The 72,089-nt window shown below is 37.1% G+C and overlaps 1 protein-coding gene across 1 annotated transcript; it reads left to right on the top strand.

Moving 5' to 3' along the window:
* The first annotated feature begins 11,794 nt into the window (after positions 1–11,794).
* Positions 11,795–55,340, top strand: LOC108117581. Its single transcript, XM_041817820.1, has 5 exons — positions 11,795–13,814; positions 13,873–14,266; positions 52,993–54,000; positions 54,053–54,353; positions 55,239–55,340. The coding sequence occupies exons 2-5, from the start codon at positions 13,992–13,994 to the stop codon at positions 55,338–55,340; spliced, it is 1,686 nt and encodes a 561-aa protein (XP_041673754.1). The 5' UTR covers positions 11,795–13,814; positions 13,873–13,991.
* Positions 55,341–72,089: the final 16,749 nt, after the last annotated feature.

The raw sequence follows: 72,089 nt of genomic DNA on the forward strand, positions 1-72,089 counted from the left end.
GGAAAAAACTAATTAAATTCTCCGATTTTGTACAAAATTTTAAAGTGGGCGTTCAAAAATTTTAAAAGCCTGGGAGTTACACTTCTAGGTTTCAAAAGATAGCAGCTCAGATAGATTCCTAGATAGTTTGGGATGGTTCGAAACCAAATAGAATCTCTGTTTTAAAAATAAAGTCCTTTGGTTAGAATACATCATAAATAGTTTCTTCAAGATGCAGATTTTTCAAGAAAAGGAAAACCAATAGATGACCTGTAGTTAGAAGAGAGTAGAAATAGTTTTTTTTTCAAGATAAAGATTGTTTGAGAAAAGGTAACCAATAGAATCCAAGTTTAAAAATGGACTTGGAATTAATTGAAATTAATGACTTTTCATTTGCAGGATTTAAGATATCTACAAGTCAGGGTAGAAAAGTTGAAGAAAACTAGAATTTTTTTAGAATAAATTCGGTAAGCTGGTGGTAAAGAGCATCATTTCTTTTTTTAAACTTAAAGTCTTGGATGTGAATTATGTATTGGGATCAAATTAAATTGTTTCTCAATCAGTTTAATGAAGTGAATTGAATTTTCACTATCTGCGACTTCTCTTTATACATAAATACAAAACTACTTGAGTGTGAAGAAGTTGAAATGATAACTTTTATCCATGGTGTACACCGAAAAACATGTATTTGGAGTAAGGATTCAGCTACGGAAGGAATCGACACTTTTGGATGTCATACAAATTTTGAGTACGAAAGGGAGGCAGCAAACATTATGAATATATATTATAATCTAGAAAATGGAATGAGAAGAATATAAAAAATACAAGAAAAGTATTTCAGACTATATAACTTTATTTCAGATAATTAAATATTGATTTCAATATATAATGAAAACAAAATCACTGAAATAAAAAAAATAATTATATAAACACATTTGTTGATAAAGTAAATATTTGTTTAATTTATATTAGTTAATATGGGCGTGACAAAATAAAAGATTTTTACATTTGAATTTTAAAAATTTTTATTTTTATTTAAATATCTAAGCTATTGTGAACATTTATTAAAAACTCATCTTCAGCTTTCAGTAAATTTAGATACTTATTTTCTAAGTCATCCACTTTTTCAAAGAGATAGTCATCGTCTGAAAAAACAATTTCTTCTAGGTCACCGATTTCAATGTCCGTCAACAATTCCAAAGCCTGAATTGAATCGGCGAATTCCACAGATATTAAGCTCATGGTGACTTTGGTGCTCCTGGCGAACTGATGCTGAACAATTTGACTGCTCTCCTTTTTATACTTAAAGGGCATACAGAAATATTATACTCCTAGACCTCCCAACAATCCAATTCAGTTCTTCAACTATATTGAAAGTCAGATATCCCAAACACTTTGAAATATGAATAGAAATGTCTTAGAAACATGTTCTCAGAAAACAATTCCTGCAAAGTTACACTCCTTGTAACCCTTTCCCCTTCAGTTAATTGAGTTGGTCCATGTTTACCCAATAACTGTATGCATATGTATTGACATTTTTATTACGTTGAGATATGCGAGCGTTAAGAAACGACGGCTGCAATGCAAACTATTTAGTCTGTGTCCCTGTGTTTTAAAGTATTGAAATCTAAAAATTCTGAAATTTGAATAAACAACTTGAAACATTGACTTATACTTGACTATGCACTTGACAATTTTATTAAGGTGCGTCCATGAACGTATATCGGTTCTCCATATCGTGATAAGTATCCGACTCTCTTCGCACACATCTGGGGTTCCCAATCAACCATACACATGCACACACGTAGAAAGAGGCTTAAATATATAGAAATTGACAGTGTGTTTTGAGAAAATTTAACCCCTTAAGACGTTTCCAATCCTCCTAATTAGGGTCAGGAATACATTTCAATATTCCCAAATAACGGATAGGGGGTCGGAAAACTAATCATGACACAATCGTCACATTTTATTACTTCTTTGAAAACGTGCACTGCTTTTAAAAACTATAATTTATGGGTTTATGATTTCTGTGCCAGAATCTATATTGTCTAAAAGGGTAGTGAGGCGGAGTCCTTATCACAAGAGACGAAGGATAATGGGTTTCGGGGTGGGGGAAACCATGTTTTTATCACTAATGTGAAAGCTTAATAGCCCATAAATCTGTGCCAGAACCAGATTTATTTACCTACTGACATCGGTGGTCAAATCAAAAGGAAGTTTAAAGTCCGGATACGATAGTATTACATCCTCTGATGACAAAATGTCTCGAATGCGCTCAAACGGTCTGGTTTAGGACTCGTCTGTCCGTCTGACCGTATGAACGTTGAGATCTCAGGAACTATAAGAGATACAAAATTGAGATTACCCATGAAGATTTTGAGGTCCCTACGCAGCGCAAGTTTATAACAGCACCCTGCCACGCCCACTCTAACGCCCACAAATCGCAAAAAACTAAAATCGCTGAAATCTCAGGAACTATTGGAGCTAGAAAGTTGAAATTCAGAAAGTATAATCTTTAGATGCCAGCGCATCTTATAGTGATACTATCCGGCCACACCCACCCATACGCCCACAAGGCTCAAAAGACGGTTTTCGGATTTTCTAAAAAACTGATATCTCGGTAACTATAAGAGATAGAAAGTTTGGATTAAGCATGTAGGTTTTTATGATGCTCCCAATGCGAATTGTTTTTTCAAGCCGATCAAGCCACGCCCACTCTAACGCTTACAAAACCCGAAAAACCAAAAATGCAAAAATCTTGCCATGAAGTTGCATCCGGCCACGCCCACTCTAACGCCCACAAACCGCGGAAAACTCTGGCGTCTATAATATTATTATGAATGTCTTCGTTTGACCTTGTATAACTTATTTCTGTTAATATCTATCGATTTACCAAAGATGTTTTAAATCGGAACATTATTTCGCTATTTATGAAGAAATTTAAGTTATAAGGTCTCACATGGGCAGTGACGTCACTATCAGTTACTCAACAAGCTTTCTCCGACATTAGATAGCTACTTATGAATTTCCACTAGTAAAATTAAAATTTTAAAATTGTGTAAAACAATAACGGGTATCTTTTAGTCGCGGCACTCGACTACAGCAGTTCCTCTTGTTTTACACTGGTTTCTTTTAAATATCATCCATGATCCTCTAATTATATTCCTGATAATAGTGACTGCCTGGTAGTGCGCAGTGCTGCCATGATACGGTTGGCATAGCTCGCAGGCGTCGGTGGCTGACTGTCTTCATGCTATTGCTGACTGTTGATTAACTCCGCTAATATGTGCTTGAAATTCGGACCTAAGCCTTTGTTATTCTTCGGCTAATTCAGCCTGAATTAAACCTCCTATGTTGGTCATTATGTAACCACCATCTACCTGTACCACCCTTCTCCACTTTCACTTTCGAATTCCCATTTCACTTCTCTGTATGGGCCCTAATAGATCATCAAGACTAACCTAGGTGGTTGACACTTCACAATCACTGAAATACCGAATATTCAAATTCGACTAAAGATATTTTAGCAAACTATAAGTAAAATATACAATAATACATAAAAATATATTTTTTGAAAAGAAACGATATTTAAAAAAATTTTTTTTTATTTACTTTTAAAAAGTTAGATTTAAAATTTTTGTATATAAAAATTTATTTTAAAATTTTACCGAGCGCTTATTATTGAAGTACAAAAAAAAATTAAAACTTAGAGTCAAAGTCATCTAAGCATTGTCACCGGGCCAGCAGCGCAGCCGTACAAAATTTTGTCCACGCGTCCGCGCAAGAAATCATGCCACCCCAGATGACCAAAGGTCCAGTCCATTACATTAATTTATCTGCACTTCGTGGCCCGAAGACAAAGCTTAAGCACTTCGGATTAGAATCAGGGCCAATATCTTTAAATAACTTTGAAAACAAAAATATACAGTGAATAATGATATTCCAGTATGCATTACAAATAAGTAATAGGTTGTTTAGAAATAATTAAGGTTTATAGGCTCATTTCCGGACATTGACTCCGAAACCACGGCGACATAGACGTCAGCGTCTACCTGTTCTACATCATTTATATAATATAATTCGGTACATAACATAAAAATGGTTCTTTCATACATTTCAGAAAAACGTTTTAACAGTTAAGAGATGTTTTCGTGTTTCATGTTTTCAGTTTTCAAGAATTTTTTAATTTTATTTCTATTGATTGTATTTAGAATTCGGAAAAATGTGTTAATTAAATTTGATAATATGGCTGGCTATAATGACGCCATCACCTATGTATTGATTTTTTATTATTATTTCTTTGTGAGTGGTTGTTATGTCAATTTGTCTCACAAGTTCTGATCGTGCTGGGATAATAAAGTTATTATAAATTGAATGTATAATTTGGATATTTATATCTTGATTGCTTTTTGAGGTCGAACAATTAACCAGTCATGGTCTATATGGAAGTCTAGTTGGGAATTAAACTTTTTTATGAGGTCCATACCCAGTGACATGGGATTATAAATATTCCAAGAGTACCCTTTTCTATTCCAGACATTGTTATAGTTTTTGTGTTATCTATGTATATCATAACAGTGATCGGAATTAATTTTTATGTCTGAACCGATATCTATAAAAAGTTTTAAAGGTGTTTTCATTTTTAATGCTTATGTACACATTGAGACTAAGATTTAATCTATACAATTTTGATTTTTGTGGCTGCTTTGTCTTAAGGAGTTAGTTAGTTTATCTGTTGGGTCACAACAATTTCGGCTTGGGCGTTTAAATTGTTGTTATAATATGTATTACAGAGGAGTCTCGCTCCAATGCCAAAAAGACACTCTAACTGCCTCCGAGGATCTACATGATAAAATAAGATATAAATATAAGTCAGAGCTTAAGAAAATATAAATAAATAAAAATTAAAAAAGGGAAAGGTAGAAAGAAAAAACGTGGCTAACTCGATTGAAGAGAGGAAACGCGATCATCAGCAAGCAAGAAAAAAGATATTTGAAGAACCAAGAGCAGATGGCCATCCCATCCAGTTACCAAGGATAAGCCGAGCACGAAAACAAGAACGGGAAGAGGTCTGTGCAGCTATAACAGCTTCAGCTACGACGGAGAATCGAGCGTTTGCCGAGGTATTGATCTACTGGACACGGGAGCTACGAAGACCATCTTAGGAGACGGGTGTATGGACCTGGTAGAACAGCTGAAACTAAAAGTTTTGAAAGTGAGATCTACCGTACAGACAGCAGGCGGTGCATCATATCGGAAAGCGGGACGCATAGAGGTGGACGTCAATCCGGAGTCACCAAAAATTCAGGAAGTGCTCTTTGCGAAAGTAGATGATATGTTGCGATTAGTCGTAATCGACACTAGTGAAAGCCCAAAGAACAATAGAATTACGATGGTCCAAAAACCTGGGAAAAACCGGTTAGGCTTAGATGAAAGGAAACTCAGTAAGGTAACGATCAAGGATGCTTACCCATTACAGAATATAGAGTGTATTCTGGGCCGTGTAAATGAAACCTTTTACATTAGTAGTGTGGATTTGAAGCATCCTTTTGGCAAATTGAGCTTGACGAAAAAAGTACACCGGAGTACACCGCATTAATCCTCTCGGGTAGGCCGCTGTATCAATTCCAAGTTCTGCTTTAGATTCCTTAAATATCTTGGTTTTGTTCCTTGAGGACGGATCCAGGGAAGATTCAAGCAATAACCAAAATTCTGGTACCAAAGAACATGAGGCAGCTAAGAAACTTTCTAAGAATAGCAGGCGGTCCATTCGAGGGATTGTTTAAAGTCCAAGACCAAGTTCAAGTGGACACCTGAAGCAGAAGAGGCGTTTAACATATTAAAAACGCTTGACGCGAACCATGTGGGGATCGGCGCAGTTCTCTTTCAAAAAGATATGAGGAGCTCAATTGAATTATACGGTAACAGAGGGAAAGTGCTTAGCCACGGTAAAAGCAGTGGGTAAATTTCGGACATATATAGAACTCTTGCCCTTTACAGTCATCACCGATCATTCTAATCTTCAATGGCTCATGACTCTTAAAGATACAAATGGACGATTGGCACGGTAGTCGCTGGCGTTACAAGCGTATGATTTCCAAATGGAACACCGGAAGGGGAAAGATAGCGTGGTGGCAGACATTTTGTCTCGTATCCCGGAAGTAGAAACCATCGATGTGTTCGATTTTTAAATCATTGAATTCGAATGAAGAGACTCCGACGCGGCCTAAAAGAGGCCACTGCTACATATTGGTGGTGTTGGATCATCTAGCGAAGTTTGTTTGGCTAAAGGCGATGACAAAAGCTACAGTAGCCGCAGTCGTAAGATATCTGGAATCGGACATATTACATGAATTTATAGTTCCAGAGATACTACTCACTGATACCGGAGTGCATTTTTTAGCAAGACGGTTTCAAAGTTTTCTGGAAAAATATCAAATCCATCACAAGAGGACTGGCACATATGCTCCGAATGCCTCAGAGCGCGTGAAACAATCCGTACTTGCAGTCATTAGGATCCGTGTAGGGGAAGGCCACATAAGAAGTTCGTCGAGATTTAAGGTTATCTGCGGAGTGCCGTTCACAATAGTACTGGCCCCATACTTTGCCATGTTTGGACAGCACATGATCCTGAACGGGCAAGACTATAAGATAGCCCGAAAACTAGACGCCGTAAACGATGCCGAAACACAGAGTCTTTCTCGACCGGATCGGCTGCAACTGCTTAGGGACAAGGTAACAGAACGCATTAATGGAGCTTATGAGAAAATCGCCAAACAATACAATAGAAGGGCGAAATCATCAAGTAATCTTTAAGTTGGCCAAGAAATCTTTAAGCGAAACTTAATCCTCAGATTAACTTAACTTCAGGTGCCGAGTAGTAATGTCATTTGGATACAAGGGAGACGATTGGGAGTATTCCATGCAAAAGATCTGAAGCAATAGTTAAAGCCGAAGCGCGTGCAAATATTTATCTAGGCAATAGCCCGGCTAGCTCAGTCGATAGAGCTTAAGACTCTCAATCCCAGGGCGTGGGCGTGGCCTGCGTTTGCAGCCCCAATTATACTCCTGCTCCGCCAGCAAGCGAACGGAACCACAATATGGTGTTATGGTCTGCAAAAATTAAAAAAATGGCCTGAGGAACTGGTTCCGGAGTATCAAGAATTGCATTTAATAGGCATGTCAAAGCGATCTAAGAGCTGAGAAGAGGTTTTTGTGGTTTTGTGTTTCCAGAACCCGAGCGAAAATTTCTAGAAGTCTGGGAGGAAAAAGGAAATTAACAGGAAGTTGCAGATCTGGATGGCGCCAGGTTTTTTTTTTAATTTTAAGTTAATTTTAAAAATTTATTAATAGCCCAATTACTTACGCTCTATTATACATATATAGTCCCATGTACAATACCCTACCTCATATAACTCTTCCTATTATTATTTATTTATTTATTCTTGCTATTATTTATATAAGTATCATATATTCGTTCCTGTGGTACCCAGGTTAGGAAATTAGGAAATGAAGTTAATGTTATGTGTAAGAATATTGTCAACTAAAATGACCAAAAAGAAAATGAGTGAGTAGATTTTTTGAAATGGGGTGAGGTGACGAGGTACAGACCCACTATCCAGTGCCCGAGGAGTTGCCCAAAAAATGTTCCAGCAGATCAAAAATGGGGGGTGGTAATTTCCGCAGCACCCAAAAACAGGACCGCAGTCATTGTTTCGTTTCATCTCTCAGAATTATCATTAGGTCTGTAAAAATAAACACTGTATGCCGACAGATCCAATCATCGTGTCCTACTAACACCTGAGGAACCCGATGACTAGCCGGAACCCGATGGTATGATCCCTGATAAAAAGTCGTGGCATAACTGAATGGTGCCCAATTAAATATAAAAAGACAGGAAGAGAAAGGGATAGAATCTCCGGCTGGTCCTCGACAACTAGTGGTGGTCCTGGAAAATTGCTACATAGAGCAAGTCTTAGAAGTCTCACTAGGAGGCGAGATATGCAACCACGAAGGCCACGATCGCGGAGATGCTCACGGGACCCAGGCAGAGTATATCCTGGTCCGGCGATGCTTATCACGTTCGTCGGAAGCGAGAAGTCTAGAAAACTCCATAGGAGATCAGGATCGGCTTGCAACGTCCAGCTATCGTGGTCCTTGCTACGGGAAAAAGAAAAGAAACGAAAAGGATTTGGAATATGAAGGTACATCGGGTTGATTAAAGCACTCGTCATCACTCCCCCCTAGCAGAACAATAGTAGGACAGAAAAGTTAAAAAAGAAGGACGGGAAGAGAAGATATGTCAGAAGGCTAGAGAAGCAGACAGAAACTTAATAGAAAAATATGAAGGGATTTAGAGATTTTTTTGATCGTGGATCCGAAATAATGACTGCGTCAACTACACGTTCCCGGGCCAGTCAGAAAGAGAACCAAGAGCTGAACAATATATCTCTCCTCCTTAAGGGTTGGCGATGGATGGGTGCACAGTCTTTGAGATCAGCCACCAGGAGGATATGTCGGGAGCAGTGGGAGTCCTGTGCTTTTGGCTAAAGAAATAGAAACAGCCATTAATTTAGCCCTATTCCAAGCGCATGAAACATACCGCAAAGAGGCGTCAGTGGAGGTTGCACCTTCCAAAAATAAATGCAGCAGGACGTGATAAGTTTCATGAGATAAATCAATCAACTCGTCCGCCCTACCGGGAAGACAACGGTACACACTCAGGAGTCTCACCCTAGACCATCGATTGAAGCACCAATTCCAAATCCAGCGCAGCACAGAGCAGACCACAGACCCGAGAAAGAGCAGCAGAGGGTATGTGCGGGTTGGCATCAGTATAGCCAACCCCCGCCTTTTTGAGGCCAGGAGTTCCAGCTCCCGGAAGACCAGATGGAAATCCAAGTGACGGACATAAGAAATATAAACCCGAGATGAGCCATCCCATGAAATGGGGCATATCTTTCGATAGCATAACTAGGGTTATGCAGGTTTGTGATTTTATATTCCGGATAGAGCATTTGCAGATGGACCAAGTCACGTGGGAAGAGGTCCTTCGATCTTTTCACTGTCTGGTATATGGTCAGGCCAAGGAATGGTTTTTGATTCACGTGCGCACAACGGTATTGAGGGATTGGCCATGTTTGAAGTACAAACAATTAAAGTCAACATAGTGATATATATAGTCATAGTGATTAGTCATTATACATATGAATATCGGTTAGTAGTTCTAGTTCTATTTTTGTTGTATTCAACATTGCATCCCATGAAAGACCAGGAGTTGTATAATATGGATATGGCCTTGGAGGAGTGCCAACGATAACAGTTGTGAGCTAACTGCCACTTAAACCAATTAGATAGTCAAAGTGTAGGTACAATGCAATCACTGACGATAAGTCATTTTGGGTTGAATTAGACCGAAGAAGTAGTTGGCTGTTTAAGGTTCAGGTTAATACAAAGGCTCGAGTTCAATGCAGCAACTCGAATTTAGAGATAATTGATTTACCGGAACAAGGGATTTTAACAATTAGATCTGATTGTACTGCTTGAACAGATAATGATATCTTGGTAGCTCATCACAGTATTCAGTTAGAAGATCAAGGGACACTGGCGTTGGCACACATAGGAGAGATGAGCGAGATACCTAAAGTTATTTGGAATCCGTTAGGTACACCTTTAGTTAACCAAACAGCAGATATTAAAAACCTCTTGAACAAAATTAATGATCTAAATACGCATAAATACCATACTTCGTTAATCTTAACAGTTGTCATAATAATAATATTGGCCATATATTTTATAAGAAAAATAAACATACGAAGGCAATTGCAGGCCATAGCCATATTATATCGAATAAAATATACAATATACAGTCCACAAACGTATGTATTGCAACAAAAAGCGGTTGTTTTTATTTTATATTCTAACACTCCGTTCATAAGCTAATTGAAAAAAATTATTAAGACCCCTATAACTTACACTCCGTTATATTTATATACTCCCACGTAAAATAATCTACCCCGTATAACTATTCCTAGTATTATTTATTTATTTATTTTTGTATTCTTGTTATTATTTATATATGTATCATGTATTGCTCCCTGTGGTACCCAGGTTAGGAAATTAGGAATTTAAGTTAATGTGTAAGAATATTGTCAAGTAAAATGATCAAATAGACAATGAGTGAGTAGATTTTTTTGAAATTGGGTGAGGTGACGAGGTACAGACCCGGAGAGTTGCCCAATAAATGTTCCAGCAGCTCAAGGATGGGGGCTATATTCCGCGGCTCCCAAAACCAGGTCCGCAGTCATTGTTTCAATTCATCTTTCAGAATTACCATCAGGTCTAAAAAATAAAAACTGTATACCGCCCCCTACTTCTTCTACGCAAACACAATTTTAATAACGTGCAAATATAACTTAATCATAAATCATAAACTAGATATAGTTGACAAAAAAGAATAAAGAAACAGAAAGATTATGTTCAAATGTAAGGTAATCTACACGTGGTGTGCATACAATAAACAAAATAATAAAATAAAATTAAATAATAAAATTATTGTCAATTTTTTTACTTTATCTCTAAATAACTCTATTTTAATTCTATTCTATTCTATTCTGTTATTAATGAAATCAAAGGAAGGGCAAAACCTTCTTTGCCTCTCTTACATTCAACCATCTGAAGTGACCTCCATTTCACCTACCTCATTTACTTCCTCAACTGGAGATATATAGGGTGATTTTTAAGAGTTATGGTTTTCATTCTGGCAGCACTGATTGGTAATTGTGTCCAAACGTCATCTGACAAAGTCAGAAATTTTTAGTACACTCTGGCATTTCATAATGGAAAGACTTACAAACGAGCAACGATTTTAAATTGTTGAAATGTATTATCAAATTTCTTGATCTGTGGAAATTGGTTTCAGCGATAAGGCTCATTACTAGATAAGTGGATACGTTAATAAGCAAAACTGTCGCATCTGAAGTAATGAACAGCCAAATGCCATACAGGAATTATGCGATTTAACGCCCCTCGATTTTTTGTGGGGCTATGTAAGGGTTTAGTCTATGTAGGCAAGCCAAACACGAGTAACACGCGTGATTTGTGGATTACAGACAGAAATGCTCGAAAAAATGACGCAAAATTGGACCTTCCGAATGGAAGGCTAGAATAGCCGAAAAGCAGAAAAGCCGAAGGAAAATACGCGAGAGCTAGAGCACAAAAAAAAGTTGTTTGCTCTGCTCTCGCTCTTAATTTTCGGCTACGGTTACACAGATAGTTTTCGTTTTTTTGCTATGGCTCCGCTCCCGCTCTCAGAAAAAGTGAGAGCGGAAGCAACAGCAGAGCCATATTTTTATGCATCTCGCTGATACGAAGTCAGATCCCAATGGTTACTATCGATCGTGTTTCATCTCATATTGAAATGTTTCATTAATTTGATATCTAAAGTACTAAATATATAAAATTTAAAAAATATATTAAAAATAACCATCAATTAAAATGTTTATAATTTCCGCCACATAGTTTCGAGTTTTCACTCTCAAAACATCTCAAACATATCAAATGGAAGACAATGGATGATTTTCCAGCTCTAGTGCGGAACCTATTCACAATTTTTATAATTTGTATTGAAAAATGGTTTAAGCGCACAGATTCTTGGGATGCCTAGCGCAACATTATTTTAGCATCCGGCCTCGCACTTTTGCCCACAAAATGCGAAAAACTAGAAACGAGATCTTGGGAAAAAAAACCAGCTAGAAGCACCTAAAATGGAAAAAACCCACAGCCAGTAATATTGTTTGTAAGTGCTGTTTACAAATAATCCTAGTTACCATTATTTATTTTATATCTCGAATTTAATGTGGTAGTGGTCCGTTTTTTTTAATATATTCAAGTTTACATTATATTTATTGATTAACTTAAGTTTATGTTACACTATTTTGACTAAAACTTCTTCGCGTCTTATGTGTTTATCATTGGCTCGATTTATTTCCGTCACTTTTTAAATCAAAATCTGCGTCTTATTAGCTCCTCACTGGGCACGTCATTTCTCAACAACTCGGCGATCCTCATGTCGCTTCTTTCGTAGTTAACATCGTTCATCTTGTTGTCGTCTTCGTTGACTGGTTTACGTGGTTTGAGCTTCGTTGTCCATTCCCACATATATATTATTGATCAGTATAAAAAGCGAAGTCTGATAATCTGTCTATCCCTGAAAGCTTATAAGCTAATAGAGCTAGGAAGTTGAGATTAAGTCAGTGTATTCTTGAGATGCCAGCGCTCCTTATAATGGAACCTCTTTCCGGCCACGCCCACTCTTTCGCCCACCGAGCTCGAAAGACGGGTTTGCTTTGGCGAACATAATATTAAAATGTATGTCTTTGTTTGACTTTGTATAATATTTCTAGTTTTTATCTATTTATTTACCAAAGATTTTTCAAATCGAAACATTGTTTCGCTATTTATACAGATATGGAGGTTATCAGGCCTAACATAGACAATGACGTCACCATCAGTTACTCAACATGCTCTTTCTGACAAAAGGTGGCGCTTTGTCCACTTTTACTACCAAAATAAATAGTTTAAAATTTTATAAAACAGTATCGGTTATCTTATTGTGGCGGAACTCGATTATGGCGCTTCTTTTTGTTTTGTAACTTTAAAAGTGACTCTTAAGAGAAAGTTATGGAGGAGAGATGGTTAGGCTGTCGTAAAATCAAATTTTTTACGGCGTATTGAGCTTTGTGCAATAAATTTTATACGATACATTTGCTTATGAGAAAAGGAAAATCATGATCTTTCAAAGACTTCTGTCCCATGTCATTAATGACTAGTTGAGTAAAAGTGATATGTTTTCAATTTTTTAAGTGACAAACAGGTTTAATGATATGTACTGCATGTCTTCGACATTAATGATACAATAATGAAATTTTCACTACCTTAGAAATAATAAGCTTTTCGACATTTTTTGGCTATAGTAATTGTTTTTGGGCTTTTAACCTGGTTGATATGGGCATTTATTACATATTCGACCCTGCAGTAAGTGGACATATAAGATTCATGGTTTTGAATAATAAAGTTGTAGCCGTATATGCGATTTGCTACGATGAATTTCACTATCATATTTCTATTAGTTCTGTTGAGCTAAGTTTAATTTGGAAACGTATGTATTGCTTTACTTATGTATACGCAAGAAATAAGAGAAACAACATTGTTTCGCTCAAATTTATATAAACTTAACTTCGTTGAATATGTCCAATTAAAATTTAAAATGTATAAAAATAGCGTTCCTACTAACCCTTATTATGTTAGCGAAATTAAAAATAGTTCGAATAAGAACTGACGTCATGCACAACTTCACTAGACCCATTTGTGGTTGGGACCGTATAAAGCATATTTGTGTTTAATTTTAATTATATTGCTGTCAAAAGCTGTATATCAAATATGATTTCAAATACACCGAGGAATCGTAAATGAATTATATCTTAACCAATTAAACTATTTTATCAAATATAGAAGATATAATGCCTTATTTTCATTTTTGGGTATTTTTTAAAAATATCACTTCAGATTTGATAACTAAAATGTGCTTTTGTGCCGTAATGAACTGAAAGCGACTCTCACTTTCAAACAGAGTAAACAAGTTCCATTGTGGTGTGTTTCTCGGCATGTTGGGAAATGGTGCTTATGGTTGATTATTGGCTGCACTTTAAGAGAAACACAGAAGTTTCACCAAACGAGTTAGTCGCTTTTTTATACTGAAAAGACTAAAACAGAATTATAATATACAATAAAAAATTAAACAGAATTTTATATGAAATAGTAATGAGCTATCTACTGTAAATATTTATTTTGCTGAAAATAAATTTATTCCTTTTAAGCTGACCAAATAAATAGTTTATTTCAGTCATATCTAAACTTTCGGCTATGCTTAAAGTCTTATTTAAATTTGCTGACAATAAAAACTGAGTAACATGGAAAATAAATAATTTTAGACATTCTAATAGTTGATAGTCATGGCAGCATTTCAAATAATGTTCTGGGGCCAAATATTGAGCAGTAAATTGGCTCTAGTACTGACGTGTTATTTTTTTATAACTACTCCATATGTATTACCAAGTGCAAACGCAACTAGCTTTAATGGGCCATCGAGAGCTCTAGCAGGAAATGAAAATCATCGTTTACCGCGTACAAGTGCTAGCCAGCTGGGTATTGGAAATAGTGACACTACAAATTTTAAGCTAAATGCAAAATTACTAAATACGACCAGAAACGGCACCATGCGCTTAAGGTAAGGTTTTCTAAGATTTCTAATATAATAATGTACTATTTTATATTTATTCATACGTACATATTTTTGTAGATAACTGGTTCTCCGATATTTATTTGTACGTTAAAAAAATAAAATTTTAATCAAAACCTTACATACCATAGCTTATCCAACATTATTGCAAGTTATTTAAAATTATTTTTGCATCTGGCTTATTGAAGTTATGACGGTTCGCATCTATATTAATAAATCACATTGCTTCTAATTGTTACCGATTTAAAATAAAAGTCTGAATTTGCGAAGTGCAAAGCAAAAAATAGTGTTCAATTTTCATAATATGAATTTGTTATTATTGATTTTTGGGAATCAATAAAGATTACTTAATACCAGGGGTGCTCAACGCCTATTCTCTGAGAGCTCATTTGTTTTAGTAAATGCTAGGAGCATATGGCTTGCTCGCTCATAAGCTTTGACCGTTCGCGACGTTATTACACTAACAATTTTTCGTTTTCCTCTTTCCGTCTCATTCCGTCGCCAACTGCAATATAATTTGTTTTTGTTTTTTCTTGGAACATCTTCGAACACTCGCACTGAATTTCATTCTTTGTAACTTCTGTTTGAAATGCAGACTTTATTTTGCATTTGTCGGGTCAGTTAAATGAGTGATGAATTGGATAGCAAAAAAAAGTGGTTCGTTCTCTTTGAACGTTAAACCAACAAAAATAACTTTATTAAACATATACATGTTTTCTTGTATTTGTGTTGGTAAATGTTCTGCCGTAAGACGATTTTGAGTATCCCTGCTTTATACCCTAATAGGTATAATAAATTGTTTAATATACATAACATAGATACATTTGATTTGGACGTTTTTTCAAAGCATGCGAATGCGAAGAATCCCAAGAGCACAGAACAGAACAAAATAAAATTGAAAACAAGAAGAGACGCTATAGTCGAGTGGCGCGACGATAAGAAACCCGGTACTGTTTTATACAATTTTAAAATAATCCATTTGCCAAATCATTTTTGAGAAAGAGACACCTTTTGTCAGAAAAAGCATGTTTACTAACTGATGGTGAAGTCATTGCCAATGTCAGGCCAATATACATAAGTTACATTTTGTAATAAATATCAACATATTCCTATTTGAAAAATCTGTGCTAAATCGATAGATATTATTTAGAAATGTTATATAAGGTCAAAGAAAATATTCATTTTATTATTATGGACGCCGCAGTTTTTGGCGAGTTGTTGGAGCTAGAGTGGGTTTGGCGGATGAAAAATCACCTCGAGCCGTGGCGGTTTTGGATTATATGCATTGTGGGTATCAGTTGAAACTACATTCTTAATCCCAACTTTCTATCACGTTGTGCTGGCATCTCAAGATTATAGCTTCCCTTTCTAACTCTTATAGATCCTGAGATTTCAGGGGTTTTTATTTTCTAGATTTGTGGGCGTTAGATTGGCGTGGCAGGAAATAAACTTGCGCTGCGTAGGAAACCTTAAGTATCTGCATGCATAATCTCAGCATTGTATCTCAGGGTTCATACGAACAGACGGGCAGAAGGACGGACAGACAGACATGGCTTACTCGACTACTATATTGATCCTGATCAGTAATTACAGGGTCGAAAACGCTTCTTTCTACCTTTTACATAATTTTCAACGAATCTAATAGACCCTGTTACTCTACGAGTAACGGGTATACTTTTTTATCAGTGATCATCACCAGACCTTAGGAACAGTAGAAAGAAGCTACCGAATATTTAACGAATACGTTAGTACAAATATCTCGTCTTACAAAACAGATTGAGATGCTTATCTTTACATTTACATTCTTGACATTACATACTTTTTCAATACAACACTTTCTATGGCACATGATTATTGTTCATGGGAATATGTATTCGGTAAAATTTTAAATTTACAAAAAGAATTTAGTAGTACAAATAGAATAGGAGTCAAAATTTACATTAAAACCGGCACATAAAACGCACAGAATTATGTTAAATACAAATAAACAGAAATAAAAAACAGGAAGAAACGCTATAGTCGAGTGCCGCGAATATAAGATACTCGTTACTGTTTTTTTATGTTTTTTGTTTGGGGGCGTCAGAGAGGGCATTTTCGGTTTTCGGGGTTTTGTGGGTGTCAGGGTGGGGGTGGCTAGATGGGAAAAAAAATTCGCATTTGGGGCACCATTAAAACCTACATGCTTCAGCCAAACTTCTATCACTTATAGCTACCGAGTTATCAGCTTTTCTACAAAATGCGAAAGCCGTCTATTCAGGTTTGTGGGCGTAAGATTGGGCGTGTCCGGATTATGGTACCATCATAAAATGCTCCAGCATTTCAAGATTATTCATACTAAATCTCAACTTTACAGCTGTAATAGTTCCTGAGATTACAAAGATTCTAGTTTTCCGTGATTTTTGGGAGTTGTAGAAGGCGTGGCAGGATGCTGTTATAAACTTGCGCTGCGTAAGGACCTCAATTCGCTATTGATAATGATCAAGAATATATATACTTTATATGGTCGGAAACGCTTATACGCCTTATACCTGTTACATACTTTTCAACGAGTCTGGTATACCCTTTTACTCTACGTGTAACGGGTGTAATTAATGAACGACATTGAAAATCTAACAAGAGGAATGGAGGAATCAATTCTAAATTATATTTATCGGAATGATATGGGAGAGAACATCAGACAAACAGAAAATCATCTCACTACCGATCTATGAATGATAGTGATTCGTATAATGATTATTTTTCACAAACAAATGTTTTTGAAAAAGGAAAGAAAGACGAAACACATTATTATGCAGCCAAAGAGAGTGAGACGGAACCTATATAAATGCCTACAGAAAAAATGAAATGAGGGAAGATATAAATGTAGAAGATGAGATAGATAATAAAAATTATGATTTTAATATCAGCCATTTGAGTCGGGAAAATATATTGGATAAGGCTTATGGACCTAAAAAAAAGTTCAGATAATGTATTAACATTAGGGAATAGTGTACTTAAAATGATTGATAATAAGATTCATTTGTCTATTGGAAAGAGTTGCAAGCTAACTCAAGGTCTGTACTCTCTTATATTTCATAAACATCCCAAAAATTAGAATTATCATTTATTAAAAATATATAAAAATATTATTTTAGAAACAAATGTTTATAGATAAGGTGGTTATAACGTGAAAATTGGAATTAAAGGTTTACGCTAAAATTATTAAAAAAATAATAAATGATAATGAAAATCCTACAACACCCACTCCACTTCGTACAAAGACTGGTTTCGGTTATATGACTCTGTAGGAATCAAAGCCAAAATATATATATATTGGAATGATGTGACTGAACTAGTCCAACGGTTACAAATTTTAGTGGCATCAAAAACAGCGGGTAACAACAATCAAAATAATAAGATTTTCCCAATAATAGAGGAACTGCGAGAGGAGGGAATATGGTTTAATTAGAGTAGATATATTAAAAACAAAAATATATATAGTTATATCTTCACTCATTCTATTTTCTTTTGTAAGCATTGTTTTGGGTTCCGGTTCACTGTCTTAAACCGCGTAATTATGTGTTTCGTCTTTCTTTCTTTTTCAGAAACATTTGTTTGTGAAAAGAAATCATTATACGAATCACTGCATTCGTAGTTCGGTACTGAGATAAGTTTCGGTGTCTGATGTTCTCTCCCGTCGGATGTATAGTACAAGTCATCGCCATTTGTCTCGTCATTGTAAAACCTTTCATTTTGGTATAATTCACGTTCAATGTTGGCACCTTCGTTTGTTTTTAAAAATCTCTGATTTTTATTTTCGTTAACAAGTTCATGTAAAGGTTCTGTAATAGGCTTAAATGTTTCCTCCAACTCTATAACGCTTTGATTTTAAACATATTTGAGGTCATCAAACTTTCTTTTCAAGGCAGATCTCGCTTCTGTTAACTTGGCCAACACATTCATTATTGTATTGCGACTGTAAGATACCCGTTACTGTTTTTCACAATTTTAAAATATTTATTTTGCTATTGTAAAATTCACAAAGCGCCACCTATTGTCAGAGAAAGCATGTTGAGTAATTGATAGTGACGTCACTGCCCATGTGAGGCCTTTAACCCAAATTTCTTCATAGCGAAATAATGTTCCGATTTAAAAGTTTTTTGGTAAATCAATAGATGTTGAACAAAATATGGTATACAAGGTCAAACGAATACATAGACTATAATATTATACACGCCACAGTTTTCCGCGGTTTATGGGTGTTAGAGTGGGCGTGGCCCTATAAAAACTCGTGGCAAGTTTCAGTGGCATCTCCCGAATACGTATTTTTAAGCACAATTTTCTAGCTCTTATAGATTCCGAGATTTTTGAATTTTTTGTTTTCCGGGTTTTGTGGGTTTGACTGAATGAGAAAGAAACAATTCGTATTTGTGGCATCATTAAAACCTACATGCTTAATATAAACTCATGTATCACGTATAGTTACCGAGATATGAACTTCCACGAAAAACACAAAACTCGAAAAACAAAACCGATAACATCTCGTTGACTCTAAGAGTTAGAACGTTAGAACGTTAAAATCGTTGAGATCTGTCTCTATAAGAGTTATAAAGTTGGCATTAAGTATGTGTTGCCTTGAGACGCATCTCAAGGCGGCCACACCTACTCTTACGCCGGCAAACGGCGACATTTAGGCATACGTGTTTGATAGATGCCTGTGCAGCACGGCGTGATTTTTCAAATGGCCACTTCTATAGTCCACAATCTGCGAAATAATGTGACGTCCATTATGTTAAAATAAATGTGTGTGTTTGACGTTGCATAACATTTCTAGTTTATATCTATAGATTTACCAAAATTTTTTTACAAAATAAAATGAAGAAATAAAGGTTATAAAGATGTAGTATACCTCAATTGCACAGTGACGTCACCATCAATTAGTAAACATACTTTTGAAACAAAGTGATATAAACAGTTAACTGTGTCAATTGCGTTGTTATGTTTATATCTTGGCACGTATTATTTAATATTTAATTAATTATTTTAATAGCAAATTATTTTTTTGTATGACTCTTTTAATAAGAATGTTTAAATTGCAATAAAAAATTAATAATTATTTTTTCCGAAACAGTTTCAATTTTTATGGCAATTCAAATTTTTATAAAAAGTTTTTACCAAAACTCTTTTTTTTTGTTCTTTTTATTGTGCTATAAAAAATAAACAACAATTTAATTTAATATTTTCAGTACATTTCTTTATAAAACGTGTACTTTGCATTATAAAATTGAAATTCGTTTTCTTATAAAGATTTCTTCTTTCCTTAATTAATAAGGATAGCTTTAAGTCAATGTTAAGCTACTTACCCTTCGAAGAAAGGATGCGTAAATACATGGAGCCCAGGAATCGGAAATTCTCCGAACACCAATTGAGCGGGATGAGACTGGTGTCTCGGAAAGCCCAGAAATCCAGGAGCCGATTTCAGAAGAGATGAGCGAGGAAGTGAGAAGTGGTTCCCACTGTGACTCGCAGTGGGACGGGAAACCGTCGACCATTCGCGGAAATCCGGATCCTGACCCAATCGCTGACAGGATTGTTGGACACGGGAGCGAGTGTCAGCTTGTTGGGAAAAGGTGGAAGAGAGCTCATGGAGGTGTTGGATGTGCCAGTCAAGAGATATTTTTCCGTGGTCCGAACGGCTTCTGGAGAGGACCGGTCGATTATAAGATGCTTCGAACCACCTGTGGAGTGCAGAGGACAGACAAAGCGGATACTGTTCTATTCGTGACCTTACCTGGAGCAGGAGGCCTATTTTAGAGTGGACTTCTGGCAGGCGTTTGGCATGGACCCGGCGGTGATAGGCCACGGCGATCCGGAAAGCGTGAAGAAGGCAGATGAAATCCACACTAAGGATATGGAGCATTACGCGGAACCGGAAGACGACAACGAGGAAAAGCCGGATCCCGAGGGCTGGACCTTATCCGAGGCCGACTCATGAAAGCTCTAGGAGATCCAGGTGTTTCTCACGTTTGAGAAGGATGGCCTGGGAACGACCAATCTGGAAACACTCACGATCAAAATAGAGGGAGTTAAGGTCTTCAAGGATTTGACCATCAAAGACGCTTACCCGCTGCTTAGTATCGACGGCATCCTGTCCAGAATCGATCAAACTTTTTACATTTCCAGCATGGATTTGAAGTTTGCATTCCGGTAAATCGAGTTGGACCCAAAAAGCAAGGAACTGACAGCCTTTACGGTTCCTGGTCGGCCTCTTTACCAGTACCGGGTGATGCCCAGTTGGTGAGACTAATGGACCGAGTGAGATGAGATCTAACGTCTTTGTCTACTTAGATGATCTGTTGATACTGGCTCCAGATATTCAGAAGCCACCTCAAAGCAGCGGGCTCAACCATCTGAATGGTAAGTTCAAGTTTAGTTTTAAGTCATTGACTTACCTGGGGTTTATCGTTGGTGGAGAAGCGAGAACGTCGTGGCGACACCCTTTCACGGTGTGTGGAGGAGCTAGTGTTGGATCCGACGGAGTTGTTGGGTTTCGAAACCACCGAGTTCGCTGGAGAAGATTACCTCAGATTAGTGAAGGATTTGGAGAGTTATTTGGAACACTTACCGGATTTGAATATCTAGGATAGTCTCATCTCCAAGAGAGGTTCACCAGCGAATCTGGACGGTGAGGTGGAAGGTTCCGAGTGGAAACTGTGGATCCCACAGAGTCTTATCGAGCTTGCGAATACGGACCCACTAGCAGCTCATGGCGAAATGGGAAAGTTCTACTGGCCTGGCATGGTTCTCCAAATCTGCGAGCTTGTAAATTTCCGAATGCAGGTCTGTATTGGAGTGCAGAGTGCAGACGTAACAGCCACTCCAGATGCTGTATATCGATTTCTTGGGGAAATATCCGAGGTCAAAGAAGGGTCATGTCTGGTTGTTCATCGTGGTGGACCATTTCACAAAATTCGTATTCTTAAAAGCCATGAAGGAAGCTACCGCCTTGAACGTGGTCGAATTCCTCATCCACGAGGTATTCTACAAATTTGGTGTCCCAGAGATAGTACACTCGGACAATGGTCGGCAGTTCACGTCGAAGATCTTCCAAGAGACGATGGAGAGTTTTGGCATATCACACCTAATGACTCCGGTATACTCACCCCAGAGCAACGCAGCAGAACAAGTCAATCGAAGCGTGTTGGCAGCAATTCGGAGGTTTTTAGATAGTGATCATCGGGACTGGGACGTGTTCCTTTCGGAGATTGAGGTAGCGCTCCGAAACGCAATCCACTAGCAACAGGAGAAGCACTGTTCTTCACTGTATTCGGACATCACATGTTCCTGAACGGCGCCAACTATAGGTTAGCGAAAAGTGAAAAGTGATGTCCGAAGAAGAAAAGGTCCGAAAGAATCTGGAGACAGAACACGACCAAATCCGTCAGCGGTATGACCAACGGACTCGAAACTTCTTGGCCAAGACATGTCAGGAGGTATACCGCCGCAACATTGTCCTCAGTGCCTTTGGCAAGTCCATCAACGCCAAGTTCGCCAAGAAATTCCTTAAGGCTCGAGTCGTGAAAGCCGTCGGCAACAATGCCTACGAAATGAAAGACTTACAAGGACTCCATCTCAGAGTTTACCACGTTAAAGATATACGGGTATGATCTGGGAAGAGGAACAAAGACCACGAGCAAGGAATGTGGATGTGAGCATACTTCCCGGCAAGCGTGGGTCCCGCGTTGGGCACGGTACGGAGTGGCTCCAAGTCCGGTGACGTTTGTCAAAATCCTTGGGAAGTGTTGCATTTCAAATTGGAACCGCCTCTAATAATAAGATGGGGAATTATCGATAGCTTAGGCAGGCAGATCGTGTGGCGCCCCTTTTGTTGATCATTGAGCGATCTAGCTCTTTAAAAGAATCCTGGTTCGCTCCGGTGATTTTCTTAACCGGATCTGGATCGTCCAATGACCCACATTGGAGAGCAAGATAGAAAGTGGCGAGGCACGAAAAAACAAACTACTAATGAGTAGCTGCCATATTACGGATCCGTATGATCCAAATGAAACCACGCTTGCGAAACAAAGAAAGTGAGTTATGTGCAATCACTGATAGAAACTTTTTTAATTCACGGTGTGGTTGCTTAGGATACCCGGGGACCCGTAAAAAGGGCCCCGGGAACGTTTCCTGTGGCGGAGTGGAAGTTTCCATCGGCCGTAACCTCGCCGGAATCCGTTCGTGAAAGTCACGTGGCCGAGGAGCCAACTCTCCTAGCGGCATAGCCCCTCGACAGACCCGCAATTCCGCCACCTCCGCAGTACCCCGGTGAGTCCGTTCCGAGTGGGGGACATTAAGATCTCATTTCTCTTTCGGCGCTTCCTCGCGCCGTCCCTCCACGCTATTTGCAAGTCCAGCAACGATCACCCGGCATTCTTTCAAAGCCGGCCCAAAGAGCACAGACTTCTTCACAACTAACCACCGTCGGGCAGATATATATTATATTATATATATGTAACTTTTGCCAGAGATGCGGGGAAATTTGATTAAAAATTCGGAAAATTGAATAAACTTGGCAGCTCTGATGAGTTATAGTTGGCAGCTCTAGCTCTGAACAGTTGAGGGAGTATGTGGCAACTCTGTATAAGTTAAGCTTGCAACCATTTTTTAAACAGTTAAATTTGAAATGTTGTTTATTTCTTGAAGCTTTTTTATGTGATGTACTTGTAATTTTTATAAATATGGAAGATACTGCGGGTGGAAATCGATGGGGGAGGTTCCTAAAAATGAAAATAAAGTTTCATTTATAGGCGCTTTAATTAAGACTGGCAAACTTATTACCGTTTATTGCAGATGCAGATGACGACACGGAAAATCATAAAGTTATTAATTTTAGTCTTTATTTTGGTTTTGTTTTATTCAATTCAATTCAAATTTGTATACAAAGCTTTTTCCTAAAATTCATTTTTTTGGTCTTTTTATTGTGCGGTAAAAAATAAACAACAACTTAATTTAATATTTTAAGTACATTTTTTTATAAAACGTTGCTTTACCAAATAAAAATGTTTAATTTTAGTCTTTATTTTGGTTTTGTTTTATTCAATTCAAATCAAAATTTTTATGAAAAGCTTTTTCCTAAAATTCATTTTTTTTGGTCTTTTTATTGTGCTATAAAAAATAAACAACAACTTAATTTAATATTTTGAGTACATTTTTTTATAAAACGTTGCATTACCAAATAAAAATTGTTTTAACAGTTTTTATTGTTTTGGCAGTTCACTTTTTATAAATAATTAATTGTTTGTATATTTCGGGTATTTCGGGCTTCAGAATCAGACGAGCAACGAGCATAAAAGATAAAAAGTCCTCGAGTGCATGCCGGTGAGACCCGTTCGTCTGAATCACCTGAACGACGGGAAGTAAGATTAGAAAGTTATTGAGTCCTTTCGTCTGCGACACATCGGGAAAGTCCCCGACGAAATGTTGGAGCAAAAGTGGTTCGACCAAGACGAACACTACGCATTGATTTAAATCTTTTTGCATTCCATTCCAGGTGTCGTCATTGAAGAAATGGATAAAATTTGTACGTATTGCAGCGCACTCAATTTTAATAACAAAACCCCAGTGATATGTTGGAGAATCCATGCTTCTCAAACGGGGAGCTCTATGTGGCCTGCTCGCGAGTCAGAAAATGTTCTGATTTATTCGCACGACTAAATGGCGTGGACCTGTTAGTTCGTGGAACTCCCCGGAGTCCTCACTACCGAAGAACGCTGAAAACGAGAACTTTGCTGATCGGTCTCAAGAGTTGGATATAGAAGATTATAAGGAATGGATTTCCCTGCGGAGGATGCCGAACATAAGTCTAAACTCATTACTGCAACAGCTTCAAAACCGAAGGGAGACGAAGGGATATTGTCGCTACAACAAATACGTGGTGAAATCGAAGCTGGTAGAAAGGAGCTCCAGAACATTATTGTGCAATTAATAGCCGGGTAGCAAGCAGTTGCCAATGACATCATCAACAAGCCCAAAAACTGCAACAAAGGAGTGAGCATCGAGAACGGCAATAAAGCAGTACAACACGAAAACTTCCAGGAAACATCATTGGTGCGAGGCACACGACCTAGCCTGCAGTTTTTAAAACCTATCAGAAGGATGGGCTAGGCTGAGTCGTATTTGGATAGTGGTAGATGTCAGTGCTGTGCTTTCAAATGGGCAACATCCAACGATTGTGACGAACGAACAAGTGACTTGACCGAGTGAACGTCACGAAAATCATATAACTCCTTTTGGCCAATGCCGGAGATCCTTAAGACTGGTCTGACGGAGGTATCCTCATACCGGAGCATCCCGGCATTCCACTGTATACACAGGGGCTGCGACTGCCCGTTCAATCCGAGTTGATCGGCTGCGTGTTGACTTGTCTACCATTCACAGACAAAGTCACTGGCAATACCCTGTCGGTGTGCATGGCACCTGGCTTGGGCGGGATCCCTACTGCCTCGATGCAACAGGGGATAATAACATTCTGGGCAACCGTCTATTTTACAAGGATGGGTAACGCCGCACCTTTCCACCTTGTGGGTCTGGAAACATCTCCAACCCAGGGCCCACCGTCTAGTAGCGTTCTATGGATTGCGGGTTGGCATTTCCAGGAATGCTGGACATTCCTAAAAGGTTTCGCAATTCCGTAGAGTAAGTGTATGTACCGTGCCTCTTCTCTCCGTCCTTGACGATGAGTACGGAGCTCTGCCATCTACGATAGCCACGTACTAAACGCTTCTAAAGTACAAACCTTTAGAGAGGCTTTGTGCATATCCCAAAACATGATATGACTAGTTCTTGCGTGAGCAGGTATTTAAGTATTGATCCAACTTGGAGGCTTTCATAGTTGCGCAAACATTTTGCACCTCCACCGAGAACTCGACATTAAGCTTATTCTCCAACACTTGGGGGAATATGTTTAATCCTTTTGACCAAGAAGTCGATCGATTCTGTCGGTTCGGCGTTCACAGATACCGCGGGAACAGTTCACTATCTATCGCAACAAAATCGATTCTATTGGTTCGGTGTTTATAAATGCTCCCCGCAGAGTTTTCCCGTTGAGCCACCGAAACGTCGTAAGAAATAAATATTGGGTAGCAAAACAATGCACGCAGTGCTATTAGTATTCTTCTTATATTTATTTTAGTACTGGTTCAGACAGCAACACGACGCGATTTACAAACCACTCTGGTATATTTTACGACGTTTTTGGTACCCAAAGAATAGAAATATAAGAATGGACTTTAATTATATATTTTGACTTAATTCCATACCAATAACATACGGATCATGGATGCCGGAATTCGTCAACCAGCCCAAACATCAATTTGGGACTCAACCATCAATATAATCAAGAGGAATAAGTCAACCACCAATACGCCCGGCAACGAATAAACAGACTGCCTTCTTTTCATTCTAGAGAAGCCAGTTAGGAAGTAAGCCCTTTTTACTTTAGCCCGTTAATTAAATTCAACTTCTTTCATTTTTCTTATTATTTCGGGTAATAGGACAATCAAGCAAAAATATAAGTGATAGCGTTCAGAACTGACGTCATCACTAGCTGATCGTTGCCAGCTAGCCCGTCGCTTCGGGCCTGCTCGCTGTAGATTTGCAAAGTCAGATTTTCGGCACAAACGGAATATCTCTCGCGGACGTCAGTTTTTGCCACAAGAGCTACAGCAAGGTGGCATAAGGTGGCATTGTGGGAAATGCGGGACACTGTTCTTAAATTTTGAAGGTCGGTGTCGTGGACGTATTCCAACGATAGGTGAAAGCTAGTGACAGTTACGTGTGTGAGGACATGGCAAAAGCATGGCAAAAGGAGGTGCGTCACCGAAAGGCTGTCGTCGCCTGTCCTGACAATAAATGGGTGAGAAATATGGTGCCGTCCTCAATTAGTTTGATCGTCTTCTGGTTACTCCGGACATAAGCGCAGGAAGCGTTATTTTTCTAAGTGTACTTTCGTAATTCCTCGTATTTTCTCGTATTTAATTTAAATATATTTTATTTTAATTAGTTATTTTAATTCATTTATCCCTTTTGATTATTGAAGTGATTCCCTATCACAGTCAAGGATCAAGAAGTGTCGCGCGGTACGACTCTCACACACTCGACTCGACTGCCGTCTGGAAACACCGTCTCGCTCTTTAAAAATAAGAATACTTCCGATACAAGGGATTGGTGAACAAGATACAGGCTTCTAGAACTTTAATATTCCAAGAGTTGTATCTTATATATTTATCTTTATATATTTATATATTTATATATTTATATATTTATATATTTATATATTTATATATTTATATATTTATATATTTATATATTTATATATTTATATATTTATATATTTATATATTTATATATTTATATATTTATATATTTATATATTTATATATTTATATATTTATATATTTATATATTTATATATTTATATATTTATATATTTATATATTTATATATTTATATATTTATATATTTATATATTTATATATTTATATATTTATATATTTATATATTTATATATTTATATATTTATATATTTATATATTTATATATTTATATATTTATATATTTATATATTTATATATTTATATATTTATATATTTATATATTTATATATTTATATATTTATATATTTATATATTTATATATTTATATATTTATATATTTATATATTTATATATTTATATATTTATATATTTATATATTTATATATTTATATATTTATATATTTATATATTTATATATTTATATATTTATATATTTATATATTTATATATTTATATATTTATATATTTATATATTTATATATTTATATATTTATATATTTATATATTTATATATTTATATATTTATATATTTATATATTTATATATTTATATATTTATATATTTATATATTTATATATTTATATATTTATATATTTATATATTTATATATTTATATATTTATATATTTATATATTTATATATTTATATATTTATATATTTATATATTTATATATTTATATATTTATATATTTATATATTTATATATTTATATATTTATATATTTATATATTTATATATTTATATATTTATATATTTATATATTTATATATTTATATATTTATATATTTATGTATTTATTATCATCTCAAACCTCGCAGAAAAGACGTGTTACTATTGAGTTCTCGTGGTCTACCTACCAACAACCAAAAACAACAACTAACAACTACTCACCTGCAAAACAAACAAGTGCGTAAAACAAAGTAGAAAAAAAAACAAAAACAACCAGCCCCAAAACAACTACAACAATGGAAAAACCACCAATGTACAACAAAAACCGAGACGAACAAAAATTCATTATTATTAACGGACCAGACAGCCAATCACTCGAAAATCTTAACCCTTTCATACTTAAAAAGCGATAATATCCACCATTACAGACTGGGCAGAATACTCAGGAGACATGTTATTTACCACAAAATTACCCAATTACACCTCCATGTTTGCAGAAATCATAACACGCAAATGCAAGAAGTAACATCATTAAAAATACTTGGCTTGCACTACAATAACAAATACAGATGGAAAACTCACAAGGAAATACTAAACAACAACCTCAACAGTATATAAAATGTTAAAAGTTTAACTGCAACACATCTTGACTCCTAAACGTCACAAAAGCAACCTCGTCTCAAAAGCAAACTACGGTCTTCCAATCTACGGCTACTGCTCGTACACAATACTGCGCAAAGTAAATTCAAAAGTCAACACAGCCTTTAGAACTGCCCTCGGAGCCTTTAAAACCACCCCGACAAAAATCATACTTTACGAAGCAAATGCAGACACCTTAGAAGATAGACGAGACTTCCTTACGCCAAATATCATTAAGTCCGTAGTTAATGCCAAAGCCTCACCAATAATTAAAATTTTAAAAACATATCGCCCGGCAAAACATTCACAATTCAAATCAACAACAGATCGTATTATAGAACACTTACAAGTCCACCAACTGCCATTTAAACAATTTGGAACACAAGCTCTCTAAAAATAGACACATCGCTAAATAAATTCGACGAAAAATGAAATGAAAAACTGAATGCATTAAACTTTATCACCTACCAAACTACTCTTCAGTATTCTCCGCAGAACAAATTGCAATAGTAGAAGCACTGCAAATGCACAAAACTACACACTCAAGACATATTGAAATAATTTAAAAATTCATATCTCTCGAAAATGCAATCAAACATATCCAAAACATCACGCTGGTACCAAGCAATTAACCATCCCCAACTCAACTGCCACCAAATTACCAAAAACATTCACACTACCAAACACAAACTTATATCATAAAGATAATTCTAATTGAGCCAAAATCTATACATGAAATAGTACTCATGTAATTATTGCAGAAATCCGAGCTGAATGCCCTCGTTGCCATTGCTCAATAGCTGTTTATAAATAAATATATTAATAGTAATTGTGGATATTTTATGGAAATAGACCTAATTTACCCCTATCGCCTTCATGATACACATAATGATCTTCCGTTTTGTTCGTCAAATAGTTTTGCATCTAAAGAGGATAAAGTTAAAAAATTAATAGCTGAAATCGGAAAAAAAATGATGTAATTCATTATAGAAATTTACAGCAATGTTGCCCCTCACAAATAGCGCCAGCAACAACGGCAGCTAATAACAAAACAAAACCGCGAATAACTTTGAAGGAAAAAAAACATTGCGCAGTTCACTTAATACGTAAGCTTAACCAATAATTGTAAGATTTGAAGTTATCTCGATACACAGTAATTATCTTAGCTAAGCTCAAGCGATAAGTTCTGTTTATCTTTTCCCCTCCGCTCTCGCATCGGCAGTAGCCACACACACACATACACCAGGAGAGCAACGAAATATTCACCACGAAAAGTGCTTGCGTGAGCAGCGCCGCACAGGAGCAAGCGAGAGAGAACATGCGATCGAACAGGAAAACAACCACCGAAAATTGGCACGCGCCGGGAAGAGCGAGAGAGAAGGAGTACCGAAACTTCGAGAAGTGGAAAAAACCCAGAGCCGCCAAAAATAACTTGAACAAAAACGCAGGGCAAAGGCGGATTCTTAAAAGCGCGGCGGACGGGATCAGAAGTGCGGACAGAGCAAAAATTCAGTTGGACAAGGGGAGTTTTTTTTTGTTGCGTTCTGAGTGCGGAAAAGTTGTGGAAGGAAAAAAAAGGCCCCCCAAAGAGAGTGGAGTGACTTGTGCCAAGTGATCCAGGAACCGACGATTTCTTCTGGGATGGAGTTCACCTAGAAGACCCCGAGGAGAGTGTGCCGGGCTAGGACCAGCGGTGGAGCACCCGGATTCACGCGTGTGTGTGTGTGAGAGCGAGAGGGGTGAGTGAGTGGAGTGAACCGCATTTTGGCCAGCGAGAGTCCCCGGCAATGAGAAACTTCTCGAAGGCCCAGATGCGGCTTCGCCCAGAGTAGGCTAGAATTTATTTACCCTAACTTAACCGAACCCGTTAACCCGACTACACTGGGAAAACAAAATAAAGTAAAAGTAGAAACTCGGGTTACAAATAAATCAATAAAATGCTCCAATAAATATATTTCTCGCCTAATTTTAGTACAACTCGAAGGAAAAAAATAAAAATCAATCTGGCCACGCATAAATATACATATTTCAAGACAAAAATGCCTAGATTTTAGACCATAAATTCTGCCCTACGGAAAAGTTGTCTCCATAATCGATCCTTCCTCTCTCGGCCCTCTCGTAGCGAATGTTATGAGCCAGGCCCAAATGCGCGTTACTGCTGACCTTTCCTTTTTTCCCCGCTCTGCAGCAGACACCGAATAAACTATTTCTCTCGCTCCGTATCCCGGTGGCTGGCACTCCACATCTCACGCCAGCCAACCGATTTTCGTCCTAGACCTTTCCCATATCTTTACAAATATTTTCGGTAAAGAGACCCTGGTGGGACTGAGTATATCCCAGCCAACTCGCATTCTTTACAATGTATACAGAATGGGTTAATATTAATAAAGATTATTACAGGGGCTCTATTTTTAAAAAAAACCTTGGCTATTGACTTTAATACTATACAAGGAGAGAATGTCAATAATAAATTTAAAAAAGATCTTTTTAAATTAATAAACAACTCGGTTTATAGGAAAGCCATGGAAAATCCTGAAAAACGTGTAGAGGTTAAATTTATTACTACATGGGAGCCTACAGATGTTAATAAATTCGGTCAAAAAAACATTGTGCTGATAATTTAATTTCAAAATTTAATTTTTATAGTGCGACTTACTAACAACTATAAAGGACGGGTTCTGTGCCATCCCAATGAAAAAACTTTCAGTAGTATTTGATAAGCCAATGTATTTGGATTTTGCTGTATCGGACTTATCAAAGTGGAAAATGTATGATTTTCATTACCAATACATGAAACCCGAATTTTAAGAAAATTTGGGTTTAAATTACATGGATACAGACTCATTTATCTATACTATAAAAACTGACGATTTTTATAAGGATATTCTTGGTATATTGAATCAAAATTTGATACATCCGATTATTCAGATGGAAGAATTGATATACTCGTATATAATATAATCTTAAAAAAGTTAATAAAAAGAGGTTAGGATATTTTAAAGATGAGTCGAATGCAAAACCAATGAGTGAATTTATAGGCCTATGCTTCAAAGTTTATAGTTATAAAATAGATGAAGTTGAAAACTCTTATAATAAAGCAAAGTGTGAGTTCAAGAAATTTAACTATGGGTCATTATAAGAACGTATTACTCACCGGAGCTCCAGTATATGGTAGTAGGACAATGTTTAGATCAAGGGCACACAAAATATCAACAAATAGGGTATATAAGAATTTGTGCTAATGATAATAAAAGAAAGCGTAAACATAATGACACAGAGTTTGCAATATTAAATCACGATGATCACTATCAATAAAACATCAAAGGTTAATGGAAAAGGGTATTGTGAATAGTATAAATTTCCTAGAACTTGAAAATATATTTTTAAGAGATATAATAAATGGAAGATATTCAGCTGTCAGTACATTAAATAAACTTAGAGATAAGCACGTAAAGATAGAAAAACAAGAGGAATCGCTTTAGTCGAGTGCCGCGACTATAATATACCCGTTACTTTTTTTCACAATTTTAAATTATTCATTTTGCTAGTGGAAATTCACAACACGCCACCTATTGTCGGTGAAAGTATAGTGAGTAACTGATATTGACGTCACAAACCATGTGAGGAATTATAACCTACAGTTCTTCATAAATAGCGATATAATGTTCCGATTTAAAAAATCGTTAGTAAATCGATAGATTTTAAAAGAAATAAGTTATACAAGATCAAACAAAGGCAATCATAATATTAGGTTGTCAAAAAAGTATTGCGGTATTTTCACTAGTTGGCGCTGAAAGCGCGTAGGTGTTGTTTTATTCGTCGCATCAGGTTATACTGTACCATAAAGAGAAAATACGGCATATTTTACAGTACTACTTCGATAAAGGCAATAATGCATCTCAAGGCCTGTCACTGAATTGGTCGAAAGAGACCGGCATAGTAGCAGCCGTAGCATCGGTCAAGAGCTGGGCATGAGTCATCAAACCGTTATAAACCATTTGAAGAAGCTTGGAGTCACGAAGAAGCTAGATGTATGGGTGCCACACGAATGACGCAAAAAAACATCTTTGACCGTATCGACGCATGCAAATCGCTTCTAAATATATGAACACTGAGATCTCAGGAACTATAGCAGATACAAAGTTGAGATTAAGCATGAAGATTCTTGAGGTCCCGGGACAGCGCAAGTTTATTTCGCTATCCTGCCACGCCCATTCTAACGCCCACAACTCGCGAAAAATTAAATCGCTGAAATCTCGGGAACTATGAGAGCTAGAAAGTTGAAATTCAGTATGTATAAACTTTGGATGCCAGCGCATCTTTTAGTGGTACTATTATCTGGCCCTGACACCCACCCATAAGCTCACCAAGCTCAAAAGACGGTTTTCCCATTTTTAAGAAAACCTGATATCTCTTTAACTATAAGTGATAGAAAGTTCGGATTAAGCATGTAGATTTTTATGATGCCTCAAATGCGAATTGTTCTTTTTCCATCTATCTACGCCCACCCTAACGCCCAAAAAACCCGAAAAAAACAAAAAATAGCGAAAAACTAAAATCGCTGAAATCTCGGGAACTAAAAGAGCTAGAAAGTTAGCCTTTAGAATACGTATTTTTGGGATGACACTGCAACTTTTCATCCGGCCACGCCGACTCTAACGCCCACAAACCAAGGAACACTGTGGCGTCTATAATAATATTACGAGTGCCGTCGTTTGACCTTGTATTACTTATTTCTGTTAATATCTATCGATTTACCAAAGATTTTTTTAAATCGGAACATTATTTCGCTACTTATGAAGAGATTTGGGTTATAAGGCCTCACATGGGCAGTGACGTCACTATCAGTTACTCGACATGCTTTTTTCAACAATAGGTGGCGCTTGGGTAATTTCCACTAGCAAAATGAATATTTTAAAATTGTGTAAAACAGTAATGGGTATCTTATAGTAGCGGCACTCGACTATAGCGTTTCCTCTTTTTATATATTGTTTTTGTTGCTAATCAGTTGTTTTTTGTTGTAAACCATTTGTTTTTTGTCGTTAATCAGTTGTTATTTTGTTAATTTGCAGTTGTTTTTTCTTGTGAATCAATTGTTTTTTGCTGTTTAGCAGTTGTTTTTTGTTGTTTTGCAGTGGTTTTTTTTGTTGCTTAGAAGTTGTTTTTTCTTGAAAATCGGTTTTTTTTTATGTTTATAACTTTTTATTTTTGTTCGCTTGTACAACGCCTGCTGAATTTAAAGTCGAAATTTGGACTGTGAGTTTTCAAGTAGGCTGTCCATATTTTTATACCACATTTAAACGTATATACGCCATTTGGGATATAGTTTGGGATATAGTTTTGAGCAAAAGTTGTAATATCTATATTTTAAATGTCTTAAATCATTCTAGTATTGTTTATTGTTTTTGCAATTGCTGCACTTCCCCTAGCTAAACTACGGAGGGCACTTAGAGCAGTCAAAGAAGGTACGATTGGTAAAAAAACCACCAATTTTGTGTATATATATTATTCTTGGTACTTTCACGTTTTTCCTTGAACATATTTTCGATTGAACTGTTTTGTTTTTGATGTTCCCATTCTAATCTTTTTCTTTGTTTTCATAATGTTGGTTACAAAATATGCTTCTGCTTTTTCATCAAAAGTGCTTTTACACGTGACCAAGCTTTTTAAATTAATATAGAATCTGAAATGTGACGTTCAAATAAATCCTTTTATGGGAGTATGCTATATCGTGTTCTTTACAAGCCTCATCCAGTTTATTTATTCCTTGATCACCTCGTTTCAAACGTTTTTCTAGCTGTGTAACCGGCCAATAAAATATGGGCTTATACGGGCTTTAAACGGTAATGTATTAATTAAGTTGTAGGCAAGACCACCACCTACCACCACCAACGTTTCCCCATTATATTGATTTTTAATCATCAAAGCTTTCTTGTCGAATGAAGTACATAAGCTTTTAGAATGCGTTTAATACGTTTTTTTTTTTTTTTTTTTTAATTCAATATTTATTTACAATCTGTCTTGTGACAATAAGTAAATTTTATAACTAATATTTTACAGGACAGGAGTAGCAGACTTCCAGTGAAACCTGCTATTAAATATAACATCTTGTTTACTTAAATTAGCCTATCAGGGAGATCAAGAACGTGAAATCTTTTAAGTCTTCTATATGTTGAACTATTGTTTACTAGGCCTAGGGCTAAATTATTCGTATGATTGTGAAGTCTGTTTGTATATTTCCTACTGTATTTGTTAATTTCTTCTTTTATTGTTTGAATGTTTAGGTCTCTGTGGATGTTTGCATTGCTTACATAAAATGGAGCATCGACAATTTTTCGCAATGTTTTCGACTGGTAGCGCTGAAGTATATCAATATTTGCGTTGATAGCTGTTCCCCAGAGCTGGATAGCGTAGGTCCAAACAGGCTTCAGAATGGTTTTGTAGAGGAGAATTTTATTTTCCAAAGAGGCTGCAGATTTTTTATTAAGTAGCCAGGACATTTTCAGTGTTTTTATTCTGAGCTGTTGACATTTCGCTTTTATATGGGGTTTCCATGTTAGTCTGCGGTCGAGGTGCATGCCAAGATACTTCACACATGAATCTTGTGGAATGGCTGAGCCGTAAAGTGTCACGTTTGGGCAGTTTCCTGGTCTTAATGCAAATGTTATTTGGACAGACTTCAGGGAGTTGATTTTAATTTTCCAGCGAAGAAACCAGGATGCAATAATATTGAGCTCACTTTGCAACAGTTGAGAAGCTTCGTCTCGACATGAACTTGTTGCCAGGATAGATGTATCGTCAGCATATGTTGCAATGGTGCAATTATTTGTTACTGGCATATCTGCCGTGTATAGGGTGTAAAGGACTGGTCCTAATACACTCCCTTGTGGAACGCCTGCGTTTATGAGAATTAGTGTTGACGTTTCATTTCTCTGCTGCACGTAGAAGCATCTTTTGGACAAATAGGATTTCAGTAATAGATAATATGGGGCAGGTAACCATTTCTTAATCTTGTAGAGTAATCCCTTGTGCCAAACACGATCAAACGCTTGTTGAACATCTAGGAACGCAGCAGTACAATATTTTTTGTTCTCAAGCGCAGATACAATTTCATTGGTGACCCTATGACATTGCTCAGTGGTGCCGTGACCTTTTCTGAATCCGAATTGGTATTCAGGAATGATGGAAAGTTCGTCCAAAATTGGCAACATCCTCTTCAATAGTATTTTTTCAAACACTTTCGAGAATATTGTCAACAGACTAATGGGACGGTAAGATGATAGTTCTGATTCTGTCTTATTTGGCTTGAGGATCATGATGATTTCTGCACATTTCCATTGACTTGGGAAATGGTCTAACCTGAGCATGGCGTTAAACACCAGCGTAAGAAACCGTATACAATTTAATGGTAGATTTTTGAGAGTGATGCCGTCTATCTTGTCCGGGCCTGGCGATTTTTTATTACTCAAGCATTTAATTTCTGTCACGACTTCGTCAAAATGGATTCTTTTAATTGGCAAGCTCATTTGACAGGGTGACCCAAGAAAGTTTTCTACTTCAGCTTCCGTTGTAGGATTGGAAATGTCGTTAGGCTGGAACACAGAGTGCAGGTGTTGTGCAAATGCCTCAGCTTGTTCATCATCGGATCTACACCAAGTTCCATTGTTTTTGCGGATGATTGTGTTTCTTTTGCATGGTCTCTTCAAATATTTAGTGGCTCTCCACAGATTGTACTCTTTGTTGCTAGAATTGGGGTCCAAATTTCTCAGATATGCCGCTAGAGATTCATTTCTTAGGTTAGACAATAATTGTTTAAGCTCAGATGCCGCTCTATTATATAATCTTTTGTCAGCAGGATAGCGAGTTTCTTGCCAACGTTTCCTCAGGTCCCTTTTGAGTTTAATCTTTTCCCGAATTTCAGTTGAAAGATACAATTGGTTTGATTGTTGGTTTCTTTGGCTGTGATTCGTATGTAAGTAGCTCGCTTTGTGAATTGCAGTTGTGAAAAACTCCACAGCATAATCTATGTCCTCTCCTGTATTTAACGAAATGTCTACGTTTATGGCTTCTTCTAGGTAACTTTTAAACCCGAGAGTGTCTGTGGAAGCAGAGATGACTCTATAGGGCTTGTCGAGCATTTGAGCTATTGTGCTATATGTCGCTATTATCGGCGAGTGATCTGAGTTAAGATCAAAACTTTCCATTAGGCGCATGTGTGTTTGAGGGATACCAGAAAATACTACGAAGTCAATCAAGTCTGGAGTTTTTCGCATATCCGTTGGCCAGTATGTAGGCTTACCAGTAGAGAGAGTGGATATATTATTGTTTCGTATGCATTTGTACAACTCGGATCCCTTTGGGTTAATGAGTCTGGAGCCCCAGTATGGGTGTTTGGCATTGAAGTCGCCTCCAACAATAAACTTTGTCCCCAGTCCTTGAAAAAAGTTTTTGAAATCGAGCTCTTTTATAGTGAATCTTGGTGGGAGGTAAATTGCTAAGATTGAAACATCTGCGTGCATGCATTTAATCAGAATTGTGGCAGCCTGCATAGCATTTTCCCTAGTGCTGTCCATGATTTTGAATTTTAGACCCTTCTTAACAATAATTGCTGCGCCTCCATGGGCTCTATCAGACGGATGATCAGCTCTTATTGTGTCATATCCGACTACTCTAAAAAATGATTTACTGGAGAAATGCGTTTCAGAAACAAGCATGATGTCGATTGAATTTGTTTTTAAAAATAAAGATATTTCATTGACATGGTTGGAAAGCCCATTGGCGTTCCAGATTCCTAAGTTTAGACTTATTTGCATAATTTATTAACCAGTAACATTATCATGTTAAGTAAATTATTTGTAAGTTCAAATTGTTTCTCTAAGAGATGCTCTATTCTTTCTAAAGAGGTATTCGTACTAGTAGCATTATTTCCTGCAGCAACTTGGGCGTAAGATTGATAGTTTTTAGGTTGTTGGGTCGGCACTATAGGTGTTTGAGATATTTCAGAAACATTTTTAGTATGGTCCTTGTAGTGCATCTGTTTTCCAGCCGTAGTTAATTTTTTTGATATGAGCTCTTTATAGACCCTACACCCTTTGTAACTAGCAGCGTGATTTTCGTTGCAGTTCGCACATTTTGCCGGTTGTTCTTTATCTTTTGAACATAGGTTGCTGGGATGCTTACGAGAGCATTTTACGCACCTATGAGTTTTGGAGCAATAGGATTTTGTGTGCCCGAATTCCTGACAACGGTGGCACTGAACAATGTCTTTTGCTTTACGAGGGGGTTCTATTTTGACAATCGCGTTATCAATGTGCTTCACTTCGTATATATCTTTGTTATTATTGTTGGGCTCTATGTCAAGAAAGAATAGATTTAAGGGCTCTTTGGTTCCACGTCTTTTAATGTTATTTATGTTCCTGACTGAGTGACCTTTGGACTCCACGTCTCGTTTAATGTCCTCAATATCCGTAGAGAAGTGCAAATTCTTTATAACGACCCTAAATGCTCTTTCATGTTTAAGCTGGTATGTATGAAACTTAACAAAATCACTGGCAAGAATTTTAACAAGGGACCTATATTCATCAATTGACTTAACCATAATTCTCACTTGGCCATCTCGTTGAGTTTTATAATGGAAATTTTCTTTTCGAGGTAGGCTAGCATACTACTTATATCACTAACATCCGATAAGAAGATGGGAGGCGGCTTGTTAGGCGGAGGTTATCATGTCCAGGGCTTCGTTTTCGTCTGCATCGTTACCTTTTTCAGTTGTTGAGCGTTCCGCTAAGATAGAAAATTTATTGGAGCTAATGCTGGGTTCGGTGTCCAGGGCAAGTTTTTTCTTTAGGAGAATCGGTGAAACTTGATTTTGTCTCTTTATTCCCTTTGGCTTAGGTTTTATTCTCTGCCAGCTCCAAACTGAGGTATCGTCTTCTTCGTCGCTCATGTTGACAACAACACTTTTATGGTGCTTATCAGATAACACCGTTATGTTTTTATTTTATTTTGTTTTCGTTTGTTTTTGATAGCTTAAGCGTAGCTCCCGCGTAGAATTCAGGCACGTCTTGACTCGGAGAGTATTCGATCCCGAATGCGTTTAATACGTGAAAAACAAAAAATTATCGTTAGAAATATCAGCGATGTAATGGAGAAAAAAACAACCTCCACGATATAGTTCCCTCTTACCGAATACAATAAGAGCTCTTATTGTTGCACCTTCAAATTATGGTAAAACCAACATTATGCTTAGTTTGATAGAGACTCCAATCGGATTGAAATTTGAAAATATTTACGTGTTTTCTAAGAGTTTATATCAACCTAAGTATGAGTACTTGGAAAAATTAATAAAACCTATTAAAGGAATGGAATATCACACTTTCTCTCATAACGATGATGTATTAGACCCCAGTGAAGCAAAAAATTATTCTATTATGATGTTTGATGATGTAGCTTGTAATAAACTAGACAACATAAGATCTTATTTTTGTATGGGTCGTCATAAGAATATTAATTGCTTTTATTTATACCCATTTACCTAAACATTTGATTCGTGACAATGCCAACTTTATTATAATGTTTAAACAAGACGATTTAAATGTGCGACATATATATACAGATCATATTAATACAGATATGGGGTATGACACATTCGTGGAAATTTTTAAAATATGTTGGAAGGATAAATTTGGGTTCTTGCTTATAAGTAGAGATAACGATATGGATAATGGAAGATATAGGTTTTAATCAGTTTATTAAGATTTAAAAAGTTATTAGATTTGGTATACAAATAGATTAAAAATACCGAAACAAAAAAAACAAACAAAACAAAACGTTTCCACAGGTTAACAACAGATTTCATTATGTCTAGATCAATGACATTGTCCTTGAATGGAAATAGTTCTGTTATAAATACAAACTACTTTTTAACAATCGACTTGGATGGACGTTTTGAGTGTGCATTAAAAATATAGGCGAAAAAAACAATCTCTTCCATATTGTAACTAATGTGATCCCAATTACCATTGGATCCTATTAACTAAATAATATAACTGATTATATTTGTAAAAATCTTAAAGATTACGGTACTGAAAAATTTTTTAAAATTGAAAGCAATAACAATACTCATTAAGTGGATATAACCAGTGGCTCCGATCGGCCGATCACGGGGAAATGCCTTCAGAACACTAGTTGAAGTCACCGCTTAGTTAGCGATAACAAAGACAACAAGTGTGTGTTTTGGAGATAGGAGCTAGCTTCGAAGCGGGACGCATTGTTGTCTGGGCTCGATCGTTAGTCCGCACCGCCGGTACTCCATCCCTTCCGGTTAACACCTCTTCCAGGACGCCTCGTTTCCCCTGGTATGGTCGGATCACATATGAAAAACCATATCTCCTCGACGAATGGGCTCGACGTGCTTGCACTATCTCTCCTGCGCACAAGTGTTGGAAGGTACTCATGTACCCATCGCTTCAAAAACCGATCCCGTATCATTCTAACTATGCGCCACTGCTTTCTGGTAGCGCATCTGTCGGACTCCTGTCCGTCATCTTTGGGAAGATCCGGAATATCGGGCTCTCCCTTCATCAAATCGTTGGGTGACAGTGGAGCCTCCTTGTCCACCGACACTAGTTAGCGGATGAGAGTATATACACTATACTCTCCGCCTCAATCAACAGATTCTCCAGTACGTGCTTCTTGGGCGCGATCTCCTTCATTGTGTGCGCCAGCACCTTCTTCATGCACTGCACCATCCTTAACAGGCGCCACCCTCAGCTGGATTCGCTGGACAATCAAAGATCCACTCGACTCCTTTGGACGACAGCTCGCCCTGGATCTGTGCAGGCTCAAACACTTCGCTGAACCCTTTGGCCTCCCGATTGGCTCCAACGAAGTTCTTCTCGTTGTTGCTCCTTATCTTGACCACCGGACCACGGCGGCTCATGAACTTCCTCATGGCGACTATACAGGAATATGTAGACAAATCGTGGGCCATCTCCAAGTGGATAGCCCTTGTGGCATGTAAACAATGCCACCCACCTTTTCTCCGTGTGACGTTCAACAGTTACAAATAGCGGTCAAAAGTACTCCAGGCCGGTAAATTTAAATGGGCATCCGTTGGCCTCCAGCCGGCCCATCTCGGGCTGGCCTGGTCGCGCCCTCCGTAGTTTGCAAACGTTGCAGTTGCTCCTCACCTTCCTTAGCAGCCTTGGTAATTTCGTGGTCCAGAACTTCTGCCGGATCGCTCCCATAATTGCCTCCATGTTTGGATGGCACATCCTTCATGGTGATGCCGCACAATCATCTCCGCCAGCGCCCCCTTGTGAGGCAGTATGATCGGCCGACGCGCCCTTTATTGCACGCACATCGCTTCGTCGATCCTTCCGCTGGCTCGCATTACTCCTCGTCGATGTATGGGGACAACCCGTATAGTACCTTTCCTTGGCTGTCCTCAGCAAACGCTTCTCGATTGCCTTATCAGTGCACCCTCTGCCTCAGCGCACTCCATAGACGACAGTCCGTGGTCCTCTTGATCACAACGTAATCCACGACATCGTCGAATAAATCTGAGCACCCATTCGGTGCTCCTTATCAACCGGTTGCAGCTCGAAAATCTCTGTAAAGGTATGAAGCTCACCGTGACTACGCCAAACTCACATTCCATCTTCTCTTCATCTGGCGTCGGGGGAATCCAATCCCCTCTCGATTTCGGCCAGCTTCTGGTCCTCGTAGAAATGGTGGACCACTTAGCAACCGGGAACCAATGCTCAGGTCCACGGCCTTGCGCGTCCTCGTTGCATCATCTGCCACGTTTTCGGCAGATGGAATCCATCTCCATTGGGACGCCTTCGTGAATTCTAACATCTCTGCCACCCGGTTCCCGACAAAGTGCTTGTATCTCTGGTGGGTGCTGCTTATCCAGTGCAGCACGGTCTAAGAATCCGTCCATAACAGGCTGCTGCCGATCGCCAAACCGCGGTACTGCTGGGCGGTGTCCATCAGTCACGTGCTCAATACTGCTGCTTGAAGTTCCAGGTGCGGTTTACATAGTCCTTATCGGAACGCACTTCGTCTTAGAGCATACGAAATGTGCCAGCACGTCTCCGCTTTTATATGTGATTCGTTGCTGCGAACGCCGACTGGCTGGAATCCACTAAGATGTGCGAGTTGTAGCGTGGCCGACAGTTCTCAAAGGCTTCGGCTAACTTTTCTGGTAGCGGCTCATCTCAACTTAGTCCACTCCGCCAGCTCTTTCTTATCAGTAATTTGGTGGTCACCATATAACAGCTAAAGAATCCAATCGGGTCGAACGTGGACATGACCAGGCTGAGGAACTCCCTCTTCGTAGGGACACGTTCCCATGTCATGACGCTCCTCGGGACTCGATGATATTTGACGCCGAACTTAAAGTCATCTGTAGCCGGCTGCAGTACATTCCTAGTACCTTATCCTCAGCTTCGGGCTATCTAAAGCTAGCTATGGATTCAAATGTTGTCAACGCTCTGACCACATTTGCCGAGCTGGAAGTAAATCGACACAAATCAAACCCAGAATCCTGGGGCTCCAGTCGGCATTCGTAACCTTTCTTAACGCAATCATCCATTATTCCATTGTAAGCCCGCGCGAAGTCCACATCACGCGTCTTATTTCGTTCCATATTGACGATTCTCTTGATTGCCATAATGTAGCTCTCTGGCAGTCTCACCTCGTCGTCTCTCCATAGCACCCCAGTCTCGTATCGTCGGCCAATCCGCTTTGTCGTCTCCAGGATACTCGGGCCCCGTGCGTCGAAGTAATCAATGACCATCTTCTCTATAAAATTATACTGTGGCACGGCTAGGAGGCACTATATCTGAAGCGGTGAGCTCGTCTTTCCACTCACCGGTGGCTGCTACATATGGTTCTCCTCTCACCTTTTCAGGTTCGTCGTCGTCGATAAGCTTGACAGACCATTCTTCATCCAGCAGTGCACAGGTATCGACCTGCGAATTCTCTCCGTACAGCGCCATGGGAAGAATCCGGAATAGCAGGTGACCTCCGGTCGAATCAACACATCTTATGTTTCGGTGCGAGAGTTCCTGGCGGTCCAAGGTCGATCGCCTCTTGCATTCCTGGCGTCTATAACTGCGGCTGACGTAGGCAGGCTCTTCTTGCTGGAATCCACTGACTGTGGCATTCATATCCGTCTGCTGCTGTCTCTGTACAGCTGCCGGTCTTGACTGCTCCTCTGATCCGTCCTGGGGCCTCCATCTGCGACTGGCGGCCGTCCGGGATGTCCAGCTGGTTCATGGAGTAGGTAGTGATGCCTCATTTGGCATCCGTAGACTTTGCATCCGCGGCCCTTCTTGCAAAACCGGGCCGTACCTCCATACTCCACACATGACAACATAACCTCAACTACCTGGCGGACTCGATCCGCGTCATTGTAGAAGCGTGGTTGACTTCCTTGCAGTCCTTGATTTCATGCAGTTCCTCACATATAGGGCAGCATCTGGGGCGGTTTGCATACTGCTCCTCCTCGCGAACAGTATTCCCGTGCAGAACCCTTTGCTTAGGTTGCTCCTTTATTCCGACGTCCGTGACAGTGCACACCAATTTGGCGAATTCATGAAGCCAATCGCTCAGGTGTACCACTGTCGGATACGGCTGTATCGTAGCCGCGGTCTTCGCCCAATCCAACCTCTTGCTCACCAGCAACTTTGCAATCAGTTCCTCCAATAGGGTTGAGATTCATAGGTGCTGGTTGCCGGTCGTGGTTGACTGCAGGAACGCCAGGTTGCTCACCTTAGTGGCGAACGGCACGATCCTTGCGATGTTGGCCTCTTGAACTGGCTGCACGCCAAGCGTCGGCACCAAATTTTCACTCAATTGTGGCGGCAAATTAGCAATCAATTGTGTAGGCAGCTGCTCATCCAAAGATGCCGTCACTCCAAGCTCTAGTTGCAAATTGTCACTCATTATCTGGACAGGTTCGCACTCGAACTCTGCCGTGGCGCTGCTTTCAAACATGGCAGAATTTCACTCAAACATGGCGGTGTATTCGCCGCACCGCACACTCCAACGCCGCGGGCACCGATTACAACGGGATCCCTGCCCCTTGCCTCCACCAGCTCCGATTCTAAATGTGCGATCCTTTCCATTAGAGCCGCCACGTCTAGAGTCGTGGAGTCTGTAATCTACCCCGTGGCATTAGGCTGCAGGTTACTATCCGCTTTCCTGCCGGCTGTTCCACTTTCCTTCGGGATCTGTGGCCGCTGCCGATCACCTGCCACTCTCGCTGTGGTTGCTATGGTGTTCGCAGTGGCGGGAACACCCGAGACATACAGTCTGGGGCTCCGCCGCAAGGAGTGCTATGTAGGCATCACCTCGCAGAGTGCGAATAAAAGAACGACGCCGCTCGGCCGATCACGGGAAATGCCTTCAGAACACTAGTTGAAGTCGCTGCTTGGTTAGCGATAACAAGGACAACAAGAGCGTGTATTGGAGATAGGGTTTTATTCTTAAATATGTACATCAGTTAAATTAACCTTAAATACAATTTCTTAGCTTACATACCGCAGTTTCTCATCCCTCTCTCTGTGATGACGCAAATCGGTCTGCCAATTTTAAGCTCTTTATTGTGACCGAATAAGATAACCCTAGAAATCCACACACAAATAATACTGACTTCTAGCGGCGCGAAATTCAAACTTAACTATCGATAGTTAAAATTCGTTCCGCGACAACCAGCACTTGGGATCCGGTTTACTTAAAAAAGGAAAGATCAATTGGTCAACCTTTTGGTTTTGATAAAATAGTTTTAGAGCCACATCCAACATAAACATATCTATCGGATCAGACTGTCAATATCTTAAAAATTAATACTAATCATTTGGAATGCAACATAATTAGTGCTTTATATATAGACAAACACCCAATCATACGTTACATGAATTCGGTATTAATGTTCCTCATCGCTATAAAATAACTGAGACACCACATAATCTTATTTACTTGCCAATCAACTGTGATTAAATAAGCACACTCTCAATATGCATCGTAGATCAAAACGGAGTTTAGGTAAATTTACGTGGTGAAAACATACCTATTCGTTGTATAATAAACATTTAAATTACTATCCAAAATCAAGACTTGTATGTGCTCCGTCATGAAAGTTACCTCAACTTTCAAGGAATTATTAGAAAAGATACAACGGTCGGTCCTACAACTGATAATGTTGCAACTTTTTTAAAAATAATTGTATGGCTTACTTCTTAAACTTGAAGTATGAAATAAATGAATGCGAGATTGTTAGAACTCGATTTGTCGGTATGACAACTACTCTTAATGAATTTTTATCACTTGATAACCTTTAAAGTCAAAATCCATTAAATTCTAGATGGGGTGGTGGAGATGACTTTTACTTTAAATTTTCTGTCCCATTATAAAATTTATTAGGGTTTGCTGAAGATTATAAAAAGGTTTTGTTGAATTGTAAACATGAACTTGTGCTAATGCTAACTAAAAATGACGATGATGTTTTTGAAAAAAAAAGAGATTGGAACAAACATTTAAATTAGAAATGACCATGATAAGTTGGAAAATTCCTCATGTGACACCCAGTGACAATGCAAAAATTAAGATGTATGATATTATTAAAAGTGGTGCAAGCCTACCTATTGCATTTCGTAGTTGGGACTCGTACATTAACCCAAAATTACACAAGGAACCCTCAACTGTTGGGATGTAAATATTTTAAAAAATAATACTATTCGTTTGGAATGTAGCATCATTAGTGGTTCATATGTAGACAATACACCCAATCATACGCTATACGATTTCAGTATTAATGTTCCTCCTGGCTGTAAAATGAATGTGACACCACATAATCTTATTATAGACTAGACTCCTACGTTAACCCAAAATTGGGACAAGGAACCCACCACTGTTGGAATGTTAAACTATCAGCAAATCGGGAAAGACCAAGGTTTGCCATATTCGGATTTATACGAAACGGAAAACTTATCACAAATAATTTATCAAACTCGAGGGTTCATTTTAATTCTGACTCTTACCCATATGATAATTTAAGTGTTGATTTCAATAAGAATCAGTTTGCTGATGAGTCACAGCCATTTTTAACACCATCGGAATTTAAAATGAAAGCTCCAATTATCGTAATTGATCTATCATATCAAAATGAATCAGTAAAATCTGGTCCTATTGACTTGAGAATTTCAACTGAACTGAAGACACCAAGTGACGAAAATATCCAAGCTTATTGCCTACTCATACCCGATCGATTAGTCGAATATAATCCCTTAAACGGATTAGTACAACGAGTTGTTTGATATTTTTAAAAATTATTAAAGATATTATATCAATTGATATTCAAGGTTTCTTTGACAATAACAATAAAGTTATTCTTGAAGAAATTGGAATTGTAGTTGAAAAGTAACGAAACTTAAATAATAGTTTATTATAGAACCACCATATGATATCACTTTATTAGATACAAAATCTCGAAACACCGAGAAACCAAATTATCTGCAAGGAAATCGAAAAGAACCATTTTCTGCAGTCATTTTTTGGAAACCACCATTTGATTAATGTCGAAGACATACAGTGTCCGTCATTAAACCGATACTGGTTAAAGGTGGTGTGTCTGCTCTAAACAATGCATACAACATTATACATTTTTTTAAAAGTAGTTCAAAATAAATAAAACATATCTACTTGCATTCACATCATTTTGAAGATGAGATCACTTGTGACAAGACCTGTTTTACGAAATCTATTTTAATAAATCATGAAATTTCTTGAAGAAATAATAATTTTTTTCTTCAATTCAAGATAGTTGAAAATGATTTCCAATACCTTCTTAAAACCAAACATATGTACATGAATCAAGGTGCAAAAGTTGTGAAAACAATGAGATATGGTGAACACTTTACATTCTGTAACGCCGATTTGAGGTTGGAAACATGCGCATGCCTCTTTTACGTAAATCGAAGGAATGGAGCTAGGAAAATAATTTCATTGTATTAATTAAAAAATTAACGCTTTATGTGAAATAAAAAAAAGTACTTGTTTTCCTTTTTTTTATGAATAAGGGAAGGGATATAGATATACTCATCTAAGTTAACACCGGCCAAGCGCCCCCTTCCCTTCACCGCCTCTCGACCCGGATACCAGACACCGCGACTTCCCTCATCACCCCACTCAGCCAACCCGACGACCAGCAGAGACACAGCAGCGGTAGTGCAAACACCAAACGTCAGCGGCGTCAGAGCGACAGCGCAGCGACAGAACGTCAACGGCAGAATTGCAACGGCAGTAGCGTGAGAATGGAAGAGCACTGACCGCCCGCTAGCTGCCTCAGCAATACCTGCCGCTACCCCTTCCCATCGCCGTGGCCAACCCAAAATGCAGAGCTAGCACCTGGAGGTTAGCAACACGTTGGCCCAAATATCCAGAACCGCTGCTATCAGCATCGCGACAATGGAAGAGCACTGACCGATCGCGAGCTGTCTCAGCCATAACTTCCCCTACCCCTGCACACGGACGGAAATGCAACACCAGCACCTGGAACATAGCAACACTTTGGCCCCAAAACCCCCCAAAACCGCTGCTGTCAGCATCGGACTGCTGCAACCGCTCTGCCAGCGTTATGCAGCCAACAAGCCAGCCAAACTTATGATTTAGAATTACTTCGATTTGTACCCCCAAAGCCAGCAGACCATTATCATTTGCAAATAAAACCATTGTAACGTATAAAAACGATTACTGTTTTATTTTAAAGTAGCATCGTAGAGAATTAAGATTGAGCTGTGAAGGAGAAGGACGAAGGGACTTGTAATTGGAACCGCGAGGATGCAGATAACATTAACTAGGTAATATCCGGGGGAATACTCTCCCCTCTGGCCATGTCTGGCCATAACTTCTATTATGATGCATAGTTTTATTAATGTGTTCGAATACAGAGAAATACTAAGCACACATTTTATAACGGTACGAGCATGGATCTGCTTTATCGGTTATCCATGTCATGTTTCCACACATATCTGGGGTTCCCACTCAGTAATTCACACGCAAACACGTATGCAGTAGCATACATATAATATATAGAAATTGACACTGTGTTTTGAGAAAATTCAATTCCTTAAGACGTTCCCAATCCTCCTAATTAGGGTCAGGAATACTTTTCAATATTGTCATATAACGGATAGGGGGGTCGGAAAACTAATCATGCCACAATCGTAACATGTCATTACTTCTTTGAACACGCGCGGTATTAAAAACTATAATTTATGGGTTTATGATTTCTGTGCCAGAATCCATACTGATTAAAAGGACCTGCGGGGGAGGGGAAATCCTAATCACAAGAGACGACATGGGTTTCGGGGGTGGGGGGAACCATGTTTTATCACTAATGTCACAGGTTAATAGCATATAAATCTGTGCCAGAACAAGCGTTAAGTACCTACTGACCTGTACCCTTGCATAAAGAAACGGAGTGAAGAAACCACACAGAGACGCACAATGAAAGTAGGGTCCCCACGCGTTACCAATCGGTGGTACAATTTTTCGTAAGGAAAATAGACGTAACACTAGATAATGGAGTGACTCTCCGTACCCTACGTAAGCAAAAAATACATAAGCAGAAAATCAGAAAAAATTGTAAGGACATTAATTTTTGTACAATTCCAGACTTTGCAACCTAATTTTGGGGAATCGATATTTTGGACCATGAAAAACCATTGATCAAAATAAATACTGGATCAGCTAGGGTAGTAAGCTCCTTTAGAGCAATTATACACGTCATTAACTTAATAGAATAAGAGGCTACAACAAACAAAATATGAAAGTTAATCGAAACTCTACCCGATGAAAGGGAATTTACTGAAGTAAAAACTACCCAAAAACAATACATTGTTTTAGTTAAACAAAGAATTCACTCATTCCTGACCTCTGGTAGCAGAGTAAAAAGGCGACTGATTAATGGCTTAGGTAGTCTACTAAAAGTGGTATCCTGGAACATGGATGCCAATGACGAAGCAAAAATCGACAAGAACTTGACAAAGTAAATGAAAACCGAGGAGGAAAACAAAGATTTTCAAACATTACTTAGATTCAAGGAAATAGCGAGTCACATTGACAATAAACAAGAAATTATAAGTCAGTTTCCAAACTCTAGCAGAACATTATTTTTAAAGAACTAGATTCAGAACAAGAAAGGATGCAGACAGTTTAGATAATGGCAAGATTAAATTTCAATATAGATATAACCATCCAAGTAATATTGAATAGTAAGTAATAATAGTCTTCCACAAGTAATAAAACATTGATATTCAAAATAAAATCTCAATTTTATCAGAAAGTTAGTAAGATATTTAAAAATGAATTCCATTACCAATAAACAAAACAATGTACGTAAATATACCAGAACATATAATTAAGAACGAGATAGAAATTAAGATTCTAAAATGACAATGTATCAATTTGGGAAACACACATGTGTGCGAGACACTGGCCACTGGAAAAATAACATAATAACATAACATAAATAACATGAACCTACAGCATATTCAAAACCTAACGGTAAAGTCACCGACCGAGGAACACTAACCCTGCCAACCAAGTAGATCTTTAGGGACAGAGGGATGATCTGCTTCAGGACACAATCAAACACACACCTGACAACCGTCTACATATTAATCGCAATCTCCATTCTGGCCGCAATTACAGCATGGACAAGCAAAAGGAAAACGGTCATCTTGACAACAGCCGCTCCGGAACCTTTCGCAACCCCGACCATACCTCCTCTATGGCCATCGTTCCAAATTGGGGAGGGAAGAGTTACGAGCTCCGCTCTTTCATCACCCCGCCTCTGCACCCGAGAGCGAACTCATAATAAAACAATACAAACTGATGTCGTTGACCCGCAGTTGATGAGGAAAACGGAATATTGACTCTTATCTGCTGGGAACCAGAATGCCGATAGATCATTTTCTCAAACGGGTACGAGACCGGCTGCATTCCCGGAGTTTTTTGTCGTAGGAGTTAGGATTCAGCCTTTAAAGGGTAGATTTAAGAAGAAAGAATCAGTCTTATTTGGACGATCAAGAGTAGAGGAAGCTTTATTTATTATTTATGTAACTCAACGATTGATACAATAACTAAACTAATTGATACAATAACTTAACTCATGCGCTCCGGGATGCGGCGCCTTCGCGGGTGAGCGGCGCCTTCGCGGGTGACTGGGAGTAGGGCGAATAAAACGACGCCTCATTGTCACAGTAGATGGATTTGATAACAAGGAAAAAAATGATCAGCTGTAATATTGGGGTACGCACATCCACTATGGCCCTATATGGCGATTTTTGAAAGTTTATCAACGCAGGTTAAGAAAAGCTTCTGTATATGTCCATATGCAGCACTTCCCCCGCATATGGCAGAATTTGTGGACGCCCAACTCTTGCTTCTTAGGCTGTTTGTTGCCTTAGCGCAGGTCCCGAAGTTTATTAGTGAGTTTAGACATTTTGGGAAAATAGTAATCCCGAAAGACTTGTTTAACATTTTCCTGGGCAGCCCTGTGGGCGCTGTTGTGCTCGCGTGTTATTATTTATTTATTAATTTAATGCTTCTTCAAAATATTAATGATCCCGACTTGATCATGTACGTGTGTTAAATTTAAGCAATTAGTAAATATCGTTTTAATAATTCTCAGCGCTTTACGGTTTTGCTATACATAAGTACAGTAAACATCGGCTGATGTACAGCTCGAAAACTTCTACACAGCGCCAATTGCCGTTGAAAACTGGTGGTTCCGTTCTACCTTCTAATTCAATTCTCTCTTTAGTTGGCCTTAGTCAAGCGCATCGTAGAGTTTGTATAGTGACTTTCGTATCCTCTTATCGTCTTATCGTTTAAAAATTCCAACCTCAGTTTCCTCAAAATGCCCACTTTTGCTAGCATTAACTCACACTCAGCGTTATAGTGAAGCAATAAGGATGAATTTTAAATTTTATTTGCCTATAAAAGGGACACAGCTTACGGCAATACAGGTCTGGCAACTGTAGGAACTGCCACCAGAAGCATTACTCTTTTCGATGCAATCGATGCAATCGAATCGCATTGATTTGCTTATTGGAGCAAATGTATTCTTTAAGCTGCTTTGCATTCGACAGATTCCATTAGCAAACCATTTACCCACCTTACAAATAGACATTTTTCGATTAAAAGAGACATTTTTCATCAAGCTCGCTGCGCTGAGTTTCTCAAGCGGGGTAATAGACCAGCCCGAAACCAAGCGCAGCATTTTTTCACTTTCGCTAGATTTTACGATACCCCTGGATTAATAGCCCCGATAATCATCAAGCTTTCAATTTTTATGCAGGTCCTATGGAAGGAAAACGTTGCGGTCTTTACACTCATCTTGGTTGGAGCACATGTCACAGATAGTATATCCCATTCTGCGACGTTCATGGATTTTGTGATGCCAGCATCGCCGCGTACGGCTCTTGCATTTATATTTGTTCAGAACATCAAGGCGTAGTTTCATAAAAACTTCTTTGCCCAAAGTCAAGAGTTGCCCTCTTAGAGACATCAACATTTCGAAGCTAGAGTTATCTGCAATTTTTTATTGCCCGAGGTTATCTCTAAAGTATTACAAATTGTGCCTCCAGTATACCAGCAATGAAGGGTTCCTGTCACATTCCCGTAATTCTACAACCGTTTTGGCATGGATCTGTAAACCCCCGACTGACTTTAACATGTTTGTCTCAAACAGGCTTTCTGTCAATATCTATCGATTTACGACTATAAAATACCCGTTACTGTTTTACACAATTTTAAAATATTGGAAATTCATAAAGCACCACTTATTATCATAGAAAGCATGTTGAGTAGCCGATAGTGACGTCACTGTCCATGTGAGGCCTTATAACCTACATTTCTTCATCCATAATCCCTACCTTTCATCACATACAGCTTCCGACATCTCAGCGTTCTTACAAAAATCGGAAAACATTTTTCGGGCTTGGTGGGCGTAAAGGATGGCCTGGCCAGACAATGGTACCACCTGCGCTCCCAATTTAAGATTATACATATTTAATCAGATCTTTCTAGTTTTTATAGTTCCTGAAATCTCTGATTTTATTTTTCCGTTTTTTGTGGGCGTTACAGAGGGCGTGGCAGACTCTGAAATTAATTTGCGATGTATAGGCACCTCAGAAATCTGGGTGCTTAGACCCAACATTCTCAAAGTTCATACAGAGACCGTCAATCGGACGGATAGATGGACAGGGCTAAATCCACTCGGGTATGGATCCTAATCAAGAATATATATACATACTCCTTCTACCAGTTATATATTTATATAGCATAAGTTGCAATTTTCTTATTAAATCCTTTTTGTATTAAATATTTGTATTAAAAATTTAAAAATCTTAAATATATTAAATAAATAATAATAAATCCTTGCAGATGGTAGGGAAGAATGATGTAGGAATTGACAGATTAAAAAGGTTAAGTTTTTATTTAGAAACAGTTGAACCACAAAACTTTAGAAAAACCCGGTATAGGCATCCGGAATAGTTGTAACAGAAAATTCCGTAATAGCATTTTTTTTAATCCCGCTGTTTTTTTTAATCTTCATTTTTGGAGTCTAACCATAGAATATCTTAAGTCTATAACATAACTATCTAATTGACAGTTTTTATCTAACAGGTGCCTCAAATATAATTATTGCTGGGCGTCGTTGCATCGCAGTCGTGCTCTTTCTGAGACCACTGAGGTCGCTGTCGGGATTCCGTTACTGTCGGGATTCCGATATCTCTCTGGATGTTATCTTATTCAACATACCATGGTGACTTGTGGTAGCTTGAAGAATTGTTGATTGGGGCCGCTAGATAATGTCAACGTTGCCCCTACTTGCATTTCCCCACAGCTGAGAGCATTGCACTTGACCGAAATTACGTAACGCTCGGCTTTGTGTAAATGTTTTCGAAATGTACAGAAGGCAATGCTGGCTGTAGTTATGTTTTGCACGATGCGAATTGAGTTTATGTTGTTGGCCGTAATACCGTTCACGATCACGTCGGGGTCACCAAATTTTTGAGGAGGCCATTATTATATGCTTTTATTTGCCCATTTTATAAAGAATTAATAATTTATAATTACACGAAATAAGCGGTGCCGTGAACCGTGCGAAAGAAAAGCCCGATAGGTTTTCTTTGCTATAATTTATTTGCGCAGCACTGCGACTGTGTTTATACAGTGATATAGAACGAAAGCAATGATACGAACTGAGCGATTACCGACTCGCAAGCGCTTATCTCAGCTTGTCTGCAGATAGAATTGATAATTCAGCATACAGTGATGTCCACCAAATTGTAAACCATTACTATACTCGTTACTCGTAGAGTAAAAGGGTATATTAGAATCAATGAAAAGTATGTAACAGATATAAAGAAGCGTTTCCGACCCTATAAAGTATATATATTCTTGAGCGAAGTCGGTTAAGCCATGTCCGGCTGTCCGTTCGTCCGTCCGTCTGTCCCTCCGTCCGTCTTTCCGTATGAACGCTGAATCTCAAGAACTATAAGAGGTAAAAAGCTGAGATTAATGAGACAGATTCGAGAGGTCCCTACGCAGCGCTCAGAAACTATTAAAGCTAGAAAGATGGAATTAAGTATGTATTATCGTATAAGTATATATGTACCGAAAGACGGTTATCGCTTTTTGTAAAAACGCCCAGATCTCGATAACTGTAGGTGATAGAAAGTGATTTTAAATTTTTAATTTGAGTTTCAGTAGCATTAGTCAGTTTTTCCTCATGCTATATGTATTCCATATGAGAATTGGCTCGATATCGGTGGCAACTTATTACTTACATAAATTAACGATTGTTCAGATGTAATTGTAACGATCACCTCTTTCAACAATATATGCGAGTATACTTATAGTTTATTTCGATACACACTTTTCAACGAATAAAATATATGCTTTTAATTTACAAGTAAAATATTTATAATTTATATATATGTATATATATTTCCTTTTATTTTATTACAGAGAACAGCAGTTACTAAATATATTTGAAATTATTGTAACGACCCTTGAAGGAAAACTAAAACGTATTGACTCTCTTGATGAAAGAATCCAACTTATAATTGAAAAAATGGAAACGCTGCAGGGCCAGGTTGTTAACAATTTAGAAAAAACTGATTTCATTATAACTCAAACTCAAAATATAAAAAAATCGATTTCAAATGATATTTCTGATTTTCAAACACCGTACTTAGATGTTATCAACCAAACCACAAATCGCGCAATTAATTCATCAACAATACTCAAAGAGCAAATTGCAAAGTTAGATCGAAAGGTATCTAATATAGATAATAAACTAGATGGTCTTAAAGTCCAAATAGATAACAAAATTTTCCATGTTGAAGACTATATGGGCGAAGCTAGTGAAAAAAAGCCTGTCACAATAAATGAAAATGACTTTAAAAAAGCATTGAGCATTGAAGCTATGACACATGTTTCATCTGAATTAAGCGAGCTCCGTGATTCAACTGATAGCATAGATAAGAAGTTACAGTTTCACATAAATATAATTTCTGAAAATATTGGAAAAATGATGAATATGATAAATGAAATTCATTTGGCTGTTGTTGCTAATAACAAACAATTTAAACCTTTAAACTTAACAGCTGTGCAACCATCGACAAAATCGAACAAACTGGACGTTCTAGCAAAACATATGAGACCAATGGTTGCAGTATCTGAAAAAATTGATGAAGTTTGGGACGTCGTGGTAGACACAAAGTCAACTGTGGACAACCTTCTTCCTAAGTCCGCTGCTCTTCTAACGCAAACACAACGCCAAGAACGTGCAATAGATGAAATTCATCAAGATCTTAAAAGCAAAACCAACTTAATTATAAACAACCTCGATATGGTTGAAAAAAGATTAAAGAAACAGGAAGATTATGTCCAAATTTTAGCTAATCTTCCTGAGCCCTCTGTGCATACAATAAACCAAATAAATGACAGTTTTTTGGGATATGACTCGAATAAGTAAATAAATATAAATTTTTCACTACTGTCTCTAACTAATCTCTATTTTAAGCTACTCTGTTATTAATGAAACCATAAGAAGGGCAAAACCGTCTTTGCCACTCTCTTACATTCAACCATCCATAGTGACCACCATTACACCCTTACCATTTACTTCTTCAACTGGAGATATGTTGGTTCCGTTACATTCATCGCCATTTAGCAATAATGTCACTCACAACAACGGATCTGTGATCAATGGATTAAAATCAGCAATTCGAAAAGATGGAATTATTTTTCCAAGCATAAAAAAAAAACCGGCTATTCTAAATACAACGGTAGCCAATGAGTTTTTATCTCTAAAGGATTTTAAAGTAAGTTTGCTCCAACTGAATTTAAATGCACGAAGATACGCTATAGTCGAGTGCCGCAATACCCATTACTATCTAATGCAATTTTAAAATAATCATTTTGCTAGTACAAATTTGTAGCTACAAATAATTTGTTGTTATGTATATATTACAATCACGTACGCTGATATTCTTAGCTTAAATTCGCGGCGGCAAAAACAGTGTTACCAGCCGACCGTTTCTTAGTTAGCTTGGCTTGGTTTTCGGTCAACTGGGGTGTCTTGGGATGGACTGCCATAGTACTCCCTCCCTAATGACGACGTCACTAGTCCTGTTGAGATACACTTCTTAGTATAAAGGTGGGTTTCATTCTGTCCACAGTAACGGCTCCAACGGCTGACGAAGAAGCACTTGTCTATTCCTTTAAGACCAAACATTATTTTTTGCTGTGGTGAGCAGCTGGAACTAGCCGAATTTTTTGCATCTTACGCATTCGAAAACTACTAATGAAGAGGGCAGGATCTTGACTTGCATCGATTTTGAATAATTCGTTTGGCAACCGTACTGTTGTTCCGTAGACCACATGATGAGCTGAAGTACCTCTTGATGCATGTGCGGAGTCCCAACAAGACTACAAGGAGTTCTAGCCAAGGGGTATTTGGGTGACACATCATCGCAGCCTGAACGATCGATCATGTCACTTCACTGCGGTTGATACACAGTCGTATGTATGAGTATATGGCAGAGTTACTGCGTTCACTGCAGTACAAACGTTTACGTTGCTTGAGTCGCCGGAAAAGGTGTTGGCAGACTCAAGCATTTTGCCTGATGCTTTTGCTAGCTTCTTGTGATTGTTTTTCCTTTCCCGATCGTTAAAATCGAACAAATGTTACGGTGCATCTCTCCCAGAAACATTTTTCGGATTGTCGACTCTCTATTGGACTCCGGAACCAGACGGCGAATGTGAGCCAGAATCTGCGAAGGCTTAAAGTCGGAAGTTCCTTCTCATAGCAGACGGCATAGCTTTGATGCGGCTGACTATGGAATTTTGTCGAGAAATCTATTCGGCAGATGCTGCATGTTGCGGTAGTCCTCGTCGTCCAAAAGGATCCTCCTGGAAACAAGAGATCGCAAATTGTAGCGCGGTTCATCAAATATACACTCTGGATGTTGTAGCATCTTTAATCTACGTTTGTGTTGAAAGTCTCAGTTTTTTTTGCAAATTATAATTGTGCTGTGTCTTGCAGTGAAGTACAGGGTCAAAACTTTAGTAAGTGGCTACTAATATTTTATAGTTATTTATATTTTACAATCACACACGCTAGTATTTTGAGCTTGAATTGGTAGTAACAGTGTTACCAATTGATCGTTTCTTAATTAGGCTGGCTTGGTATTCGTTGAACTCCGCTGTGTGGGGTCTTAGGCTGGACGGCCTAAGACAGAAGTTGGCGCAGCGCCAGAATACGTTGAATATTATTTCTCGGCTGGTGGCCGTTATGGTGGACGTGGCCAGATGAAAAATCACCTCAGGCAAGGCGGCCTCTCTACAATAACTATGCCGAACCCAAACGTTTTTAGCTCTTATAGTTATTTTTCGGTTCTCTCGGTATTGTTGGCGTTAGAGTAGGCGTGTGAAATATTTATATGGCAGGAGCGCCATGAAATATATAACAAATTTGTTGTACTTGGTTTATTCTTTATTTCAGGGAGCAGCAGTGGTGCCGCTCCCAGACTTGAATTGATTGTTTCTTTACAATATTCTTTTAAGTCTAATTAAGGCTAAGTCTCGTTGCTGCGCTGCTCGCAGGCGGCGGCAGAGAGACGGCTATCTATGTACTTATGTATATAAACATATGCCCTCTTATGTGATGAGCGCGAGGGGTATGCACATGCGGTCCGTTCGTGCAATTATGCCAACGCTAGCACTTTCTGCTAGTGGCCTAAGCCATAGCGATGGACCGGGACCATGAAACACTTAATAAAACTTGATCGCCTACTGATATATCAATATCTCTTAACTTCTGATCAAATAGTAATTTATTTCTATTCTTATTTGCTTCTAACATAACTCTAGCTCTTTTATAAGCTACTTCTAATCTATATTTGCTCTCCTTAGCATAGTCATCGATATTATATACGGGTTCTATGTTATCTATGCTGTTAAATTCCTTTGGTAAATTATTTGTTTTACCAAATACTAACTCATATGGACAATAGTTATGTGCCATTAAGGGGGTTTTGTTGAAACAAAATACAAAGTATTTAAGCCATACGTCCCAATCAGTTTTATCAACCGATATGTAAGATCGTATAAACTCATTAAAGGTTCTATGACTTCTTTCTATTGTTCCAACTGTCTGGTGGTGGTGTGCTGTAGATGATATGTTTTCGATTTTCAAATATTTGCACAAGTCATTTATAATTGAATTTTTGTATTCTGTTCCCGTGTCCGTAATGAACGTCTTCATTGGACCGTACTTTAGAATAAATGATTCGAAAATTGCTTTAGCGACGGTACTTGCGTTTTTATCTGCAACTGGTATGGCAACTAGATATTTTGTTAAATCACATATTAACGTGACTACATATTCATTGCCAATTTCTGATTTTGGTAGTGGACCAACAGGGTCCACTATTACTCTGTCGAAAGCGTTTATTGGTGTATCTGTTATTGTTAAAGGAGTCTTTGTATGCGATGTAATTTTTGATTTCTGACATTTATGACATATTCTTACGTACTCAGTTATATCTGTAGACATACCTTTCCAGTAATAGTGTCTTCTTACTTTGGCCAAAGTTTTTGATTTGTCAGTGCGACCTCCTTGAATGGATCATCATGAAATTTAGACAGAATAGCTTCTTTGTCTTTTAGACTTTTTATTTGGGTCAGCGGGTTGAGTAGCGCTACTCTTAATGTTTTCAATTTTTTATTGCCCATTAATTCGAATTTATCTAAAAGATATTTTTCCACGGTGCCACTTTGAGTTGGCTGATTTTATTTATAACGGCTTGCAGTCCAAGCCTTTGGAAAAATTGACCTAAGTTTAGAGTTGCATTGGTATATAAATCCCTAACATCATATCTTGCAGTAATTTTCGTGCCATGTTTAAATAAACATAACATATCTTTCACATGCTATGTCACTTCTTTACGTACTTCGTCATTGTTTATGACGTCGTATACGTTGGAAGTAGGTAGAGAACGCTGGTTCTGGCACAGATTTATGGGCTATTAAGCTGACACATTAGTGATAAAAACATGGTTTTCCCCACCCCGAAACCCATTATCGGTCGTCTCCTGTGATAAGGATTCCCCCTCACCAACCTTTTAGTCAGTATGGATTCTTTCACAGAAATCATAAACCCATAAAATATAGTTTTTTAAAATCAGTGAACGAGTTCAAAGAAGTAATAAAATGTGACGATTGTGTCATGATTAGTAATCCGTAATTTGGGAATATTGAAATGTATTCCTGACCCTAATTAGAAGGATTGGGAACGTCTTAAGGGGTTGAATTTTCTCAAAACACACTGTCAATTTCTATATATGTAAGCCTCTGGCTACGTGTGTGCGTGTGTATGGTTGAGTGGGAACCCCAGATGTGTGTGGAAACATGACATGTGGAACCGATAAGGAAGATCCATGCTCGCCCCGTAATAAAATGTGTGTTTTAGTATTTCTCTCTCTATTCCAACACATAGATAAAAAAGATACAAGAAGTTGTGGTTTTTGTGTGTGTAGTCATTGTTTCACAGCGCTAAGTAATTTCACTCCCAATAGGGGTCACTTCACACGCATGCATCTGATTTGTAAACATCTTGTAAGAGCATGTTACGGCACCCGTTGCACACGCGCTGAATGCGGTTGAGTTTCGTGGTAGTGTACATCATAATAGATGAGTGCATATGTGTACGTGTGCAAGTGAGTCTATATATATGTATTTCCCTTCCCTTATTCATAAAAAGTAAGAAAACAAGTTTTTTTTTCGTTTCACATAATACTTTTATTTATAAATTATTTTTCTAGCTCCATTCCTTAGATTTACTTAAAAGAGGCATGCGCATGTTTCTAACCTCGAATCTGTGTTACAGAATGTAAAGTGTTCACCATATTCCATTGTTTTTAGATCTTGAGCACCTTGATTCATGAACATAATTTTGGTTTGAAGAAGGTATTGGAAATGATTTTCAAATATCTTCCCATTGAATTGTAGAAAAAAATTATCAATTTCTTCAAGAAATTTCATTATTAATCGAAATATTTTTTTTTGTGAAACAGGTCTTGTCACAAGTGGTCTCAACTTGAAAATAAAGTGAATGCAAGTAGATATGATTAATTTGTTTTGACTCACTTTTAAAAAAATTTAGAATGTTGTATGCATTGTTTAAAGCACAAACACCACCTTTGACATGGTTTTTACAATAGAGAAATCTGTTTCCTCTAAACCGGTTTAATGACGGACAATGTATGTCCTCAACATTCTGGTTCTCAGCAGATAAGAGTCAATATTCCGTTTTCCTCATCAACTGCGGGTCAACGACATCAGTTTGTATTGTTTTATTATGAGTCCGCTCTCGGGTGCAGAGGCGGGGTGATGAAAGAGCGGAGCTCGTAACTCTTCCCTCCCCAATTTGGAACGATGGCCATAGAGGAGGTATGGTCGGGGTTGCGAAAGGTTCCGGAGCGGCTGTTGTCAAGATGACCGTTTTCCTTTTGCTTGTCCATGCTGTAATTGCGGCCAGAATGGAGATTGCGATTAATATGTAGACAGTTGTCAGGTGTGTGTTTGATTGTGTCCTGAAGCAGATCATCCCTCTGTCCCTAAAGATCTACTTGGTTGGCAGGGTTAGTGTTCCTCGGTCGGTGACTTTACCGTTAGGTTTTGAATATGCTGTAGGTTCATGTTATTTATGTTATGTTATTATGTTATTTTTGTTTTATGTTATTATGTCGATTATCGTAGTGGTGATATCTACATATGTGGTGCTGTTTACCGTGACAGTGCAGTTTTCATAGACTATCACCATTGATCCGTTGAAGATCTTGTCGGACATACAATTGGATGTGATTTTTAGATTTAACACATGGAGTACAAGCAGAAGTCCTTTAATAGGAACTTGGATCTGGGGTATATGTCTACCTTCTGTTGTGTCGCATGTTGCCTGCTTGCTGTTGAGTAGGTTGCTGAGGCATTCCAGGTTGTTGGGTAGGGCCAGTGTCTCGCCCACATGTGTGTTTCCCAAATTGATACATTGTCATTTTAGAATCTTAATTTCTATCTCGTTCTTAATTATATGTTCTGGTATATTTACGTACATTGTTTTGTTTATTGGTAATGGAATTCATTTTTAAATATCTTACTAACTTTCTGATAAAATTGAGATTTTATTTTGAATATCAATGTTTTATTACTTGTGGAAGACTATTATTACTTACTATTCAATATTACTTGGATGGTTATATCTATATTGAAATTTAATCTTGCCATTAATCTAGTTCTTTAAAAATAATGTTCTGCTAGAGTTTGGAAACTGACTTATAATTTCTTGTTTATTGTCAATGTGACTCGCTATTTCCTTGAATCTAAGTAATGTTTGAAAATCTCTGTTTTCCTCCTCGGTTTTCATTTACTTTGTCAAGTTCTTGTCGATTTTTGCTTCGTCATTGGCATCCATGTTCCAGGATACCACTTTTAGTAGACTACCTAAGCCATTAATCAGTCGCCTTTTTACTCTGCTACCAGAGGTCAGGAATGAGTGAATTCTTTGTTTAACTAAAACAATGTATTGTTTTTGGGTAGTTTTTACTTCAGTAAATTCCCTTTCATCGGGTAGAGTTTCGATTAACTTTCATATTTTGTTTGTTGTAGCCTCTTATTCTATTAAGTTAATGACGTGTATAATTGCTCTAAAGGAGCTTACTACCCTAGCTGATCCCGTATTTATTTTGATCAATGGTTTTTCATGGTCCAAAATATCGATTCCCCAAAATTAGGTTGCAAAGTCTGGAATTGTACAAAAATTAATGTCCTTACAATTTTTCCTGATTTTCTGCTTATGTATTTTTTGCTTACGTAGGGTACGGAGAGTCACTCCATTATCTAGTGTTAGGTCTATTTTCCTTACGAAAAATTATACCACCGATTGGTAACGCGTGGGGACCCTACTTTCATTGTGCGTCTCTGTGTGGTTTCTTCACTCCGTTTCTTTATGCAAGGGTACAGGTCAGTAGGTACTTAACGCTTGTTCTGGCACAGATTTATATGCTATTAACCTGTGACATTAGTGATAAAACATGGTTCCCCCACCCCCCGAAACCCATGTCGTCTCTTGTGATTAGGATTTCCCCTCCCCCGCAGGTCCTTTTAATCAGTATGGATTCTGGCACAGAAATCATAAACCCATAAATTATAGTTTTTAATACCGCGCGTGTTCAAAGAAGTAATGACATGTGACGATTGTGGCATGATTAGTTTTCCGACCCCCCTATCCGTTATATGACAATATTGAAAAGTATTCCTGACCCTAATTAGGAGGATTGGGAACGTCTTAAGGAATTGAATTTTCTCAAAACACAGTGACAATTTCTATATATTATATGTATGCTACTGTATACGTGTTTGCGTGTGAATTACTGAGTGGGAACCCCAGATATGTGTGGAAACATGACATGGATAACCGATAAAGCAGATCCGTGCTCGTACCGTTATAAAATGTGTGCTTAGTATTTCTCTGTATTCGAACACATTAATAAAACTATGCATCATAATAGAAGTTATGGCCAGACATGGCCAGAGGCGGAGTATTCCCCCGGATATTACCTAGTTAATGTTATCTGCATCCTCGCGGTTCCAATTACATGTCCCTTCGTCCTTCTCCTTCACAGCTCAATCTTAATTCTCTACGATGCTACTTTAAAATAAAACAGTAATCGTTTTTATACGTTACAATGGTTTTATTTGCAAATGATAATGGTCTGCTGGCTTTGGGGGTACAAATCGAAGTAATTCTAAATCATAAGTTTGGCTGGCTTGTTGGCTGCATAACGCTGGCAGAGCGGTTGCAGCAGTCCGATGCTGACAGCAGCGGTTTTGGGGGTTTTGGGCCAAAGTGTTGCTATGTTCCAGGTGCTGGTGTTGCATTTCCGTCCGTGTGCAGGGGTAGGGGAAGTTATGGCTGAGACAGCTCGCGATCGGTCAGTGCTCTTCCATTGTCGCGATGCTGATAGCAGTGGTTCTGGATATTTGGGCCAACGTGTTGCTAACCTCCAGGTGCTAGCTCTGCATTTTGGGTTGGCCACGGCGATGGGAAGGGGTAGCGGCAGGTATTGCTGAGGCAGCTAGCGGGCGGTCAGTGCTCTTCCATTCTCACGCTACTGCCGTTGCAATTCTGCCGTTGACGTTCTGTCGCTGCGCTGTCGCTCTGACGCCGCTGACGTTTGGTGTTTGCACTACCGCTGCTGTGTCTCTGCTGGTCGTCGGGTTGGCTGAGTGGGGTGATGAGGGAAGTCGCGGTGTCTGGTATCCGGGTCGAGAGGCGGTGAAGGGAAGGGGGCGCTTGGCCGGTGTTAACTTAGATGAGTATATCTATATCCCTTCCCTTATTCATAAAAAAAAGGAAAACAAGTACTTTTTTTTATTTCACATAAAGCGTTAATTTTTTAATTATTGATACAATGAAATTATTTTCCTAGCTCCATTCCTTCGATTTACGTAAAAGAGGCATGCGCATGTTTCCAACCTCGAATCGGCGTTACAGAATGTAAAGTGTTCACCATATCTCATTGTTTTCACAACTTCTGCACCTTGATTCATGTACATATGTTTGGTTTTAAGAAGGTATTGGAAATCATTTTCAACTATCTTGAATTGAAGAAAAAAATTATTATTTCTTCAAGAAATTTCATGATTTATTAAAATAGATTTCGTAAAACAGGTCTTGTCACAAGTGATCTCATCTTCAAAATGATGTGAATGCAAGTAGATATGTTTTATTTATTTTGAACTACTTTTAAAAAAATGTATAATGTTGTATGCATTGTTTAGAGCAGACACACCACCTTTAACCAGTATCGGTTTAATGACGGACAATGTATGTCCTCGACATTAATCAAATGGTGGTTTCCAAAAAATGATTGTAGAAAACATTTATTTTCCATTCCCGTACAGATAATTTGTTTTCCAATAGTTATTGCTTTAAGATATCGTCCCGTTTGAGCAAAACTTTCGCCTCCATCTTTCCAACAAATTTTATGATGTTTTTTGTTAACCAGTTTGCAGTGGTTTGAGATTTTGTATCTAATAAAGTGAAATCATTTGCTGGTTCTATAATAAAACTATTATTCAAGTTTGGTTCCTTTTTAACTACTATTCCAATTTCTTGAAGAATAAATTTATTGTTATTGTCAAAGAAACCTGGAATATCAATTCATATAATATCTTTAATCATTTTTAAACAATATCAAACCACTCGTTGTACTAATCCGTTTAAGTGATTATATTCGACTAATCGATCGTGTATGAGTAGGCAATAAGCTTGGGTATTTTCGTCACTTGGTGTCTTCAGTTCAGTTGAAATTCTCACGTCAATAGGACCAGATTTTACTGTTTCATTTTGATATGATAGATAAATTACGATAATTGGAGCTTTCATTTTAAATTCCGATGGTGTTAAAAATGGTTGTGACTCACGATTGTAGTAACTAGATTGAAATCTTGAATATAGGTGAGCAACTGATTCTTATAGAAATCAACATTTAAATTATCATATGGGTATGAGTCAGAATTTAAATGGACCTTCAAGCTTGATAAATTATTTGTGACAAGTTTTCCGTTCAGTGTAAATCCAATTATTGCAAACCTAGGTCTCTCCCGATTTGCTGAAAGTTTAACATTCCAACAGTGGTGTGTTCCTTGTCCTAATTTCAGGTTAACGTAGGAGTCCCAACTACGAAATGCAATAGGTAGGTTTACACCACTTTTAATAATATCATACATCTTAATTTTTGCAATGTCACTAGGTGTCACATGAGGAATTTTCCAACTTATCATGGTCATTTCTAATTTAAATGTTTGTTTCAATCTCTTTTTTTCAAAGACATCATCTAGGTTTTTGGTTAGCATAAGTACAAGTTCATGTTTACAATTCAACAAAACCTTTTTGTAATCTTCAGCAAACCCCAATAAATTTTTTAATGGGACAGAAAAGTTAAAGTAAGATCCAGTAGAAAAGTCATCTCCACCACTCCATCCAGAATTTGATAGATTTTGACGTTTAAGGTTATCAAGTGATAAAAAATTTTTAAGAGTAGTTGTCATACCGACAAATCGAGTTCTATCTATCTCGCATCCATTTATTTCGTACTTGATTTCATCCAAATAGTAAGCAATACAATTATTTAAAAAAAAAGTGGTAACGTTATCAGTTGTAGGGCCGCCTGCTGTATCTTTTGTAATAATTCCTTGAAAATTGAGGCAACTTTCATGAGGGAGCACATACAAGTCTTGATTTCGGATAGTAATTCGAATTTCATCGTTTGGCTTAAATGTTTGATTATACGATAAATAGGTATGAAACTCTTTTTTCGAAATACTCTCATCCGAGTAAACTTTTTCTCGAACATTTAAAATTTCGTTCATTTTTTTCTTCCAGTATATTTTTTTTTATTAATTTTTAACTTTGAAGCCTAGAGACTTTATACATTATTTATTTTTTAAAGTAAGTGAACTTCTTTTTTGAGTAGATCCTCTTTCTATAGCTTAACAATTAGTAATGCTTGGTTGAGTGTATGAACCAGGTCTTTTATTATAAATAATCATTCTATCATGCGAATATGCAACCGAATCGAAACGCTTTCACCACCTAAATTTACCAAATCTCCGTTTTGATCAACGATGCGTATGGAGAGTGTGCTTATTTCATCACAGTTGATTGGCAAGTAAATAAGATTATGTGGTGTCACATTCATTTTATAGCCAGGAGGAACATTAATACCGAAATCATGTAACGTATGATTAGGTGTATTATCTACATATGAACCACTAATTATGTTACATTCCAAACGAATAGTATTTATATTGAAAATATTGACAGTCTGATCCGATAGATATGTTTTTGTTGGGTGAGGCTCTAAAACTCTTTTATCAAAACCAAAAAGTTGGCCAATTAATCTTTCCTTATTAAAGTAAACCGGCTCCCGAGTACTGGTTATTTCCACTTGAAGAGTATTGTTATTGCTTTTAATTTTAAAAGATATTTCAATACCATAAACTTTAAGTTTTTTATAAATATAATCAGTTATATCATTTAGTTCATAGGATCCAGTAGGAATGGTGATTACATCAGTTCCAATATGGAAGAGATTTTTTTTTCGTCTATATTTGGGATTGAATTGTACATATTAAATTCAAATAATGCACACTCAAAACGTCCAAGCAATTCGACTGCTGGAAAATAGTATGTATTTATACACTGAGCTAGACATAATGAAATCTGTTGTTAACCTGTGGAAACGTTTTGTTTTGTTTGTTTTTATTGTTTCGGTATTTTTTATCTATTTGTATACCAAATCTAATAACTTTTTAAATCTAAATAAATGATTAAAACCTATATCTTCCATTATCCATATCGTTATCTCTACATATAAGCAATAATCCAAATGTGTCATACCCCATATCTGTATTAATATGATCTGTATATATCTGTCGCACACTTAAATCGTCTTGTTTAAACATTATAATAAAGTTGGCATTGTCACGAATCAAATGTTTAGGTAAATGGGTATAAATAAAAGCAATTAATATTCTTATGACGACCCATACAAAAATAAGATCTTATGTTGTCTAGTTTATTACAAGCTACATCATCAAACATCATAATAGAATAATTTTTTGCTTCACTGGGGTCTAATACATCATCGTTATGAGAGAAAGTGTGATATTCCATTCCTTTAATAGGTTTTTATTAATTTTTCCAAGTACTCATACTTAGGTTGATATAAACTCTTAGAAAACACGTAAATATTTTCGAATTTCAATCCGTTTGGAGTCTCTATCAAACTAAGCATAATGTTGGTTTCACCACAATTTGAAGGTCCAACAATAGGAGCTCTTATTGTATTAGTAAGAGTGAACTATGTCGTGGGGGTTGTTTTTTCTCGTTTTCATCTTGACTTATTAAACGCATTCTTAAAGCTTATGTACCTCTTTCGATGAGAAATCTTTGATGATTAAGCATCAATTAAATGGGGAAGCGTATTTATAATCGATTCATTAATGTTTTCAATTGTAAACGAGGTGGTGGTCTTGTCAAAAACTTTATTAATACATTACCGTTTGAAGCCCATATACCAGGATATAAATTTTGTGGGCCGGGTACACAGTTAGAAAAACGTTTGTAAAAAACATGAAATAGTATATTCCCATAAAAAGGATTTACAAGAACGTCACATTGCAGACTCTATATTAACTGACAAAGCTTGGTCACGTGTAAGAGAGCCAGACAGTACTCTTGTTGAAAAAGCAGCAGCATATTTGGTGAACAACATTATGAAAGCAAAGAAAAAATTTGGAATGGGGATATCAAAAACAAAAAAGAAATGTAAAGGGAAGACGACGAGGAAAAAAGTAAAGATGACGAATCTGTCGACTGTTATTAACGCTGCTTCTAGAACATTAAAAACCAAAAGCAATTGGACATTATGAGTGCAATTAAAATTCCCCGAAAATCAGTTCAATCGACAATGGGTTCAAAGAAAAACGTGAAAGTACCAAGAATAATTAATGTACCCAAAACTGGTGGTTTTTTACCAATCGTAACTATTTTGACTGTTCTAAGTGCCCTCGGTAGTTTAGCTAGTGGAAGTGCAGCAATTGCAAAAACAATAAACAACGCTAGAATGGCGAAAGTGGATATGGAGGAAAAGAAACGACATAATAGAAAAATTGAAAGTGTTGCTGTAGGAGAAGGGTTATATCTCAAACCGTATAGAACAGGTTATGGATTCTACCTAAAGCCATATAATAAGGGATATGGTATTAAGAAGCGAAAAAACTAAGGTGTATATATGAAGGTTTTACTTCCACGCTCTCCAAGAATTCGAGAATGTGGTATAGTAAACCTAGATGATTCACAATCAAGTGGTACATATTGGGTCGCATATAACAAAAATAAAAATGATATATATTATTTTGATAGTTTCGGAAATCTACAACCACCTATAGAAATTGTCAAGTATTTGGGAAAACAAATACAATACAACTACGAGAGAGTTCAACATTTTGATACATACAACTGTGGTCATTTATGTCTTTCATTTCTACTTTCCTTTGTCAATGGAGTGAGTTAATAACCCATCGTTTTGATTGGCTTACACTTAGGACTGTGAGGGAGGGTGAAACAAATGTGTCGTATATACGTATGTATGTGTGACTTCTGGATGGTATGAAAATCGGGGCTGCCTACTTCAAAATTCACAGTCCAAGTTTCGACTTTACATTCAACAGAGGTTGTACAAGTGAACAAAAACCAACTGCTAAACAACAAAAGAACTGCAAAACAAATAATAATCAAATTAAAAACAACTGCCAAACAACAAAAAACAACTACTAAACCACGAAAAACAACAAAAAGCGGAGTATAAAAGGACGAAAATTGGAAAATCTCTTGTTCTGGAGTTGGAGGATTACTTTCTATACACCCCGGAAAGGTATACACATCTTCAGGAGGAATTCATTGAGGGAAATTTCATTTTCATAAAAGGAATGATAATTTATATTAAGAAAAAAGTAAATAAAATATAAAAAAATAATAAATGAATAATAAAAAAAAATATTTAATATTACGTTGAATAAATACAATTTTAAAATCTATATAAACAATACATTTTTTATTTCATGGGATGGATGGGCGGATATAAATATTAGAAGTTATAGTTTCCAGTAAACAGTATAGATCGAGTAACTGAAGAGTGATTACATAAAGATTATATATTTTTTAAAATTTACTTTATCTTAATTTATGCAGGTTACAATAATGAATGTGTTAGCTCAACAAAAGCGATATCTGCCTTGAAGAGAAAGTTTGATGACCTAAAACATGTAAAGAATCAAAGTATTATAGAGTTGGAGGAAACATTTAAACCTGTTACAGAACCTTTACATGAACTTGTTAAGGAAAATAAAAAGCAGACATTTTTAAAAACAAATGTAGGAGCCAAGGTTAAACGTGAATTATACGAAAATGAAAAGTATGGGAATGATATGACAGATGACGATGATCTGTACTATACAACCAATGGGAGACAACATCAACAAAACGAATCTTATCTCAATACCGATCTATGAATGATTGTGATTCGTATAATGATTTCTTTTCACAAACAAATGTTTTTGAAAAAGGAAAGAAAAGCGAAACGTATAATGATGATGTGGACAAAGGGAGTGAGCCGGAAACTATATCAATGCCTACAAAAGAAAATGAAATGAGGGAAGATATAAATATAGAAGACGAGATAGATAATAAATATTATGATTTTAATATCAGTCATTTGAGTCGGGAAAATATATTGGACAAGTCTTACGGACCTAAAAAAAGTTTAGATAATGTATTAACATTAGGGAATAGTGAACTAAAAATTATTGATAATAAGATTCATTTGTCTAGTGGATTGAGTTGCGAGCTAACTGTTGGTCTGTACTCTCTTATATTTCATAAACACCCCCAAAATAATAATGATCATGATTTGAAAACATATAAAAATATTATATTGGAAACAAATGTTCACAGATTAGGTTATAAAAGGTTCCCGCGCATTTAAATATACTAAAATTATTTAAAAAAAATAATAAACGATAATGAAAATCCTACAACATCCACTCCTCTTCGTACGAAAACTGGTTTCGATTATATGACTCTGGAGGAATCAAAACCAAATTATATATATTGGAATGATGTGAATGAACTAGTCGAACGGTTACAAAATTTTAGTGGCGTCAAAAACCAGCGGGTAACAACAATCACAATAATGAGATTTTCTCAATAGTAGAGGAAATGCGAGAGGAGAGAATTATTGTTTAATTAGAGTATATATATTAAACACAAAAAAGATTTTTATTTATAACCATTATGTCTGTTGACAAGATTGGACATTTTTCTAATGATAGGGAGCGATCAGATCATTTAAAAAGAGGTGTTTAATTAAATGAAACTTTTTTAAATGATACTGATAGTAATCTAAACGCTCAAAATAAAAGAGTTAAAAACTCTATTAAGCCCTTAGATGATAATGACTTGACCACAAAACAATATACAGATGAGTGTGTCAGAAAGTTGGGGAAATCGTCGACTTACAAAAATGTCAAATCTTGAAAATAAAATAGAGGTCTATAACAAGAGAGCAGATAGTACTCATTAAATATATGAGAAAATTCTTGAAAAGATAAATGTAATTGAGGACTACATTTTAAGTATGTAACAAAACCGACAGCGATACCAAAAAAGACAAAATTGAAATAGAAGGTGTAGCCTATACACCTATTCGAAGAATATGATTAAACGAGCAATTGTAAAAGAGTTGCACGGACCGTCTCGTAAACATTTTCAACGAAGACGAGTCATTACGAAGGGAATAAACGATCTGTGGCAAGTAGATTTGGTTGAAATGGGGGGGTTATTCAACATCTAACAAGGTTTATCGTTACTTATTAAATGTTGTTGATACATTTTCTAAATTTGCTTAGGGTGAATCACTACAATCAAAAAATGGCAATGATGTTTCCCAAGCAATGGAGAAAATCTTAAAATCAGGTCATGGAACACCAAAAAATTTACAAAGAGATGATGGAAAAGAGTTTTTTAATATAAAATTTAAGCAATTAATGAAACGTTATGATATAAATCATTATTCGACGTTCAGCATTCTTAAGGCATCAATTGTCGAGCGTTTAAATAGAATACTCAAAGAGTCAATGTGGCGTGAGTTTAGTTTCAATGGGATATATAAGTGGCTAAATATTTACAAAAATTTGATATTTGATTACAATAATAGGGTACATAGAACCATAAAAATGAGCCCAATCAGCGTCAACACAACTAATGAAAAACAAATATTACAAGACTCATATAATCACATAAAGATATATGTTAAGAGTAAACTACGATATGGCGATCACGTTCGTATCAGCAAGTATAAACATGTGTTTGAAAAAGAGGATACATACAACAGAAATCTTTAAAATTAGAAAAGTCAACAATACATTCCCCAAAACATACTTACTTGAAGATTATAAAGGTAATCCGATTCAGGGTGGGTTTTATAAAGAAGAACTTAAAAAGACTGAATTCCCGAACACATTTCTATTTGAGAAAATTTTAAAGCGAAGAGGTGATAAAGTTTTGGTAAAATGGCTTGGCTTTCCAATGGACGAAGCCAGCTGGGTAAATAAAGATGAAATGTTATAGTACAAATACTAAATTAAAAGACATTGCAATATTTAATTTTTATTTTTGTTTTATTATTATATATTTTGTTTTTTCTTATTTTAACATATAATTAAATTTAATAAATATGTACATACGTATAAATGTTCATTTTGATTTATACTAACAATTTTAATCAAATATTATATGTTTTTTACAATTTATTTTTGTTTTACTTATATTTATTACAATCTCGATCAAAATAAAACATTTCCAATTCAATTGACTTATAAAATAATTCTTGTTCTATGTTTACTTGCTTATCTCTAAGTTCATTTAATGTATTGACATCTGTACCTCTCCCATTTATTATATCTCTTAAGAATATATTTTCAAGTTCTAAGAAATTGATACTATCCACAAAGTCCTTTTCCATTAACCTATTATGTTTTATTGATATGGTACCATGATCATTGTGATTTATCATTGTAAACTCTGTTTCATTATGTTTTCGTTTTCTTTTACTATCATTAGCACAAAGCACATTCTTATATACCCTATTTGTTGATATTTTGTGTGCCCTTGATCTAAACATTGTCCTATTACCTATGAATCTATGAATCTTTTTTAATATTAACCCATTTTATATGCATTGCTGCAAATTTCTATAATGGATTATATAATTTTTTTGTTCCCGAGGTCAGCTATTAATTTTTTAACTTTATCCTCCTTAGATACAAAACTGTTTGACGGACAAAACGGAAGATCATTATGTGTATCATGAAGGCGATAGGGGTAAATTAGATCTACTTCCAAAAATATCCATACTCACTATCAACAGATATGTTATGTATATCAACATTTTTTAAGTCATTAGGGGACATTGGTTGTGACGTTGCCCAACTATAAAAATTGTTTGTATCCAAATACATTAAAAATGATGATTCCTTTGTTGGATCAAAATCTGTTAAGAATTTGTTATTTGCCTTTGTATGGCCCCCCTCGAATGCTATTTTGAATAAATCTATACATATCGACATCTACTAATAACTCAAGTTGAATATTTGTGGTCTTTAACATGGCTGCCCAAGATAGACCTGGTGTAGTAAAAAACTGAGCAAATATATTAGTCAATAGGAAAACATCAGTTTTTAAATACAACTCTAGATAATCCTTTAGACTTGAACAAGAAAATTGTGACCAAACAGTATGTGAGTGTTCATAATCATCTTGAGAGCATTCCTTTTCTATCAAGTTACTATAGAAAGAAGAAGAGCTCTTGAATGGAAGAAGAATGCTGCTCTTGATGGTAGGAAAGTTTCCTCAAGTCGACTAGCTGAATCTAAATATTCAGAGAAAGATACTGTTGTATATCGAGATGTTAGGTTGTTGTATCTTCGAGCTGTTAGGTTGTAAGTTGAAGTTCAATGAAAAGTCTTGCACGTCAGTGCAGTTTGGATTTAGGTTTTTTAATAATCTTTTATTTGAAGTAAAATGTTATCTTACCCTAAGTACATAAGTTCAGCGCGCACTGCGCTGCCGGTAGAGCCGGCAGCGGCGCGGCTGCATTATATATTTCTTATATGTATATACTTATGCTTAGGTGACAATGGATATGCATGCTTTGTCTTACGTAAATACTTTAGAGTGAGAGAGAGTATTTTATGCACTTATGCATAGGGCACTGGCGGTCAGCGTGCATATGCTGACTTAGCCGAATTCACAAGTGGCCGATCATGTTACTAGCTCACTTGAGTTTGGTTTTGTTTATTGTGATTTGTTGTGGCTGCACAAAGTGTTGCCGCCACATAAGTGCCAAACACAGTGTACACTCGATACAAGTGGTAATCACAGTGTAAACTCGATATATGTGACATATGTGGATATTACATTTTCAAATTTAAAATGGAAACTTTCCCTTTTTTTTTATATAAAATTTAAAACGCAAATATATATACTTAATGTAAATAATAAGGTAATTATATATTTTTAATGTAAATAATAAAGTAATTATATATATGTAAATATATATATTTTTATTTGTTTTTTTTTCGGTTGATCAAGCCGGTTTTTTTTTAAATATTTTTTTAAATTGAATATTTTTAACCTATCCTTATGGACCTTCTGGGTTTTGTTTTTCCCATTTTCAATTACGTAGTTATCCCTGTCTTCTATTTTAACTATTTTATAGGGTCCTAAATATACTGGGTCCAATTTATGGCCAGTTTCGTTTTTTAATAGAACTTTATCTCCTATTTGTAATTCGAAATCTATAGCCTCTTTATCATAATTTTCTTTATTCTTAGTTTTATATTTGTCGAGCATTATTCTTGCTCTTTTATAG

The sequence above is a fragment of the Drosophila eugracilis genome, unplaced genomic scaffold, assembly GCF_018153835.1.
Source record: "Drosophila eugracilis isolate 14026-0451.02 unplaced genomic scaffold, ASM1815383v1 contig_1924, whole genome shotgun sequence".
NCBI classification, from domain to species: Eukaryota; Metazoa; Arthropoda; class Insecta; order Diptera; family Drosophilidae; genus Drosophila; species Drosophila eugracilis.

What these genes read in the sequence shown, in the direction of transcription:
- LOC108117581 (XM_041817820.1), top strand. Translation starts at nt 13,992, where the DNA reads ATGGCAGCATTTCAAATAATGTTCTGGGGCCAAATATTGAGCAGTAAA. An exon ending in AACGGCACCATGCGCTTAAG is followed by an intron (nt 14,267 to 52,992) that starts GTAAGGTTTTCT and finishes ATTTTATTACAG; the next exon opens with AGAACAGCAGTTACTAAATA. An exon ending in TTGGGATATGACTCGAATAA is followed by an intron (nt 54,001 to 54,052) that starts GTAAATAAATAT and finishes CTCTATTTTAAG; the next exon opens with CTACTCTGTTATTAATGAAA.